Below are 72,089 nucleotides of genomic sequence, written 5' to 3'. Positions count from 1 at the left end.
TTTGTTTCTCTTGTTATAGATCTTTGTTTGGATTAAGGAAGAATGAGAGATCTAGTTTTTTTTTCCCCTTTTCTCCTTTTTTTCCTTTTGATTTGGTGTATGGTGCTGGCGGCAAGGACAGGGATAGGTCTCTCCGTCAAGGGTTTTGTCTTTTACGTTGTGAGGTTCCATCGAAGAAATATCGTAGGATTTTGGGGGTTTTTGAGCGATTGACAAGTAAGTAAACCACATATATATATATGTGTGTGTGCATGCAAATTCTGATTTTCGATAATGGTTTATAAAATTATTTTGTTAATTTGGATTTTATTGTTTAGAAAATAAAAACCATTTCTATTCACAGGTTTATGTTTTGATTTTTGTGGTTATGTTGACCATTATTTTTAGAATTTATTAATATTTAATTGATTTGAGTTGCCTCAAATATATTAATGTTATTTAATTGATTTATGATATTTTTTGCATAGTACGGTTTATATAAATGTTAGACATTAGCTTTTCATTTGGTTATTTATTGTTTACTTTGTTTTATTTTATTATTTGTTTTACTTATCAAAATTTTAAAAGAAAAGAAAGAAACATGTTGTTTAGTGTTGAATTGTTCCACATATTCTATATATATAATCTTATTTATGTAGACAATATTGATTATTTATGTTAAGAGAGGTTGTCACATATTGGCATTATCTTATTTGATATAATTGGAATTATTTTTGTTAGAAAACGGGATCACTGAATTTCAGTATTGTTGTGTTGACAATAATTTTGAACTCGACATATTTTTGCTATAAAAACTCGTAGTCCCCAATTAACTGTGCGATAACCATGTCACTGGGGTTAAACACTGACCGTGTCGACAGTACTTTTCACATAAAAACTATAGTTTTGCACCGTTCCATCGGTGAAGAATAACGACTTTTGATATTCTGGCTTGGGTCACTGAGGGTAAACCTATGAGTTCTGAAATCTGACTCGGGTCACCGAGTTTAAATAAATGAGTTCTGATATTTTGTTTTGCCATTGGTTGTTTGGGGGACTTATATGCTCGTTATTTTGATAAATTAAATCTGTTTTGAACCATTTCTGATTTATGGGTTCATTTTGATATTTATTTCATGATATTACATTTTGTATGTTTTTAAAGATTATTGGACATTTTGTGATCCTGATATTTTTAGTGGTTACTTCCTGGGCTGCTAAGCTCATAATCCTGTTGTTAATTTTTTTTCAGGTTTTGAGGCCTTATATATCTACTTGGTTTCGGACTTGTAGGTGTACGGCCGTTTGTCGGTGTCCCTGGTCCATAGAGCTAGGTTCGGGGCGTGACAGATTCACTCGTATATCAATTAAATAAAGAAATAAATATTATTTACATAGTATAAATAACAGTGAGGGAATTATATTTTTTTTAGAAGTTGATTTTATTTTTAAAATAATGTAAGTGTACGTGATATGGGTGATTCTATTTTTGTTAAAATGAATTTATTTATTTATTTATTTTGTATTTTTTCAAAGAGAATTGTGGACGTAGGATTTTAATTTATTTTATTTAAAAAAAAAGTGTATAGACCACAATCAATTAAAAAGAAACCGAGAGCAACACCCCGCCCACAAGACGAAGATCCAAAACAATAAGAACCAACCGTTCACTGGGTGTGGAACCATAACCTACAACCCAGTGTAACACAACAAAGGGAGGAACAACAAGCCTCCTCAAAGCCCAAGACAAAGAAGAAGGCTAGCCCGTAAACATTTCCTGCTCCTCCTCGCCCATGGGTGCCCCACTAGTGATGCAGCGGTATACTCGAAACCCGTTGATTCGCCTTCGAATGCCCGGTAACAAATTGTCCAAACCCTGTTGATCAAAGATAGCTATGAATTTGGGAAGAGTAAAATCTTATTACTCAAGAAAATAGTGATAACAAAACTGATTTTCTCTTGCCCGTAGGTTTACAATAAATAGGCGAAAATAGCGCTAAGAAAGGAGATAACTTGAAAATTTACCAAAAATGGTAAATTCTCAAATATCAGCAAGAAATAAAAGGTTTTACAAAATAAAGACTATTGCCAAAAACGGCTTACAAATCAGAGATTTCTAGCCTAAGATATAATGAAATCAAATTTTTCCTAAAATAGCAAAATTGCTAGTTGACCCGTTTTCCTTCAAGTGAGACCCTTAAAAACCAAAAATTCACCGTTTGAAAAATTACCAAAATACTCTTGTTAGGTCATGTCCCATTTCTCCAGAAAGACATGGACTTGCTCCTCAATACACCCCGCATCATTCTCCCTAGGTTGAACAGAATTACCCTCGAATTCGCCATTGATTTGGAAGGCCACACCAATCTGATGTTGAACATCACTTAATGGTGGTAGCTTATCAGGTAGTTCTTCAGGACATAGATCTTTGAATTCAGCTACAATTGGCTTCACAATCTTTGGGATTGCCTCTTCAATTGCACAACTATCTGCATTAATCACAAACTTGCATACCTTCCCAAGGATAGTACAGGTGGGCTGGAAGATGTTAGATCACCGCCAATCATCTTCAGTAGCCTTGGGTGTCAAGAAGGATCTTCGTACGACCAATGTCGTACCAACGTCACCCTCAACAATCTCCTCATCAAGGACATCTTTGTCAAACACAGGCGGAAGAATGTCTCCCGTGTCCTCTTCTTCCTCGGCAAGCATAACTCTCTTCCCTGCTTTCCTGTAATCCGCTTGGCGATACCCCTTTTCTCCACAACTGAAACACTGAATGGTGCTACTGGTTCCCTTGGTCATGCTACTTCCTGTGGAACGCTTAACAGTAACTCCCCCTCGGGCTGGCTCACCCGTAGAAGAGGGAATCGGACAGCCTCCTCTATGTGTACCCCGAGAGCTTAATAGGACTGAACGCCATTGTTGCCGCTCAATAATCAAAGCTTGCTGATGGGCTGCCGAGATAGAGACTAGGTCGAACAGGTTGACGGTGTCCTGGATCTGGGTCTGCAAGCCGCCGATATACCTTGCCACCAACTAATCTGTTGATTCTTGAACTTCAATCCGAGCCAGTAACTGATCGAACTCTGTGGTGAACTCCTCCACGGTACGAGTTCCTTGCCGTAAATTCAGCTGAAAATCATGCGCTGGTAATTGTGGGGTAAGAAATTCGAGCGCATGTGTTTCTTCATCTTCTCCCAAGAGTTGATCTTGTCCTTCTCCAACCTGGTACGGTTGAGCTTCAGTTGTTGCCACCATGCGGTTGCACGCCCACGCAGCCGCGTCGCCACTAGCGCCACTCTTCTATCATCCGGGGCTCCTTTAAACTCCATGACCTCCTCAACAGTGGTCAGCCAATCAAGGAAATCTTTTCCTTGTAGTCCACCATGGAATTCTGGAATATCGACCCGTATACCAGATTCCCAACGCCTATCTTCATCGCGAAAGTGTCGATTGTCACCTCCACGATATTGCCCTCCTCATCGCCCTGCTTGGGCAATGTCAACAAAGTAGCCATTGTCTTCCTCAATGGTGCCTTCACTTCCACTTTCAGAGACACGCCCTTAATTGACATTACCCATTATTTGGGTCATCCGTTCAGTCAGCTCCTCCATCATCCTCTCCATCCGATGGTCTAAGAGGCGGCCAACTCGCTGCTCAAATCTAGTATCGTCCTCACGATCGTACATCTGCTCCATCCTTTGCGTTGGGCGACCCGCAACTCGTCCTCGTGGTGGCATAATCTATTCGACTCTAGTACCAAACTGATGTAGCGGTATATTCGAAACCCGTTGATTGGCCTTCGAATGCCCGGTAACAAGTTGTCCAAACCCTGTTGATCAAAGATAGCCGGGAATTTGGGAAGAGTAAAATCTTATTACTCAAGAAAATAATGATAACAAAACTGATTTTTTCTTGCTCGTAGGCTTACAATAAATAGGCGAAAATAGCGCTAAGATAGGAGATAATTTGAAACTTTACCAAAAATTGTAAATTCTCAAATATCAGCAAAAAATAAAAGGTTTAACAAAATAAAGACTATTGCCACAAACGGCTTACAAATCAGAGATTTCTAGTCTAAGATATAATGAAATCAAATCTTTCCTAAAATGGCAAAATTGTTGTTTTCGAGGCCAAGGTGATGGGATTAGGCCGAAAACTGGCATGACTCACTAGCAAAGCTAGTGATTTGTGCTCGTTGACCCGTTTTACTTCAAGTGAGACCCTTAAAAACCAAAAATCCACCGCTTGAAAAATTACCAAAATATTCTTGTTAGGCCATGTCTCATTTGTGCAGAAAGACATAGGTTTGTTCCTCAATACACCCCGCATTAACTAGCCTCCTCAGCGCGAGATCCAAGGAACTCCAAACTGCACATAATGACAACACTGGAATCGTGCAACTTCTCTCTCATACCATTTGAGGCTGGGGAGAACCATGATAATAACATGCGATCAATTTTCAAAATAATAGCATGCACGGGCAAAAAATTATTATTAAAGATGCGCTCATTTTTAGCAATCCAAATATTCCACACATAAGCTTTAACGACCATGTCCCCAATTTCCCTTCTAGAAGGTATCATATCAGTCCTCCAAACATTCCAGGTTTGGGTCACAGAACTGTAACAATATAATAAAGTACCCCCACGCATGCTGAGTGAAACTACAATGAATAAAAAGGTGATCGACCGATTTGCTCCCGACATGGCACAACACACAAGTAGTGGTCGGAAGCTAATTACATCTTTATTTAGCTAGATTTTCTAGAGAGAGAACATTGTTTTTCCAAACTAGCCAATCGAAAATATTTATCTTTCTAGGACAAGGGCCTCAACAGAAAAAACGTGCCACCGGGCAACGAGTACCTTTGTCATTTAGAAAATTACCATTGGCCGTTGGACTCCACCATTTTTTTGTCCCTAAGCTCCCCACTTAATGTATTCACCCTGGTTAGAAAATATGCTGCCTCTAGCATCTAAATTTTCTCGGCCATTAGATGTAAAGGATAATGAATAGTACTATATATAAAGTGGATGAAGTTCTTGTAGCTAGGCAATGTGGTACTAAACTTTTAGTGAAAATGCTTTGAAATAAAATATGGGCCTAAAGTATATGAGCCCTCTAACAAGACACACTCCTTAAATGCCGGCAAACAGCTAGAAACACCCTTCTAAAAGAAAGAAATTCACCATGTCTACCACGGGAACATGTTCAATTGAATTAGTGTAATGTGGTAACTTTTATTATTTCGAGAATACCTTTTTTAGTAGAGATATGAATGAAATACCAATTACCCTATTATAAAGATGGTAAATAAATGAATTTAATTTTTATGATACAAATAATGAAAATTTTCCTTTATTGTGAGTTCAATTGAATTAGTGTGATTGGTAACTATTTTTATTTTGATAAAAGAAAATTAAAATATAATGTATTATATACATGGTAGTATTTTGTCAAGTTTATATTGAGTATTATTTTTATTTTAAATTACTTTATATATTTTTCTAATATTTGTTTTTTGGGTAAAAGAGCTGCAAGCTAAATACTAATATTTAGAAGAAGAACATGGCATCAAAAAGTAGCATTTATAATCCATCTCAAAAGATCTATAATGATTAAAATTGTTAATATGCTTTTTTTTCTTAGTTTTCAATAGATAATCAACAACATACTCTCAGTGAAGTTTCTCAGAAGATAAAGCGCTCCCTCAATGTCATAAGCACAAGAGCTTCAAATCGAATCGGCGATCCAGATCATAATCTAGCCTTGGAGTATGAGACTCTTTCTGTCAGCCTATGCAAGCCTACGTTTAAAGACGGTGGCCTTCACCCTCTAGGATGTTTTTCTTTCTTTCTTCTTGTGGATTTTGTTATTTTCTTGTTCTTGTTGTGGCTCACCTCTGATGATTGTTTTTTGTTTTTCTTTTTTTCTATTTCGCTTGTACGTGTTTGTTTCATCTGTCTTTTTTTTTTTCTTCAATAAAGCAGTGATTTATCTATTTTTTTTTTTTAAAAAAAATCTAAGCCAACAGGGAACAAAGTAAATGTTATATTACAACGAATTGGCCAATTTATGTATAAATTCATTTGCACTGCTCAGCATAGTGCTAGGATTCGCTCTCGAGGAGCAGCTCATCCAGAATCTAATAGCCCGATGTCTCTATCCGTCTACAAGCTACAGTATAGTTTGCATGCCTCATCATCCAACAAGCAATCAAATAGGACATTATCAGTGTTTTATTTTTTTTTCCAAAACAATGTATTATAGGCTTAAATTATATTATTCTGCGTGTAAGCATAGACGAGCTAGTACAGTAGCGCCAAAGAACATGCAAGAATGATATATTTAAAATTAGCAAGAATAATTAATTATTTATAAATCCCATGCATGGACCTATGCCACACAGAACTCATAGATCCAAGATGGACTAAATTTTTTAGTACGTAGTCATCAAACTATGCTTTTTTTCATTTGAGTGATCAAACTTTAATTTAAATCAATATGGTTACCCAAGTTTGATTTCACAGGGCATGTTATCCAAACAATTTGGCCTTATATTTGTTGATGTGTTGGCCGAGATTTCTCAATCAACATGTCTATATATGTCATCAAAGTAAATCATATTATCTTATCTAGCACATAATGATTGAGAAATTCCGGCCTCCACATCAATATATGAAGGTTTAATTTGTGTGGGTGATTTGTTGGTGAAACAAAATTAAAGTTGGATAATTTTTTTTTATTCAAATTAAAATTTTGACACCCAAATGAAAAAAATATATAGTTTGATTACCTACTAAAAAAATTTAATAATCCAAAATATCTCACTAATTAAAATAATACTTAAAGAAAACCAATTAGAATAGGGTGAGCTCGTCTTTCTCGTGATAGGGAGCATGACAGTTGCCCTTGCACAAGGTTAATTTTGCTCCGAACAAGCGACCACCGGTGAACTAAGGCATAGGAAATCTTGTAATTAAGATGAACTTGAATTTTAAAATAAATAATTAGAAAATAGATTTTTTTTAATAAATGAAAAATTAGAGGGACCCTTCCGTGAAACCCAAAGTTTTGAAGGCTTTGGCGGTATATATTTATTTATTTATGGAATTTAATAATAATAATATAATTTAAGGAAGACGGATGTTCTCATCGGTTTTTTTTTTTTTTGAAAAGATGGATAAACCACTTAAATTAAACTGAAAGGAACCCATACAAGACACCAACACCATAACAATAAAAATCGCTTCCACCACCAGGAGTGATACAAGAGCTGACAAAACAGACCACCTGATTATAAAGGTCATCCTCTGAACCACATCACGAAAACAAACTACTCCTCAGTACGATCGGGTGCTTCCTCAGCAGCAGTAGCCTCCCTGTCCAACTGGCTCCTAGACTCAACGAACTCGAGACTGCGCCTGACTGCGGCCATGGTATCCTCCATCTTCATCTTGGCGTTATCTGCAAGAGCATCGAACCATGACAGAAGCATACGATTAATACTTAGGACAATGCAATGTGCAGGGAGAATTTTAGCATTAAAAATTCTATTATTGCGCGCAAGACAAATATTCCAAACTAACGCCTTGACCACTAGATCCAACGCCAGTCTAAGGGCCGGTCTAACAGAACCTCTCCAAAACCGCCATAAATCACTAATCGTCTCTGGGAGGTTAGGTAAAAGCAGCATCCTACAAAAAAAACTCCACACCTCCCTAGCAAACATACACTGAAGGAACAAGTGGTAAACTGTTTCAACTCCAGCATGGCACATCACACAAGTAGCAGTAGGAAGAGAGTTACATCGCCTAATCGTCAGATTATCTAGCGATAGAATTCTATTTTTCCAAACCAACCAATTAAATATGTTGATCTTCTTAGGACAATTACTTTTCCAAATAATGTTCGCTAAGTCACACCTTAGCCCCCCATCATTTAAGAAGTTGTAACACGATTTCACCGAGAACACACCATTTCCAATAATGGACGCTCAAAACTCCTTTCCAGAAAAATGACACCCTCCCACGAATATGTGGAAACAGATTCCAACTCGTAACTCCATAGTTATACTGGACCACCTCTGCCCCTCCCCAGTTGTGATTACTCAAGAGTTTCCACCACCACTTCCCCATGAGCGCTTGATTAAAATTATGCAAATCCGAAATCCCCCCAACCACCTTGCTCTCGTTCGCGACATAAATATCAATATCCGGTCCCGACCACAAGAAATCCCTTCGGATTCTATCAATTGCTTTAATGACCGAGGAAGGCAATCTGAAAATAGACATCCAATATGTTGGGATCGCTGAAAGAACCGAGTTCACCAACGTAAGCTGACCTCCAATAGATAGATGTCTACATTTTCAGGAGGGCAGGCGTTGTCTCACTTTCGCAATAAGCCCCTCCCAATCTTGCTTTCGAGGTTTACCCCAGGAGATCGGAATACCCAAGTACGTCACCGGAAGAAGCCCTGTTGCGCAGTTCAGAGTTAAGGCCACTGCCTCATCCGGTAAGACACCCTATCTGCCAGTGTACAAACATGTCTTGGAAAAATTAGCCTGGAGTCTAGACATACCCTCAAATAGATATAAATTAAGTTTGACTATTCTGAGGTCCTCCAGACCTCCTGAGGTTAGAAAAAGCAAATCATCCGCATTGTGGAGGTTGCATCTATTTTTAAAAGAACCCAGCGGCACGTCCACCAGCACCCTTGAATCTAATGCATGGTTGAACATTGCACTGAGTGCATCGGTGACCAAAACGAACAAGAGCGGGGATAACGGGTTCCCCTGCCGCAATCCCCTATTATAGCGGATATAACCATTTGGCGAACCATTAACCAGTACATTCGCTTTAGTAGAAGAAAGAATGTTCTCGATCCAAGCCAGCCACTTAACCCCAAAACCCCTGTCTTTAAGAAGCTCCAGCAAGAATTCCCAATCCACGAGGTCAAATGCTTTCGCAAAATCAACTTTCAAAATATACTCCGGCAGCCTTCGCATATTCATACTAAAGATCAGTTCCTCCGCGGTAGCCACGTTATCCAGAATACATTGACCCTTCAGAAATGCAGATTGCGCATAGTCCACCAGCTTATCCATAAATTTCCCCAACCGAGTAGCCAAAATTTTTTATACCACTTTGAGGGTTGGATTGATCAGACTGATAGGTCTGTACTCCTCCAGCCGCTCCGGGGACTCCACCTTTGGAATGAGCACATTATTTGCCCAGTTAACCCTCTCTAAGTTAGCACTACCAGAGTAGAAATCCTCACAAAGCTTGCAAATGTCCTCCTTAATCGTCTCCCACAACTGTTTAAAGAAATGAATCTGGAACCCATTCGGACCTGGGGCTTTGTTCCCCCTAGACTGAAGACAGCCTCTTTGATCTCCTCCCTTGTAAAGGGACATTCCAAATCCGCTAACTCCACATGAGGTTTGAGTGCTAAGAGCTTGGGGAGATCAACTTTGAAGCGCGAAGATCGCTTACTGCCAAATTACTACTGAAATCGAGACATGAAGATCCTCCCAATTCCTCTTGGATCAAAGACCAAATTCCCATCCTGACTAATACCTGGAATTAGATTCCGGCATTTCCTCACATTAGCCACTGCCTGAAAAAATTTCGTGTTATTATCACCTTCCTTTAACCACTGAAGCCTAGACCGTTGACGCCGGTAAATTTCCTCTTGTTTACGAATCGTCTCCAACGATTGGAAAAGATGTTGCTCAAGGACGACTTCATCTGACGAAAGACAACGAGATTCCTTGATGATGTCCAATCTCTCCACTTCTTGTAACAAGTCTAACTTTTTGAGTTTGATAGAACCAAAGCTCTCCTTCGCCCACACCCGCAGATGGTCTCTAAGTCCTGCCAACTTTTTGGAGATCACGTAAGCTCCACAACCCACGGGTGTCATCTCTTTCCACCACTTCTGCACCATTTCCCGGAAACCCTCAACCGTATACCAAACTAACTCAAACTTGAAAGATCTCGGCGTCGAGAAATGTTCCCCCACTTCTAACCGGATAGGGACATGGTCTAAACCCAGCCTAGGAAGGCTTTTTTGCAGCATACGGGGAAACCGATCAGACCAGGGGCTATTCACCTGGAACCGATCCAACTTCACCCATATAGGGTCCCTTTGCCCATTCGTCCAAGTGTATCTCCTACCCACCGTCGGCGGCTCACATAAACGCAAGTCCCACATGAACCGGTTGGCAATGCGAATCTCCTGTAAATTAGGAGCCCCTGATGGTTTGTCCTCCGTGGTGAAGATGGCGTTGAAATCTCCACAAATAATCCAAGGAATCATCGGATCACCCCCGCAGCTCCGAAGTTCCTCCCAGAAAATCTGCTTGTGAGCTCTCGCTGTAGGACCATACACCGAAGTGCATCTCCAACTGAAGTTGTCACGCTTGTCGCGAAACTTCACAGTAATACTAAACGCCCCCACCTTATCTAACTTACCCACCATGATGGCACCATTCCACCTGATAATCATACCGCTGTCGTCCCCTTGGCTGGAGCAAATTCAAACTAGTCTATTCTAGCACCACCAATCTCCCTCCACATAATCTGGGAGACCGATTCCAATTTGGACTCTTGCAAACAACACACCTCGGCAAAGTGGAGAGTAAGAAAATCTTTAATAAGAAATTTTTTTGCGGGTCTCCCCAACCCTCTATCGTTTCAGATAATAATATTCGTGAACACTGACCCAAAACGCGGACCTCCACTGAGGTCTCCGCCCGACCTAGCCCCTGGGTAAAACGTGCTTTCTCTTCCGAGTTTTAATATTATATTTTTAAAAATTATTCATTTAAATGCGTGATATAGATTATAGACATTACTTATTAATATGGGCATCCTCCCGCAAAAAGTATTCATGAGTCATATTTTATTAAATATTTTGAATTAAAAAAAATACTCACGGGACTTTTTGCACAGAATAGAAATCAATTTTCTCATACCAGTTGCTACGTGGGACCTAATATACCAATATTAACTTACTAGTTGCCAAATGTATACCAAATTAGAGGGACTCTTGATACATGAATCTGCAAGATGTGCATGTTGATGCAGACATGCATTCAATTCAATTCTTGGCACTTGCACTGGCCCTGTAGGCCAATCTCCAGGCAAAATCGAGGAGGACGATCGGCAAGAAATTCACTTATTTGGTCACAACTTACTAGCAAGTGTTGGCTGGATTCAATTCTTGGCTGCAATTGTTTTGAGGAGCTTGTTGTTGGTACGGAAGTCAAGTGTCTGCCATCCACTAATCGTTTTCACGGAGACTGCATTGATGGTTGATTTGCGCAAAGGGATACTTGTCCACTTCGTAGATTCACATTGGGTGTTTGAAGATGAGGATTGAGTAAGAGTAGGATTCAAATTTAAAACTGTAATTGTACAAATTTTTGAAAACTAAATAGTTGCAGATAGTCTGTGAAAAATTATTTCCATCATGTGCAAAGGGTCCCATGTAATTGTTGTCGATGTTGTGTATTTAAAGGAAATAATTTTTAAAATCGTATAATATTAAAAAAAAAAAAGGAAAAGAAAAGAAAATAATAAGCGTCCTTATATCTTCGGAACATTATTAGAGAACTATTCATTTCGTTTTCTTTTCCCAGCTCAAGCATATGGCCTCAGTTCAAATCCACAACGTATCCCACATCACCATTTCCCCTTCACCGGCACATGGAAAGGACCCCCTCCTCCTCCTCCCGCTCTCCTTCTTCGACGCCATATGGATCACCTTACCACCCATCCAACGCCTCCTCCTCTTCCCCGGTGCCACCCCTGACCTCCATTCCCTCAAATCCTCCCTCTCCACCTCCCTCCCGCTGCTCTATTCACTAGCCGGTAAGCTCACCTACCTCCCCGCCACGGGCGACATCGCCGTGGCTTGTTCCCCAGATGATCACGTCACCTTCATCGAGGCCAAATCGGACGGTGACTTCATCCGTCTCGCTTCCGATGAGATCCACGACGTCGACTCGTTTCTTCGGCTCGTGCCGGAGCTGGATGTAGGAAATATACTACTGAATAGCATGCAAATACTATAAACAAGAGTTGTAAACCTATAATACAAAATCACAGTGATATAATAATTCAAAAAAATAATAGTTAGAAATTTCCGACTGGGGGTAGGCGTGCGGAAAGCACTTGCCTCTAACTGAATTGGCCTCCCTCGTGCAGGATTTTCTGGCCTCACTCCAAGCGCAGGATACACTAACCCGGGAAGGAAGAACTCTCGTAGCCTAGCACGTTTGGCGTCGAGATATCCCAAGCGCACCCACAAGGTTCAGGCAAAGAACCACAGAATGAGAACAGAATAATTGGGTTTTCCAGGCACGTAAAAAACACACCCGGTTCCAGGCACGCAAAAAAGCACACCCGGAAGAAAGAGAATATGAGAGAAGAAATAAGCAAGTGTGTGTTTTTGGTTCATGGTTTAGGCATGTATTTATAGCAATGAATTCTTTAGCAGACTCTCTCCACTAAGCGATGTGGGACTAAAGGTTTGAGTGTAAAAAACATGTGGGACCCACGGGACCCACATCCAACAATCCCCCACTACACTCATAACCTAAAGTACGACCAACAATGATAGCGGATGCAACAAAGATTTTTGGGAAGATAATCAATCAAAAATATATGATCAAAAAGAATAAGAGATGAATCGCTTTCGAACCTTGGGTTTTCACTGATCAAGCCAAGGTGTCTTTGAAGACTTGAACCTCAACTTTTCATTAGAGTTTCCAAGCGATAGAGACGATGAGTGAGCCGAGTTCTTGAACTACTAACTCCTTGAATCGAATTCAACTTTAATGATGATCTTGTGATTGCTCTTGGATAAAGCGGGGTTGGCGCGTTATTGGCCGTGCGCTCGATATCATTTCATGGAGATTATTAGAGAGTTAGCCCGTCGACTCTCATAGGCTATGACTTTGACGACTATCTCCAAATAGGTGAGATCTCCAGAGATATTTGTAGTGTAATATCTCGCTTAACCAGCATTTGATCTCATTAAGAGCTATGCTCGACCTTTTACACCACTACATGAGAGCACCGCGTCATAGGAATGGGGTTAAAAGTACATATCTCAAATATGCATCTGATTGCTCTCCCGAGTCAACCAATCAATAGCTTCCCTTGAACTTCTATCCACGGGATCTCCATTCAAAGTAGAGGGTCACTATTGTTATTAACCTTTATGGGCTTAGCCCCATTCCCCTCGACGCCTCGGCTATCATTTGTCTCGATAAGCCTTTAGTCATGCAATCTGCTAGATTTAGCTCTGACTTTATGTAATCAATGCTCACAACGTTGTGCTTCAGATGTCTCCAAACTGACTTGTGGCGGATCCGCATATGCCCATTCATTTTATCATTAGTACTTACGCGTTTGCAGTTCAATAGCGATTTAGAATCACAAATGTATAGCAATAGGGAGGCGTAGGAGAACACATAACGAGGAATCTCGAAAGTAAATTTCTAATCCACTCGACCTCATGACATGTAGAATCAAGCGCAATCAATTCGACTTCCATGGTGCTCCTAGCATTGAGCTTACGCTAGCGATTTCCATTGGATAGCTCCCCACCAAGTAAAAATACTTTTGCACGAGGGTTGATTTAAGATCTACCGAGTCAGATATCCAGTTGACATCTGTGTATCCCTCTACCACACTAGGGAATCCAGAGTACCTCAGTCCAAAAGTCATAGAACCTTTTAGGAATCGAGAACCCTCTCAAGAGCAAACCAATGTTCTTGATTTGGAGTTCTTGGTATATCTACTCGATCTAGATACGGAATACGCGATGTCGAGTCTAGTTACGTTCGATAGATACATCGGAGATCCTATGATCCGAGCATAGAGATCCCGATTTACTGAGTTCACCTTTGTTTTTTTCTTAAGGTGTACACTGGGGTCAAAAGGTGTAGCAACAGATTTGCAATCCGGATATCCAGTATTTCTCCAACACTTTCTCGATGTAATGAGATTGGGATAATGTGATGCCATATCTCGATCTCGTAAGCTTGATTCCTAGGATAACATTAGCTTCTCCTAGATCTTTCATATCAAACTTCTTTGCTCGAGAAAGTTCTTGACATCACGAGACAAGATTAAGATCGGAAGCAAAGATAAGCGGATCATCAACATACAAGCACACAATAACACATTTGCCATCTACTAATTTCATCGTAAACACACTGTCATAGTTGTTTTACAACAAATCCATAAGAGATGATTGTAGAGTCAAACTTGGCATGCCACTGCTTTGGGGCTTGCTTCAGTCCATAAAGAGATTTTACAAGTTTGCAGACCTTGTGCTCTTGTCCAGGAATAACAAAGCCTTCAGGTTGCTCCATGTAAATTTCTTCCTCTAAATCACCATTTAAAAGCAGTCTTTACATCCATTTGATGGATTTCAAGACCCGAAAGCGAGGCAAGTGCTATAAGGATCCTAATGGTGGTGGTGCGAGCAGCGGTGAGTAGGTGTCAAAGTAATCAAGTCCCTCTTTCGTTTGAACCCTTTTTGCAACTAACTCGGCCTTGAACTTTTCAATGGATCCATCGGGTCTCGACTTCTTCCCGAAGACCCATTTACATCAAAGGTTTACTCCCAAGAGGCGGGAAGTAAGTATCCGGTGTGGTTACTCATGATTGAGTGGTACTCATCATCTACAGCTTCTTTCCAAAAAACTGAATCAACAGAAGCCATAGCCTCTTGATAAGTGGTAGGAGTATCCTCAATCATGAAGGTGACAAAATCATCACCTAGGTTCCTTTCCACTCTACCTCTTTTGCTTCTTCTAGGTTCCTGTACAGGGATAGGAACTGATCCAGAAGTAGAGCTAGAGGTCAGAGGTACAGAAGGACTGGGATTGGAGGCTGATCTCAGAGGGAAGATGTTCTCAAAGTAGACAGCATCTCTAGCTTCAATGATAGTGTTTCTAGTTATTTCACTCACCTCTGAGTTAATAACTAGGAATCTTCCAACATTGCTATCTAGAGCATACCCTACAAACACTGCATCTAAGGTTTTAGGGCCTATCTTCCGGGTTCTAAGATCAGGGATCTTAACCTTAGCTAGACACCCCCACACTTTGAAGTAGTTGAGCTGTGGGGCTCTTCCTTTCCAAAGTTCATAGGGTGTTGTGCTACGGTCCTTAAAAGGAATCCTATTCAGGATAAAACAAGCTGAGAGCAAAGCCTCCCCCCACAAGTTCTCGGGATGCACTGGGAACTTAATAGCATGGCATTTACCATGTCCATCAATGTCCTGTTTTTTTCTTTCGAGAACCCCTTTGGACTCGGGGAGTGTAAGGAGCGAGTAAACTCATGCACAATCCCATTACGTTCACGGAATGAAGACATAGCATTAGAAGTATACTCTCCACCCTCTATCGGATCTAAGAACCTTAACGGTCTTGCCTAGGCGATTCTCGCCTTGACTTTGAAAAATCATGAACTTGCTAAGGGCTTCATCTTTGGATTTGATCAAATAGATATAGCAGAATCGGGAATGATCATCGATAAAGGTAATGAAATAACGGTTTCCCGCTCTGGTAGGAGGTCTACAAGAATCACAAATATCACTGTGGATCAAATCAAGAACTTCAGAATTACGGTGAATGCGAGGAAATGGTTTCTTGGGTAATTTGGCTTGAACACAGATTTGACATTTAGAAACTTGATCAATCTTGGATTTAGGAATCAGTTCAAGGTTCATCAACCTTCTAATGGATCCAAAGTTCACATGACCCAATCTTCCATGCCAAAGATCAGAAGATTCAATGTTCAAAATAACAGAAGAAGAGGAAGAAAGATAATCAGAACTTTCATTGATAGATAAATTAGAAGGTTCACATACATTGAGCTTGAACAGACCACCAGATACAAAACCTTTACCAATAAAAAGATTACTCCTGGAGATTACAAGACGGTTTGACTCAAGTACAATCTTATAACCAGACTGAATCAAAAGGGAACCACTGATAAGATTTTTTCTAATGTCGGGTACATGCTGAACGTCTAACAGAGTGAGAACTTTCCCAGATGTCATCTTCAAATCAATCCGTCCTCTCCCTAACACGTGTGCTACTGAGCCATTTCCAAGAGTTACACATCCTCCACTTGAGACCTGATAAGTGGAGAACCAGAAACGGTCAGCGCAAACATGGACGTTAGCACCAGAATCAAGGAACCACTCTAGGTTTTGACAAGTCAAATTGACAGAAGGAATGAAAGATACTGACCTAAAGAATGTCCCAGAGGAAGGTTCACCCATCTCAAGTACATTTACTTGCGGTTTGGGTGGACCGGAGTTTTTGCTGACAGGTTCAGTCTTACGGAAGAAGCAATCACGAGCAACATGGTTTGTCCTACCACAAACAAAACAATGTTTAGGACTTTTCTCATAAGGTTTAGAAGCAGAAGATTTGGGTTGCTGAGAGGTTTGAGAACGAGAATGGGTTGGCTTGCCCTTGGCCTTAAAGGATTTCCCTTTAGGGGAAAACTGACGACCTCTATCAGAAGAGTGGGTATTCCTAGAGCTTTTAGAGCTATTAGGGCTATCACTATGTTCAGTTAGATAAACCCGACCTTTATGAGGATCTACACCCCTTAGAGAAGATTCGGGTTGGCTTCCTCGATTCTAATGGTGTTGTAAACTCCTACAAGGTCCAAGGAATCAATCTTGTGTCTAAGTCCATTTGCAAAGCCCCGACCAAGAAGGTGGTAGCTTGTTCGGGAGAATGGACACAATGTGGCTCTCATTGTACGCGATGACCACACTTCTCTATGGCACTAAGGTAGTCCTGAAAGGTGTGAATCAGTTCTCCCATCTCTACTCCGTCTACCATCTTGTAGTTTTCAAACTCTATGCTCAGGTGGCTAATCCTAGTAGCATTATCGGGGCCATACTCCTTTTTCTAAGGCACTCCATATATCCTTAGCGATCTTATAATCAAAGTATTTGTCATAAAGAGCGATCGGAAAAGAATGCTAAGAATTCTATGGCGGCAGTGGAAATCGATCTCTTGAGGGAGTTTTACTAGGAGCTAAGGAGCTAGATGTTTGGTCTACGAGTTGAGATGGATAATCGGCAGAAAGTCCACTAGGATCAAGATCGGAGGAATCGAATCGGAGGATAGAGTAAGAGTCGTGGATACTCCTAAGGTGTACAACCAAAATTCGACTGATGTTTCCACCTCCTAAAGTTCACCTTCACAGTCAAACTTGACGAGGGTTTTACACAATGTCAGATTAGTGCATCCATGTGTGTGTAATGTACGTTAATCAAGTTCAAGGTCTACTAATGTGACACAAGCAAGTTTTAATGTGCAGAAGCAGAAATACAATACTGTAGAACTATATGTATAAGAATACGAGATACAGTATTATATGTATGAATATAGTATACAGGATATCTATGTATAAAGTACAGTCTATAGTATTATGCGTACAAAATATAATATCGCAGAATATGCTTATAAAATACAGAAATATATTTGCAGCTAAACAATTTATGTATAAGACCCAATTCAGCGTTAGAATGTAGGAAATATACTACTGAATAGCATGCAAATACTATAAACAAGAGTTGTAAACCTATAATACAAAATCACAGTGATATAATAATTCAAAAATAATAGTTAGAAATTTCCAGCCTGGGGTAGGCGTGCGGAAGCACTGCCCTCTACTCGAATTGGCCTCCTCGTGCAGGATTTTTACGGCCTCACTCCAGCGCGGGAGATACACTAACCCGGGAAGGAAGAACTCTCGTAGCCTAGCACGTTTGGCGTCGAGATATCCCAAGCGCACCCACAAGGTTCAGGCAAAGAACCACAGAATGAGAACAGAATAATTGGGTTTTCCAGGCACGTAAAAAGGCACACCCGGAAGAAAGAGAATATGAGAGAAGAAATAAGCAAGTGTGTGTTTTTGGTTCATGGTTTAGGCATGTATTTATAGCAATGAATTCTTTAGCAACTCTCTCCACTAGGCAATGTGGGACTAAAGGTTTGAGTGTAAAACATGTGGGACCCACAGGACCCACATCCAACACTGGACACTAGAGTTTTACCAGCGCCGGTCATGGCCGTTCAGGTGACGAAGTTTGAGAGCGGCGGCTTCGCTGTTGGAGTTGCGGTGCATCACTCGATGGTGGATGGCCGGGGCTTGTGGCAGTTCATCGAGGCCTGGGCCACGGCTTGCCGCGAGGCTGAGAAATCAGAGGTTTCAGCGGTGATTCACGATCGAACCGTGATCCGGCACCATCCGCGCGGTGATGAGATCGCCCGCCGGATCTTGAAAATGATGGCGCCGGAGCTTCCCATTGTAAGTCCAGTTTTTCTTTCTATTTATTTATTTATTTATTATTTTTAATTAACATGAATATTTAAATATATATTTAAAAATAAATAAATAAATAATGCATTTATTAAAAACTGAAAATTACAGTACAATTGATGACGGTCCAACTGAAAAAAGTACAAAGTTTTATGACAAGTTTTATTAGATTTTAAAATTTAAGTAAAAGTTTAAGAACATAAACGGTTTTTTATATTTAATTTTTTTAAAATAATTTATGGAAGGTATATTTAAAAAAAATTGTGATTTATAAATAGTGTTTGGATAGTGGGATAAAATATTCAATTGATGGGAGATATCCATAGATGAAATATCCATGGATGGGAATATCCATGTTTAAATGTTTGGTTAGAGGGATTTAATAGTAATGATAAAAATTGTTTGGTGTTTGGTTGGAGGGATAAGGATATGTAAATATTTGGATATCCATTTTTAAGTATGTATTTGATTTAAATAACGGATATTAATAGATAAATTTTTTATTTATTTAGCATGAAATATTTTTAATGGATTATTAATTAATAACATAATTAATGGAAACTATTATGAATAACTAGAAACTGTAGCGAATAATCGGAAACTATTATGAATAACCAAAAGGTTAAAAACTAATAATGTACTTTCAAATTATCACTAAAAAATATTTTAAATTGTTTAATTTAATTTAATTAATGGATGATATTTTTAATTTATTTAAATTTAAATATTTTAGAAAGTATTTAAATAACAGATAATTAATAAAAATATATTTTATTTATTTAGTTTAAATTATTTTAATGGATTATTAATGAATAACATATTTATTTATTATTTAACTTAATTTTTTAGTTGAAGTTAATTAGTTTAAAATATTTAGAGAGATGGAAATGGATGAGCGAAGGAGAGAGAGAAAGGGATGAGATGGTGGGATGAGAGTGGGACGTCACTCATCCCATTTTCAGGGATGGGGGACATTCCCATCCAGCCCCATCCAGCAAACCAAACGCTCGGATGGGGCTGTAGCCCTGGATATCCCATCTCTATCCTGGGATATCCAGGGTACCAAACACGGAATGACTCGTACATTGTCCACCTTTTTAATATATATATATATATATATTATTCTAAATCAAATTTCTTTTTCAGTATGTACGATTTTTCAAAGAAAAAAAAAAGAATAATATGAATATAATAAATTAGGAGAAATTAAGTTTTTTTGCATTAACTTTTTGTATTGAAGAATCTCTCGCTCAAACATAAAAACCAGATCATAAGTGAAAAGCTCAACATTGAAGAAGGACGATCAGAACTAATGAGAAGAACGTTCACAATTAGCCGGGATATGATCCAATCCATCAAACAACGAGCCAATGAAGTTGGCAACCTCCAACACTCAACATTCACAGTGCTCTCATCTCTCACTTGGATCAGCCTCATAAAAACCAAAACCATAGAGGACGCTAATGAGGAGACCATTCTAGGGTTCATCATGGACTGTAGGACTCGCCTCAACCCTCCACTGAAAGACAATTATTTGGGCAATTGCCTTAAGCTCTGCTGTGCAAAAGCCAAGGTCATGGAACTGGTTGGAAATGCGGGACTTTCAAAGGCTTGTACAAGGATCAAAGAACAAATAGATGAGAGTTCTAAGGACGTTTTGGGAGGGTGTGAAGATTGGGTGGGTGAGATCAAGAGAAATGCCAAGTCGGTAAATGTTCTTATAGCTGGGTCTTCGAGTTTTCGGGCCTATGAGATAGACTTTGGTGTAGGGTGCCCGAGTAGGACGGAGCTGGTTTCTATGAACCATGAAGGTCAAGTTGTGCTCGTCGGAGGGAGAAAGCAAGGAGAGATTCAGATGTCAGTGTGCCTCTCTACTTCTCATATGGAGGAATTCACCAAAGAGTTTTCAAGAGAACTCTGTGTTTGATTTGCTTTTAGTATTATTTTTTTAACTGTTGTTTTTATGTTGTTTTTGAGATTGTCGTATCTGAATCCACTTGTAGTGAATCTGTTGTGAGTTGTTATTCTTAAATCAATAGTGTTTGAGTGTTATATTTTTTAAAAAATGAATAAACTATATATATTAATTGATATAACATCGTAACAATATATATCTGTTGAGAAGTTGATTGAAGACAAGACCCGGATAGCCGGCATGGTGAGCAAGTAAGGTGTATGGAGGTGAGACAGGTCATGTGCGCTGGAGAGGAAGCAAATGGGCATGGCTTTGAGACACTGAGTATGAAGAACCACTCTGTTCAGTAAGCAGGGCATGGATGCTAAGTCGTATGAGTAGTTGAAGCATTTGAAACCTTTTGTGAATGTACTAATATTTATGTATCTCTGGGAGTGAGTGGGGAGCCAATGGTTAAGTGAGTCTAGATTATTTTTAGACCAATGGGAAGTTGTTTTGTTGTATCAACCAATGGGTGTTAAGTTTAGTGCTTTAGTTTTATATATATTTCCAGAAGCTAGTGGATGTATCGGATTGGCTGTGAAACTCTTCTGTCTCCCTGTTTTTTATCATTTGCCTTGACCTTTTGACTTCACGCAAAACAATACTGGGAAAACCTCCAAGCATATCATCGAACACCTTTGATCACACTCTTGGTCATCTCCCATATCACAACAATATCCACCACTAGAAGTGGGGGCAAAACAGAAAACTGAAAGGGAAACAAACGGCAAAACACCCAAATTAAGAAAGAGAAGGAAAGAAGAAGACCTCTAACTCACACACAGGTTGGGGTTAATATTGTATCTTTTCTTTCAACATTTTTTTTTTTAAATGATTTATCCATCATTTTAAATAAAACAAATTATAAAAAATTTCTAAAAGGAAGATAGACCATTCAATCTTTGAGTAAAAAAGGGGATGAAGTGTTTTCTTTACATAGGTAGTGATATAAGAGAGAACTTACCCTTTTCAAAAGAGAGAGAACTTAGTGCAGACGTTGTAATATGTATGACAACTTTATATTGCACATTATTTTTATTTTTATTTTTATTAAAATGAACAAACTATAATTTATTTAAGCATAAAAATAATTACAAGCAATAAAGCAGTCAAAGACATGATACCAAAAAACGTAATAAAACAGATGAATCAATTAATTTAACAGCTAATAAAACCAGACAATAACTTGATATCCATCAATGATTGATGTGAGGTTACAAAAATTAATATACAAATAATTTTAAAAAAGTGGTGACACTTAAAAATTAATTAATAAAGATGATTATCCGTTTTAGGTGCTAGTAGAGAGTATTGGCGGTTGAATAATTTAGCTTAATCTAAAATCAGACATCGTTTGTCCAAAATCTGCAGTGGTATGTGAGCTAAAATAGTCAAAGTTTATTTATTTGTTAAGACGGGCATCCTCCCATCTATTTTTTTTTTAATAAAATAGATAACCTTGAATTTGTCATCCCACCTATTCTTTTTGGCTCCTACACAAATATACAGAAGAGTATAATTTTTATTTGAAAATAATTTTTAGATCTTTCAAATATTAGTGTTGGTAGATGTCTAATGCATTGACATAAGTACTTTTGTAAAGACAGGTTGTGCACTGTGTGTATTGTTTTCTGCTGAAAATGCTATTATAATATTTTAATTATTTAAATATACTGTATTCTTTCATTAATGTTCATCTGTTATGGTAATACTTTGAAGCAAATGTTTAATATTAGAAAAGAATTATGATATCCTGATAGTTCTGATGGAAAATTTTACAATTGTTTAATAAATTTGTGATTGGTTTATTTTATTAAAAAAATTTGAATTACTAGGAAAATACGTGGATCGAAGACATAATTTATATCCACAACTATTTAGACTTTACAAACAAAACAAGTAGTCTCAAAAATAAATTTATGGATTTTAAAAAAAAATTATTGATTGTTTTAATTTTATGGAATAGAAAATGATTAGCTGTGAACAAAATCTTAAAACTTTAGTATGCTTTCTGTTATTAAAGCTATAGTTGTAAAAGAATTTAATTTAATCAACATCATCATGTACTTGTTTGTTTGTACTTTTATATATATATTTAAAAAAAAAATTGGATGAATGACATTCATTAAAAAAAAAAACAGAAGATTGTTCTTATACTTGTGCTAATAGACTTTAGTTATTTTAATTTTTTATTTTTGTTTGTGAAAAAAATAAATAATTCATAATGCATTAAAAAAATATTGGGTACAACATAAAAAACGATAAAAACAACAACAACAACAATAGGAGTGACACAATAACTACAAACAACCAAAAAGTGCACCAGAAGTGAAATTATCAAAAACAAAACATCACTAGAAGTGTAAAACCGAAGAAGCAAACAATAAGAAAAGCACGAGGTGAACACAGCTAAAGGAGTCCGAAAACCGGAGCTTTAATTATCTTTCACTTGTGCATGTGCTTGTTGCACATCTTTTCTTTATTCTTAATATAAATAGTTTATCAATATTAAAAAAACAAATCAGGACCACTAGAAGATGATAGTCTATCTCAGAAATCATAATATTTTGAAGGCTCTGCCTTCTTCGTTGTGGTTTTCTTATCTTATTGATGTTGCTTGTTTAATTTCCCCCTCTATTTAAGGAAATAAGCAATGACCGTTATCCTCCAACGACATAATTATAATAGAAAAAGATATCTTTCTACCAACGACCAACCTTTATCTTTTCATGCCGGGAAACCTGAAATCAAACAAAAACAACACCACAACAACAAATTAAATTACAAACAATCCTCTTAAAAATAGCTAATTACTAATTTATTTTTTTCAAAATAAATGAATATTCATCAGCGCTAGGGTTTCAAATCAAACAGGCAATCCAGGCATTAATCAGGTCTGGAGTAGGTTTCTGCTCTCATCAGTCTTTGTTGGCATGTGCTCTTAGACGGAGGCTTTCGCCAATTAGGCTGTTATCTCTTTTTTTGTTCTTGTTATTTTGTTTCTGTCATTTTACTTTATGTTCTGTTCTTCCTCATCTCTGTTGAACGGTTTTTGTTAGTTTTTATATTTTGTTTATTTGTGTGGTTGTTTTTTCTTTTAATAAATTTGTGATTTATCTATTTTTATCAAAATAATAATAATAATAATAATAATAATAATAATAATAATAATAATAATAAATGAATACTTATAGATCTCGCATTCAATCTCTTAGACAACGAGCCAAAAACTTCAACATCATTGGCAGTGCACTCAGCTCTCACTTGGTCCAGATAATTTGACAGAGGCAGAAGCCATGAAGGACAATAATAAATGGACCATTAATTCCAGCGTTCCACGTGAACTGTGGATGGCTTAGCCTGAATTGAAAAACAATTATTACGAGCAATTGCATCAGAGGCTGCTTTGAAATAACTGAGGTCATGGAATTGGTTGGAAATGTAGAACTTTCCAACCCCTTTACTTAAGAATCACGAAGCAAAGACTGTTGAAGAGTTCAAAGATGACTTAAAATTAAATTTCAAAATCCATATAAATTGAGAATATATGTGTTTATTGAGTTGCTCCACACCTGTGCACATCCTTGACACAAACTCATTATAATTCTTAAAAAAACATAAATCAAAGAAACCAAAGATTAGCTTCAATGGTGTCCTCAAAGGATGGAAGGATGATTTAAGTATGTTATTAGAATTAAAAAGTGTAGAGAAAATAGGTATAATACTCAAATTAGTCATTCTACTTTTCTCTCTCTTCCCTGTTGGTCCCTCTACTCAAAAATACTTTCAACTAATTCATCTACTATTGAAAATGGGCCAACTTAGTCCATTTACTCTTAGTCTCTTTCCAACTAGCCTCTCTATTCTTGGAAATACATAAACTAATTGGGATACTTTTAAGTGTAGAGAAACTAAGTGGGTTATATGCAAAAAATATACCCAAAGCTCTGTGGCCAGAAGGCATGAGATGTGCAGCATATGTTATCAACCGAATGCATTAAGTTAAATCAATATGAAGACTCCTCATGAGTTGATGTTTGAAGAGAAGCCTTCTGTCAAGCATCTAAGAGTTTTTGGCTCTATTTGTTATGTTCATGTCTTAGATTCCAAGCGTGGCAAGCTAAACTCTAACACAAGGAAATGTATCTTTGTTGGTTATGATATATGGACATAAGAAAGGCTAAAAATGTATGGATCCCAATAATTTGGAGGTTATTGTATCTAGATATAGAGGTGGGCACGGGCCATCCGGCAACCCGGCAAGGCCTTGTGCTAATCTCCAGGCAAAATCGAGGAGGACGATCGACAATAAATTCATTTATTTGGTCACAACTTACTAGCAAGTGTTGGCTGGATTAATCATGTTATTAGTAGTCATTAAAGCTTTGTAATTAGGAGACATGACGTCTATTAGTAATCATAGAATTGAGTGGAGACGTGTACGGGCATGCCATGTGTTTGTGAAAAATGCTTGAGTCTGTTAAAGCTATTATATATTGTGACAATAAAATGAAAGCAAGAATATTGGAGAATTATTTTCCATGCTTCACTCTTGTCTCCTTTCTTTCTTTCTTTCTGATCTTCTTCTCATGTTCTCAATATTCCTGAAAATCCTTCTCCGACACTGTTTTGAGACTTCAACACATGCGAGCTACGTTCTGTTTAGCAATATTGCTTCTCACTTGTCCAGCAGCGCAGGCACTATGGAGATCGAGCTTGGTGACCGAGCTGTTGCATGAACAAAAAGAAACAATGAGCTGCATGATTTGTTTAATTTGGACGAGCTTGTTGTTGGTACGGAAGTCAAGTGTCTGCCATCCACTAATCGTTTTGACGGAGACTGCATTGATGGTTGATTTGCGCAAAGGGATTCTTGTCCACTCCGTAGATTCACATTGGGCGTCTGAAGATGAGGATTGAGTATTAGTTGGATTCATATTTAACACTGTAATTATACAATTTTTTGAAAAACTGAATATATAGTTGCAGATATATAGTCTGTGAAAAATTATTTCCATCATGTGGAAACGGTCCCATGTAAATTTTTTTTTTAATAAAATGAATAAATTATAAATTTATTAGAATAACTAAAACTGCGAATGACGAACAAATAACACAGACAAACAAATAAAATAACAAAACAGAGACAGAAACAACAAGAGTGAATAAAAAAGAGGGTGTGACATCAGGAAAGTGGGGGGATTATTTGTACTCGTTAATTTGTTATTTAATCGAAGTGGTTTATCTACTTAAAAAAAAATGTGTGACAGTCCACCACAAATGTTGTGTGACAGTAATCATAGAATTAAGTGACGGATACTACACTAATGGTGTGACAGTTCACCAAACAAATAAAGGGTCCCATGTAATTAATGTCGATGGTGTGTGTTTAAAGTAAATAATTTTTAAAATATTTTAATTTAAAAAAAAAAGAAAAGAAAATAATAAGCGCCCTTATAATATCTTCGATCGGAACATTATTAGAGAACTTTTCATTTCGTATCCACAACGTATCATACATCACCATTTCCCCTTCACCGGCACTGGGAAAGGATGCCCTCCTCCTCCTCCCCCTCTCCTTCTTCGACGCCATATGGATCTCTGTACCACCCATCCAACGCCTCCTCCTCTTCCCCGGTGCCACCCCTGACCTCCATTCCCTCAAATCCTCCCTCTCCACCTCCCTCCGCTGCTTCTATTCACTAGCCGGTAAGCTCACCTACCTCCCGGCCACCGGCGACATCGCCGTGGCTTGTTCCCCAGATGATCACATTGTTAAATATTGGCTTGATATCCTTGTGATGAAGCCAAAATCTTGATCTCTTTTAATCCAACGGTCTAGATTGCTCTATTGTTTATATAGGGTTATGTTTGTTGGGTGTTGTGTAATGAGAAAAAAGAAAGAAAGATAGAGAGGGTGAGTTCTCTTGTATTTGGAGAGTGAAAAGAGTGGTGTAGAGGAGAGCTCTTGTTCTTGCTTGATCTCATTAAAGCAAGGTAAAACCCTTGTTTTTGAGGTAAGGCTAGTTCTTAGAGCTTGGTAATCCTTTTGTGGTTTTATGCCTATTTTTTATACTCTTGTACTCTTGTTATCCCCCATGATATAGTGAAACATTGTTCTCCCGTGGATGTAGGCTTGTTCTTAGCCGAACCACGTTAAATTGGTGTCTCATACTTTATTCTTGTGAGATTGGTTGTATGTTATCCTTGCATTACCCATTCATTGTGTGATTGCTAGGTATTGTGATATTGCACACCAAGTGTTTGACGAATTGCCACACTAGTTCCGCGCTTCCTCACACGCAACACACATCACCTTCATCGAGGCCAACTCGGACGGTGACTTCATCCGTCTCGCTTCCGATGAGATCCACGACGTCGACTCGTTTCTATGGCTCGTGCCGGAGCTAGACACTAGAGTTTTACCAGCGCCGGTCATGGCCGTTCAGGTGACGAAGTTTGAGAGCGGCGGCTTCGCTGTTGGAGTTGCGGTGCATCACGCGGTGGTGGATGGCCGGGGCTTGTGGCAGTTCATCAAGGCCTGGGCCACGGCTTGCCGCGAGGCTGAGGAATCGATTTCAGAGGTTTCAACGATGGTTCACGATCGAACCGTGATCCGGCACCATCCGCGCGGTGATGAGATCGCCCGCCAATTCTTGAAGATGATGGCGCCAGACCTTCCCATTGTAAGTCCAGTTTCGTTTTATTTATTTATTATTTCTAATTAACATGAATATTTAAATGTATATTATTTTTTAAAAAAACTATGAATTTATTAAAAACTGAAAATAATAGTACATCGATTTTTGCTCTAATCGACCTCCCGTCATAATCTGGCAAAGCAAAAATGTAATAAACTCCCTACTGCTACTTGCATGCTCTGCTTTACAGACATTAAAACTACGGAGCATCTTTTTATTCACTTCCCTTTTGCAGTTCAAATTTGGGAACACTTTAGGCAGATTTTTGCTCTAATCGACCTCCCATCATCCCTAATTGACTTGTCGGGTCGATAGAGGAGCAAGCTCAGTGGGGACAACAAGATAACCTGTGATATCTTATCTAGGGCCTTAATTTGGAATATTTGGCTCGAGCGTAATAGGAGAATTTTTTATGATTGTTTTATTAATTGTTTATCTATGATCATTAAAGTTTCTCATATGTTTTTAAATTGGGTTTCTGCAGCTCCCGAGCAGAAAATGCAAAGGCTGGAAGAGTCTTCTCATACAGTCAAGAGGAGTCTGGAGTTTCTTGAGTCCAGGAGGGAAGAGATCAGCAGCCCCTAATGTTCTTGGGTTACTTCCAGGGGTGTTCTTTTCCCTTATGAGTTGTTCCTTCTTTTGGTTCCTTCCACTTCTAGTGGACTTTGTTTTTGCTTGTGTGTTGCTTGGACTTTGTTCGGCATTTTTTGCCGTCATATTACTTGCTTATAGTCTTCTTGGTTTGTTTTTCCAGTACTACTCTTTTGATTTTAATAAATTGTGGTTTATCTATTTTATCAAAAAAAAATAAAATAAAAAATAATAGTACAATTGATGACAGTACATCTGAAAATAAGTACAAAGTTTTTATATAATAAGTTTTATTAAATTTTAAAATTTTAAATAAAAACTTAAGAACATAAGCTCTTTGATATTTTTAATTTTTTAATTTTAAATTTTTTATTTCAAAAGAATTTATTATGAATTATTCAATTTTTTTAAATAATAGATTATATAAAGCGTATAAGTATATAAAGAGAAATAAAAAAACTTCTTGGCTGGCTCGTCCATTGTCCATCTCTTTGAAATTAATTTTTTTAAAATTTTTTTAAATAGATAAATTATGAATTTATTGAAAAAAATGACGGGACAAGAACAAGTATAGAAAAAACAGGGCCCAAAAACCGGTCACGAGCTAGAGGTGAACATGGGAAAGAGCAATATTTTTTTTTAAATTTTTATTTCTAGTATGCATGATTTTTTTTTAAAGGAAAAAAAAAGAATAATATGAATATAATAAATTAGGAGAAATTATGTTTTTTTACATGAACTTTTTGTATTGAAGAATCTCTCGTTCAAACATAAAAACCAGATCAAAAGTGTAAAGCTTAACATGAAAGAAGGACGATCAGAACTAATGAGTAAAACGTTCACAATTAGCCGGGATATGATCCAATCCATCAAACAACGAGCCAATGATGCTGGCAACTTCCAACACTCATCATTCACAGTGCTTTCAGCTCTCACTTGGATCAGCCTCATAAAAACCAAAACCATGGAGGACGCTAATGAGGAGACCATTCTAGGGTTCGCCATGGACTATAGGACTCGCCTCAACCCTTTACCCTCCATTGAAAGACAATTATTTGGGCAATTGCGTTAAGCTCTGCTTTGCAAAAGCCAAGGTCATGGAACTGGTTGAAAATGCTGGACTTTCAAAGGCTTGTTCAAGGATCAAAGAACAAATAGATGAGAGTTTTAAGGACGTTTTGGGATGGTGTGAAGATTGGGTGGGTGAGATCAAGAGAAATGGCAAGTCGGCAAATGTTCTTTTTTCTGGGTCTTCGAGTTTTCGGGCCTATGAGATAGACTTTTGTGTAGGGTGCCCGAGTAGGACGGTCCTGGACGGAGATAGTTTCTATGAACCATGAAGGTCAAGTTGTGCTCGTCGGAGGGAGAAAGCAAGGAGAGATTCAGATGTCAGTGTGCCTCTCTTCTCATATGGAGAAATTCACCATAGAGTTTTCAAGAGAACTCTGTGTTTGATTTGCTTTTATTATTATTTTTTAACTGTTGTTTTTATGTTGTTTTTGAGATTGTCGTATCTGAATCCACTTCTAGTGAATCTGTTGTGAGTTGTTATTCTTAAATCAATAGTGTTTGAGTCGTTATATTTTTTTTTTTAAAATGAATAAACTATTTATATTAATTGATATAACATCATAACAATATATATATATATATATCCACCTGGGCAAAACAGACAACTGAAAGGGAAAAACAAACTGCAAAACACCCAAATTAAGAAAGAGAAGAAAGAATAAGACCTCAAACTCAAACACCGGTTGGGGTTAGTATTGTATTTTTTTTTTTTAATAAAGTGGATAAACCACAAATGCATTAAAATGAATAGCAGTACAAAGCAACTAGTACAAAAGAGAGGTTTCACCCAGAACCGAAACACAACAGAGGAACAGACAACACAACAGAACCGCTAGAAATGGGACAGGACAATCCACAAAATAAGACAACTAGAAGGAGAGAGGGACTCCTCCTAGATCAGGCAGTACATCATGGGCAACAATTAGCCAGAGAAATCATCGTGCACGTCAGGAACAAACTCCTCACTGGAAGATGGACCTGAGAACTGAATAAAGCGCCTGACCGCGGAAATAGACTCCTCCAGCTTGTGGAAGTCTCTAGCCGGAGTTGCTGGAATCCACGAGTGGAACATGAAACAAATTTTCAGACATAAGACAGGCACATAAATAAAAACTGAATTAAAGGCAGTTATTTCTAGCAAGCCAAATCTGCCAAATGACAACTCTAGCAACCAACAAACAAAGAAGCTTAGGGGGGAGGGGGGCCTAAGATCCCTATACCAGCCATCCCAAAGGTCCACACTAGCTAGACGAAGGGGCTCTCTGGAAATTAAATAGAGGAGTAAGGCGGTTCCAAATCTTCTTAGCCACTGGGCACGTGAAGAAAAAATGGTCAACCGACTTAATATCCGAAAGACAGTGAATGCCCGTTGCCGTAGAGGAAAATTTTCTAAAAGCAATTTCAACATTTTTTTTTAAAATGGTTTACCCATCGTTTTAAATAAAATAAATTATAAAAAAATTCTAAAAGGAAGATAGACCATTCAATCTTTGAGTAAAAACGGGGATGAAATGTTTTCTTTACATCGGTAGTGATATAAGAGAGAACTTAGTGCAGACGTTGTAATATGTATGACAACTTTATATTGCACATTATTTTTATTTTTATTTTATAAAATGAACAAACTATAATTTATTTAAGAATAAAAATAATTACAAGCAATAAAGCAGTCAAGGACATGATACCAAAATACCTAATAAAACAGATGAATCAATTAATTTAACAGCTAATAAAACCAGACAATAACTTGATATCCATCAATGATTAATGTGAGGTTACAAAAATTAATATACAAATAATTTTTAAAAAAATGGTGACACTTAAAAATTAATTAATAAAAATGATTATTCATTTTAGGTGCTAGTAAAGAGTATTAGCAGTTGAATAATTTAGCTTGATCTAAAATTAGATGTTGTTTATCCAAAATTTGCAGTGGTATGTGACGTAAAATAGTCTAAGCTTATTTGTTTGTTAAGATGGCATCCTCCCACCTATTTTTTTTTAATAAAATAGATGAACCATGGATTTATCATCCCACCTATTCTTTTTGGCTCCTACAAAAATATCCAGAAGAGTATAATTTTTATTTGAAAACAATTTTTATATCTTTCAAATATTAGTGTTGGTAGATGTCTAATGCATTGACATAAGTGCTTCTGTAAAGACAGGTTGTGCACTGTGTGTATTGTTTTCTTCTGAAAATGCTATTATAATATTTTAATTATTTAAATATATTGTATTCTTTCATTAATGTTCATCTGTTATGGTAATACTTTGAAGGAAATGTTTAATTTTATAAAAGAATTATGATATCATGATAGTTCTGATGGAAAATTTTTGAATTGTTTAATAAATTTGTGATTGATTTATTTTATTAAAAAGATTTGAATTATTAGGAAAAATACATGGAGAAGACATAATTTATATCCACAACTATTTAGACTTTACAAACAAAACAAGTAGTCTCAAAAATAAATTTATGGATTTTTAAAAAAAATTATTGATTGTTTTAATTTTATGGAAAAGAAAATGATAGCTGTGAACAAAATCTTAAAACTTTTGTATGCTTTCTGTTATGAAAGCTATAGTTGTAAAAGAATTTAATTTAATCAACATCATCATGTACTTGTTTGTTTGTACTTAAATATATTTTTTTAAAAAAATTGGATGAATGACATTCATTAAAAAAAACAGAAGATTGTATACTTGTGCTAATAGACTTTAGTTATTTTAATTTTTTATTTCTGTTTGTGAAAAAAATGAATAATTCATAATGCATTAAAAAAATATTGGGTGCAACATAAAAAATGATAAAAACAACAACAACAACAATAGAAGTGACACAATAACTACAAACGACCAAAAAATGCACCAGAAGTGAAATTAGAAAAAAAATCAAAACAAAATATCACTAGAAGTGTAAAATCGAAAAAACAAATAACAAGAAAAACACGAGGCGAACACAGCTAAGGGAGTCCGAAAACCGGAGCTTTAGTTATCTTTCTTCTAATTTTGAAGAAGAAGATGATAGTGCATGTGCATGTGCTTGTTGCACATCTTTTCTTTATTCTTAATATAAGTAGTTTATCAATATTAAAAAAAAAAAATCAGGACCACTAGAAGATGATAGTCTATCTCAGAAATCATGATATTTTGAAGGCTCTGCCTTCTTCGTTGTGGTTTTCTTATCGTACTGATGTTGCTTGTTTAATTTCCCAATCCATTTAAGCTTCTTTAAGATAAAGGGAAAAACTATAAGGAAATAAGCAATGACCGTTATCCTCCAACGGCATAATTATAATAGAAAAAGATATCTTTCTAACAACGACCAACCTTTATCTTTTTCATGCCGGAAAACCTGAAATCAAACAAAAACAACACCACAACAACAAATTAAATTACAAACAATCCTCTTAGAAATAGCTAATTATTAATTTATTTTTTCAAAATAAATGAATATTCATCAGCGCTAGGGTTTCGAATCAAACAGGCAATTCAGGCATTAATCAGGTCTTGGAGTAGGTTTCTGCTCTCATCAGCCTTTGTTGGCATGTGCTCTCAGACGGAGGCTTTCGCCAATTAAGCTGTTATCTCTTTTTTTGTTCTTATTATTTCGTTTGTCATTAGACTTTATGTTATATTGTTCCTTATTTTTGGTGAGCGACTTTTGTTAGTTTCTATATTTTATTTATTTGTGTGGTTGTTTTTTATTTAATAAATTTGTGATTTATCTATTTTTATTATAATAATAATAAAAAAAATGAATGAATACTCGTAGATCTCGCATTCAATCTCTTAGACAACGAGCCAAAAATTTCAACATCATTGACAGTGCACTCAGCTCTCACTTGGTCCAGAAAATTTGACATAGGCAGAAGCCATGAAGGACAATAATAAATGGACCATTAATTCCAGCGTTCCACGTGAACTGTGGGTGGCTGAGCCTGAATTAAAAAACAATTATTACAAGCAATTGCATCAGAGGCTGCTTTGAAATAACTGAGGTTATGGAATTGGTTGGAAATGTTGAACTTTCCAACCCCTTTACTTAATAATCACGAAGCGATGACTGTTGAAGAGTTTAAAAATGACTTAAAATTAAATTTCAAAACCCATATAAATTGAGAGTATATGTGTTACTTGAGGTTACTTTACACTTGTGCATATTCTTGACACATACTCGTTATAATTCTTAAAAAACATAAATCAAAGAAGCCAAAAATTAGCTTCAATGGTGTCCTAAGAGGATGGAAGGATGATTTAAGTATGTTATTAGAATTAAAGAGTGTAGAGAAAATAGGTATAATATCTGAATTAGTCTCTCTACTTTTCTCTCTTTTCCTTGTTAGTCTCTTTACTCGAAAATCCTTTCAATTAGTCCATCTACTCTTAAAAATGGGCCCACTTAATTCATTTACTCTTAGTCTCTTTCCAACTAGCCCCTATGCTCTTGAAAATACAGAAACTAATTGGGATACTTTTAAGTGTAGAGAAACTAAGTGGGTTATATGCAAAAAAATATCCAAAGCTCTGTGGCCAGAAGACATGAGATGTGCAACATATGTTATCAACCAAATGCATTACATTAAATCAATATGAAGACTCCTCATGAGTTGATGTTTGAAGAGAAGCCTTCTGTCAAGCATCTAAGAGTTTTTGGCTCTATTTGTTATGTTCATGTCTTAGTTTCGAAGCGTGGCAAGCTAAACTCTAACACAAGGAAATGTATCTTTGTTGGTTATGATATATGGACATAAGAAAGGCTAAAAATGTATGGATCCCAATAATTTGGAGGTTATTGTATCTAGATGTAGAGGTGGGCACGGGCCGTCCGGCAACCCGGCAAGGCCCGTGCTCAACCCGGAACCGGCTCGCGGGGTCACGGCATGTGCTCGACGGGCCAGTTCGGGTTAGGTTTGCCCCAACCCATGGCCCGGCGGGTTGGTCCGCCGGGTCAACCCGTCGGGCCAGACCTAACTTAGAACCGGGTTTGCCCGCTGGGTCAACCCGTCGGGCCAGACCCAGCTTAGAACCGGGTTGCAACCCTTCCGGCCCGCCGGGCTCAACCAGTTTTTTGAATTTTTTTTTCCTGAATTTTTTGAATTTTTTAATTTTTTTTAATCGGGTGGGCCAGCTGGGTCCGGCCTACCGGGTCCAACCCGCCGGGTCAACATGGAAGTCGGGTCGGGTCAGGGTCGATGGGCCGGTGAACCGCAATCCGGCTGGTCGGGCTCGTCAGGCCAGTTAACCAGCCCGTCCTCACCTCTATCTAGATGTGGGTTTTGATGAAATCTCTTTTTTTTTTTTTAAATAAAGCTACTCCAGATTTCAGCAAGCCTGTAATTGCAAATTTGCCAAGTGAAGTAAAGAGAATGTTGCTGCTGATATCTTCACTAAGACAATGTCAGCAGGTTCCTTTTGGTTGATTCAAACTAAACTTGGGTTTATTTCCAAAAAATTCAACTAAATTGTTGATTCACACTGTTTATGTAGGGGTTGACCAAGTCAAAAAAGACCATCTAGAACAGAAAACACATGGGAATCAACAACGTGTGACACGTGCCAATAGACAGCAGACAAGTGGTACTTGTTGGGAAGTGGTACTTGTTGGGTTGTGGACCACACATTATGTAGGGATATAAGGACCTATGTGCATAAGTTGTGTAGGCGTACACAACTAATGTTTATAATTGTGTATATCTTATTATATTCAAGTTTTGAATGGACCCAAATTGTGATCTGATTCAAGTTTTGAATTTGGTCCTAATTATCTAATTTTAAATGTGTGGATATACATATTAATCATATGTTGTGTAGAATTCCTGGGGGTAAAATTATCAAATCTATGATGGGCAGACTTGTAATTAGCACCATAAAGTTTTTTTATAAATAGGGTGTGGTCCCTGACTGAGCACGCAACGATTTGAGATTCAGAATTAAGTTTTCTGAATTAGGGTTCCCATCTCCCCTCTCTGCGTGTGATCAGTCAGAAGAACCACAAGACCCAATCACTTTCGTCATAATCAATGGATTCAAGTGCAGGTACGCTTCCGCCACTTTCTTTGTTCCTAAGCAATCTCTAAGCAAGAAGATCCAGGGTATGAATTAAGGTTTATACCCATTAGATCCATCAATTGGTACCAGAGCCATCTTGTTTTGGAATTGTTTGGGATTTATTTTAATTAAATTTTGAATTTATTGATTAATATGCATGCATGTAAACACGTTTTTATTATGCATGCTTTCAGTCCCGAATTTTGATGTTAATACGAAGATGATCCAATATTGATTGGGTGTTCATATATGTATATAATATATTCAGTAGAATCTGAACATGATATCATAATTGTTAATTGATATATATATATATATATATAGATGATATAATAACTGCACACATCACAATGATATTGTTTGTGTGAATTAATTGATTCATAGATTTCAATATTTATTTTAATATTATATATATTGAATATTCACAGTGTTTGTGTGAATTAATTGATTCACTGATTTCAATATTTATTTTAATATTATATAATATAGATATATATCATGGCATTGTTTCTCTGATAGAGATGAATTGATTTGAATTGATTTATAAGTCATTCATGATACATATTTAGATTTATTATTATCATTATAATCTTGATGATTATTATCAAAATCAAAGCTTTTCAGTATAATTAATTAGTTATGTTACTTTTGATTTTTGATTAGGATAATATTTGGATTTTGATTTAATTATTATGAATTTAATTTTTTAATTCATAATTATAAAGTTGGCTTTAATAATCATTGGGAAATAACAATTTAGAGTTGCTTTTATAGCTTTCTTGGGTATTTACTACAATTGGTAGAAGCAGCATCGTCACCAAAGTGACCTCTGTTGTGGAAACTTTTTGTTTGTAAATAATCATGGTATTAGTGCATGCTTATGCTCATGCGCATAACATGTCGGCCCAAAGGAAGACCGTTGTCCCGGCGTAGATTTGTTTGCACATGTGGTAATAAGTTGTTTATAGTTATTAAGTGTCTATTTTGAGTATTTAGTCGACCCAAAGGAAGACTTCATACTTGACTAGATTTTTACTATAAAAACTTGATTATCGCAACAAGTTGATTACTAGTGGATTGAATCTACGTCCAAAGACTAGGTTTAATGTCACAACAATTGACTTGAAGATGGGTGGTTGTTATTTATATGCTTGATTATTATATTTTTTTGGTTATTTAATTGTGAGTTGATTTTTTTGTTAATTGCTCTCATGAACAGCTGATATCATGAGTGTTGGCAATGTGTCCGCTACACTCGTGGTGTTCCCGTGCTTAGCGGCACAAACTTTAAGACTTGGAAAAAAATAAGGTGACACTTGTTTTTGGGATGTATGGATCTAGACCATGCATTAAGAGAACCACGCCCCGCACCTCTTACAAATCAAAGCTCTCTTGAGGATAGGGAGAGTTTTTTTGAGAGGTAGGGAGAGGTCTAATCGCATTGGTTTGATGATCATAAAGAATACAATCCCGAGACTTTTCCGGACACTATGTCCGAGGAAAAATGATGTTAGGCACTTTCTTGACACCCTCGAGGAACGCTCGTAAGAAGTGATAAGGCGGAGATGAGTGTTGTCCCTAAGGAAACTTGTCTCTACGCGGTATAAGGGTGATGGGAACATACGTGAGTACGTTCTCGACATGTTTCATCTAGCTGGGAAATTGAAAGGCTTAAAAATTGAATCGCGGAAGATGTTCCGTGCATTTGGTTTTTGATTTCCCTCCCTCCTCGATTCAGTCGGGCTTTGAAGTGAGCTATAACCGTCGGAAGGATAAGTGGACTTTGAATGAGCTCATCTCACATTTGGTACAGTGAGGAAGATAGAACGAAACAAAGATAAAGTTGAGAGTGCGCATTTGGCATCTTCTAACTCGAGCCCCTCAAAAGAAGAGGAAATACGATAAAGTTACGGCACCAAAAATCGTGTAAGAAGACCAAAGGCCCTCGAAAAAAAGAGCATAAAGAATTAAAAATGCTTCTTCCGCAAGAAGGCTTCTCATGTAAAGAAAGATCGCCCTAAGTATCCCGCTTGCGCAGTAAAGAAAGGTATGTTTTTTTGCTCAAGTTTGTCATCGAAGTTAATTTCGTTTCAGTTAATAGATATACTTGGTGGTTGGATTCAGCTGCTACAACTCACATAAGTGTATCAATGCAGGGGTTGCTCGAATCGCCGAACGCCGAGTGATGGTGAAAGATACATCTATATGGGGACCGGAAAGGCGAGTTGTAGGCGTAGGGACTTTTAGATTGTTACTTCAGTCTTGGGTTTTTTTATTTAGAATTGAATAACACATTTATTGTACCGTCCCTTCGGGATCGGAATTTAGTTTCTATTTCAATTTTTAGACAAAGAAGGTTATTTTTTTGTTCATTTGGTAATAAAAAAATGTGTTCTTCATTTTAATTCGATGTTGGTTGGAACCCGATGACATTAAGTGAAAGTGATAATCTTTATTTGCTTGATATGGTTAATACAAACAATGAATCCCATAATCATCTGAAAACTAAAAGGAATAAAACGTAGATTACAAAAATGAAAAATTCCTACTCATTATGGCACAAGCGTTTGGGTCATATCTCTGAAAAGAGAATTGATAGGCTTGTAAGAGATGGAATTATTGATGTAATTGACAAAAACCAACAATAGTGTGTGCATTGAATGCATTAAAGGAAAGACTACAAACAAAAAGGAAAGTGGGGGGGCGAGAAGTAAAGAAGTCTTAGAACTTATACATACCGATATTTGTGGACCTTTCCCTATGGTGTCTTGGAACGGTCAACGGTATTTCATTACGTTCATTGATGACTACTCGCTATGGTTACCTCTACTTATTACATCGAAATCGGAGGCCTTGGACTTTTTTTAAGTCATTTAAGGCGAAGTTAAAAAAATCAATTGGGCAAGAATATAAAGGCCGTCGGATCCGATCGTGGTGGTGAATACTACGGTGAGGTACGATGGATCGGGTGAGCAACGCTCGGGCCCTTTTGCTCAATACCTAGAGGAGTGTGGAATCGTTCCTCAATACACCATGCCGAGTTGTCCTAGCATGAATGGTGTGGCGAGAGGCGAACCGAACCCTTAAAAAAATATGGTAAGATGTATGATTACTCATACAACATTACCTAACTCTCTCGGGGTGAAGCATTAAAGACCGCTGATCTATCTCCTAAATAGAGTTCCCACTAAGGTCGCTAAGAAGACCCCTTATGAATTATGGGATCGCAAGAAGCCTATCCTAAAGGCATTCAAAAGTTTGGGGTTGTCCAGCTGAGGCAAGGCCTTATAGGCCTAATGAAAGAAAACTGGATGCAAGGACAATAAGTAGCTATTTTGTAGGGTACTCTGAAAAATCAAGAGGGTTTAAGTTTTATAATCCTACATCAAGAACCTTTTTCGAAACGGTAAATGCCCGGTTTTTTGAGGATGTTGAGGTTGGGGAGGAGAATCGAAGTGATGATTTTGTCTTTGGGGAGGATTTGGATACATCTTTCTCTGCTGTTGCTAAGGATCACAGTCAGGTTTCTTTTCCTGTTGTCATTCAAACGCAACATTCGGTACATGACAGAGATGATATTATTCCTACCCATCAAGAAGAGGGTACTTAACCATTTATTGGTGAGGAACAAGACATTCAACCTCAAATTCAAGAAGAACCAGTGCCTCTAAGGAGGTCCACGAGAGTAAGGAGAAATCCAATTTCGGATGACTATTTGGTATTTCTCCATGAGCATGAAGGATATATTGACTCAATGGAAAACGATCCAGTTACCTTTAGTGAGGCAATTAATGGCTCAAACTCTCATAAATGGATCGAAGCTATGGGTGAGAAAATCCAATCCATGAAGGACAATGACGTTTGGGACCTTATCCCATTGCCGGAAGGTGTGAAACCTATTGGATGTAAATGGGTCTTTAAGACCAAAAGGAATTCACAAGGCAATGTTGAAAGGTATAAGGTGCGTCTAGTTGCGAAAGGATTTACTCAGAGGGAGGGCATCGATTACAAAGAGACTTTTTCTTTTGTTTCTGCAAAAGACTCTTTTAGGACCATTATGGCACTTGTGGCATATTTGGATCTTGAGCTACATCAGATGGATGTAAAGACGGCTTTTCTTAATGGAGACATTGAGGAGACCATTTATATGATGCAGTCGGAGGGATTAGTCGCTGGGGAGACCAATCAAATGGTTTGCAAACTTAAGAAATCTATCTATGGGCTTAAATAGGCTTCCCGACAATGGTATCAAAAGTTCCATCATATTGTTCTCTCATTTGGCTTTGAGGTGAACACTGTTGAGGATTGTGTGTATCACAAGTTCAGTGGGAGTAAGTACATATTTTTGATTCTATATGTTGATGATATTCTGCTTGCCAGCAGTGACAAAGGGATCCTTTGGGAAACTAAGAAATTTCTCTCTGAAAGTTTTGAGATGAAAGATCTTGGTGAAGCATCCTTTGTATTAGGGATCCAGATTCATCGTGATCGTTCACAAGGCTCCTTGAGTTTATCTCAGAAGAGCTATATTGAGAAAATACTGCAAAGGTTTGGCATGCAGAAGTGTAAGCCTCATGACACCCCCGTGTCGAAGGGAGATAAATTTAGTTTAAGACAGTGTCCTAAGGAAGGAATTGAATCCGAATACATGCAGAACATTCCCTATGCGTCTGCAGTAGGAAGTCTTATGTATGCACAGGTCTGTACCCGTCCTGACCTGGCATTTATAGTGGGAATGCTTGGAAGATATCAATGTAATCCAGGTAGAGAACATTGGGTTTGCGACCAAAAGGGTCTTTAGATATCTTCGAAGACAAAGGATTACGCGCTCACATCAGAGAGGTTGGATAGGCTTGAGATCATTGGGTATTCCGACTCCGACTTTGCTGGATGCTTGGATAGTCGTAAGTCGACATCTGGTTACATCTTCACTATGGTCGGTGGTGTCGCTTTTCATGGAGAAGTGCTAAGCAATCCTTGGTTGCTTCATCAACCATGGAGGCAGAATTCATCGCATGTTATGAGGCATCTAGTCATGCTATTTGGTGCATGCAATTTCGTTAAAGGATTACGAGTTGTCGAAAGCATAAAGAGACCTTTGACGTTGTATTGTGATAATAGAGTAGCAGTTTTGTTCTCAAACAGCAACAGAAGTTTTTCTAGATCTAAGCATATAGACATTAAGTTCTTAGCTGTTAAAGAAAGGGTTCAGAGTGGCTTTGTTAGTATTGAGCTTATAGGGACAAATTCCATGGTTGCGGATCTGCTTACAAAAGCATTGGCGCCTACAGTTTTTCATGAACATATTGCTAGCATGGGCGTCGTTAGTATGAATGCTTCTGATTAGTTGGAGTTTATTTTTCATAGCTTGATATTCATGTTGATGTCATGACACTTTTGATTAATTTTTATAAAGTTTATCATTTATTTTTGCTCTAAACTATGATCTCATAAAGACTTTAAAGTTGGACCAGTTGGAAATAGACAAGCGTAGATCACATTAGCTTGTAATTTCCATGCTACACATCCACACTTTATCTAAGTCATTAGTTAAGTCGGTATGTCTGAGCATTGTGGGTTTAGTTGCATTGTACTGGCGACGACTGCCCCTATGTTCCATGTAAAGATGAGGCTGATGGTCGAGATTGATTTAGATAATTTTTCAGTTGTAATTACATTTGGTTGTTGATAGTAATTTATACACAATTTTGAATTCCCGAAGGTGCATGATTGTATGGTCCAAGTGGGAGATTGTTGGGTTGTGGACCACACATTATGTAGGGATATAAGGACCTATGTGCATAAGTTGTGTAGACGTACACAACTAATGTTTATAATTGTGTATATCTTATTATATTCAAGTTTTGAATGGACCCAAATTGTGATCTGATTCAAGTTTTGAATTTGGTCCTAATTATCTAATTTTAAATGTGTGGATATACATATTAATCATATGTTGTGTAGAATTCCTGGGGGTAAAATTGTCAAATCTATGATGTGCAGACTTGTAATTAGCCCCATAAAGTTTTTTTATAAATAGGGTGTGGTCCCTGACTGAGCACGTAACGATCTAAGATTCAGAATTAGTTTTCTGAATTAGGGTTCCAATCTCCCCTCTCTGCGTGTGATCAGTCAGAAGAACCACAAGACCCAATCACTTTCGTCATAATTAATGGATTCAAGTGCAGTTACACTTCCGCCACTTTCTTTGTTCCTAAACAATCTCCAAATAAAAAGATCTAGAGTATGAATTAGGGTTTATGAATCTTTAATCATGGGGAAAACTGATATATGAATAGCTGGTGGATTATGAGAAAGATTCTTGTTGTTGGGTAGAATGCCCAATGAATTGGTTAGTGGATCAATTAGTGGAGGGGTCCATCCAATGGGATGAGATGAGGTGTTTGTTATTGTCTATTTGTTGTTGTCTGTTGAGTATGTATGATTCTATGTCTATTGTTATCTGTTTTATATGCCGGAGAATTAATGAGAAAAGGACAGCAAAGTAGTTTTCTCTCTCTCCTTTCTTCTCCCATCTCCATTCTTCTCTTATCTTTCATCTTTTCTTTCCCTCTTCCTACCTGTCATCCTTACCCATAACCGCAGGCCTCTACAGTTTACTGTTTAGCAATATTGCAACACATTTGAATCGGATTCTCCATGAATTGATTGAAGATACAGAGTTGAAAACTTGTCCATACACAGGCACTTTGGAGATCGAGCTTGGTGACCGAGTTGTTGCATGAACAAAAGGAAGCAATGAACTGCATGATTTGTTTGGAAGAGCTCGTACTTGCCATGCTCTTATTGTTTCCACCGAGGCAGCATTGATGACTGATTTGCACAAGGGGATTCTTACCCATCCTGTAGTTTCACATTGGGTGGTTGAAGACGGAAAAAACAAGGATAGGATCCATATTTAAATCGTACTTGTAGAAATTTATATGGTCGGTGAAATTTATTTCCATCATGTGCAAAGGGTTCCATGTATTTAATAACTATAAATGTTGCGTACTTAAAGTAAATAATTTTTAAAAAAATATTATATTAATAAAATAAAATAAGCCTACTTATATCTTCCGAGCACTTGAGAAATATTCATTTCGTTCTCTTTCCTGAGCTCAAGCATATATATGGCTTCAGTCCGAGTCCACAACGCATCCCACATCACCATCTCGCCTTCACCGGCGCTGGGAAAGGACCCCCTCCTCCTCCTCCCCCTCTCCTTCTTCGACGCCATCTGGATCCCCTTACCACCCATCCAACGCCTCCTCCTCTTCCCCGGCGCCACCCCTGACCTCCATTCCCTCAAATCCTCCCTCTCCGCCTCCCTCCGCTGCTTCTATCCACTCGCCGGTAAGCTCACCTACCTCCCCGCCACCGGTGACGTCGCTGTAGCTTGCTCCCCGGATGATCACGTCACCTTCATAGAAGCCAGCTCGGACGCGGACTTCATCCGTCTCGCTTCCGATGAGATCCACGACGTCGACTCGTTTCTTCGGCTCGTACCGGAGCTGGACACTAAAGTTTTACCAGCACCGGTCATGGCCGTTCAGGTGACGAAGTTTGAGAGCGGCGGCTTGGCTGTTGGGTTTGCCGTGAATCACGCGGTGGTGGATGGCCGGGGCTTGTGGCAGTTCATCGAGGCCTGGGCCACGGCTTGCCGCGAGGGTGAGGAAGCGATTTCAGACGTTTCACCGGTGGTTCACGGTTCAACCGTGATCCGGCACCATCCTTGCGGTGATGAGATCGCGCGCCGGATCCTGAAGATGGTGGCGCCGGAGCTTCCCATTGTAAGTCCAGTTTTGGTATTATTAATTTATTTATATATTTATTTATTGTTTTTCATCAACATTAATATTTAAATATATATATTTTTTTAATAGAAAATAAATAACCATGAATTTATTATTTTTAAAAAAAAACTGAAAATAACAGTACAATTGATGACTTACAAATTTTTTATATAATAAGTTTTATTAGATTTTAAAATTTTAAATGAAAACTTAAAAACATAAGCTTTTTAATATTTAATTTTTTTAATTCAAAAGAATTTATGGAAGGTATTTTGAAAAAACGTGATTTATCTAATTTTAAAAAAAAAACTATAGAAGGTGCATGGATAGTTTTATGGCTTTTTTTTTTAAATATTGCTTTTTTTTAAATTAATTACTAAAAATAGGTATTTTTAGAATTATTTACGAAATTAGGCATTTTTATTTTTTTAATATTAAATTTTAAATTTTTTTAATAGTTGTGGGTTTCACTTGTTTTTTAATATTAAAATTTTATTTTTTTTAAAAAATCGGCAGGTCCCACTAGTTTTTTAATATTAAAATTTATTTTTTTAAAACTGAGATGGGTCCTACTTAGTTTTTTTAAATTAAAAAAAGCAATTTTCTGACTAAAACCCTTATCATTTCATATAATTTTTTTCTATTAGTTTTATTCCCAAACTCTACTTTCACTAATCCCTATAGATAAAAAAATTATGGGTAATATTCGGTTAAAAAAATTTAAAAGATAAAAAAATTGTTGTGGTTAAAAATTTTTTTATACATAAAAAAATTAAAAATTATCTCCAATAATACATAAAAAAATTAAAAATTATCTCCGATATTAAAAATAATCAAAGATGTAATTGTTAGGAGTAGGTGGAGAGTATTATTGGGGAGTTGATGGGATGAATTATTGGTGGCAAGTGTAGCCTCACCCCATTCACAGAGCTATTAGATCAAATTCATCATAATCATCCATTTGTTAGGTGGAGCCTAAAAAAATTATCTCATAGTAAAAGATGTAATTATTAGGGTGAGGTGGAGAGTATTATTGGGGGTTGATGAAATTTTGAATTATTGGGCTGCGAATAAGACTCTACTCCCATTCATAAGAGCCCATTGGATCAAATTAATCATAGCCATCCATTTGTTAGGGTGGGCCTATATAAACCGTCCAAGTCTCTTTTTTTGTGAAAATCTGCAAACGATATTAGTATGAAAGATCCATAAATATTGGAGATAATTTTTAATTTTTTTATGTATTATTGGAGATAATTTTAATTTAATGTATATAAAAAAATTTTTAACCACGATAATTTTTTTATCTTTTAAATTTTTTTAACTCGAATATTACCCATAATTTTTTTATCTCATAGGATTAGTGAAAGTAGAGTTTGGGAATAAAAGCTAGTTGTAAAACATTTTTATGAAATGATAAGGGTTTTTAGTGTAAAAATTGTTTTTAATTTAAAAAGCTAGTAGGGACCCATCTCGGTTTTAAAAAAATAAATTTTAATATTAAAAAACTAGTGGGACCTGATGATTTTTAAAAAAAATAAAATTTTAATATTAAAAAACCAGTGGAACCCACAACTATTAAAAAAATTTAAAAATTTAATATTAAAAAAATAAAAAAATGCCTAATTTGGTAAATAATTCTAAAAAAATACCTATTTTTAGTAATTAATTTAAAAAAAGCAATATTTAAAAAAAGGCCTAGTTTTTATCAAAAAGGTGCATGGATAGGTGTATAAAAGGAAAAAACTTCGTGCATGGCTCGTCCATACATAATGTCCATTGCCCACCTCTCTTTTAAAAAATTATTATTCTCATTCAAATTTCTTTTTCAGTATGCATGAGTTTTTTTAAGAAAAAAAAAAGAATGATATGAATATATAATACATTTGGAGAAATTATGTTTTTCACATGAACTTATGTATTGAAGAATCTTTCTCGCTCAAACATAAAAACCAGATCATAAGTGAAAAGCTCAACATGGAAGAAGAACGATCAGAACTAATGAGAAGAACGTTCCCAATTAGCCGGGATATGATCCAATCCATCAAACAACGAGCCAAAGAAGGCTGCATCCAATATTCAACATTCACAGTGCTCTCAGCTCTGACTTGGATCAGTTTTATAAAAACCAAAGGTATGGAGGACCCTAATGAGGAGACCGTTTTAGGGTTCCTCATGGACTGTAGGACTCGCCTCATCCCTCCATTGAAAGACAATTATTTGGGCAATTGCCTTAAGCCCTGCTTTGCAAAAGCCAAGGTCATGGAACTAATTGAAAATGCTGGACTTTCAAAGGCGTGTTCAAGGATCAAAGAAAAAATAGATGAGAGTTCTAAGGACGTTTTGGGAGGGTGTGAAGATTGGGTGGGTGAGTTCAAGAGAAATACCAAGTTGGTCAATGTTCTTATTGCTGGGTCTTCGAGTTTTCGTGCCTATAATATAGACTTTGGTGTAGGGCGCCCGAGTAGGACGGAGCTAGTTTCTGTGAACCATGAAGGCCAAGTAGTGCTCGTCGGGGGGAGAGAGGAAGGAGAGATTCATATGTCAGTGTGCCTCTCCCCTTCTCATATGGAGGAATTCACCAAAGAGTTTTCAAGAGAACTCTGTGTTTGATTTGCCTTTTCTTTGTTTTTATTTCTATTTTCTTGTTTAATATAGTGTTTGTTATTTTTATGTTGTGTTCCAGTTAATTTGGCAGTCCAGTGTTTTTTAATAAAATGAATAAACATGGATTTCTTATAAGTGCCAGTGTCACGCCCGAACCCGACTCTATGGGACCAGGGGGCCGACAAAGCGGTCGTGACACCCTACAGGCCGAAACCAAGTAGGCATCGAGGCCTCAAAACCTAAAAAAATAACAACAGGGATTATGAGCTTGGGAGCCCGAGTAAGTAACCACTAAAAAAATATCGGGATCACAAAATGTCCAATAATCTTTAAAAACATACAAAATGTAATATAATGAAATAAATATCAAAATGAACCCATAAATCAGAAATGGTTCAAAACAGATTTAATTTATCAAAATAACGAGCATATAAGTCTCCAAACAACCAATGCCAAAACAAAATATCAGAACTCATTTATTTAAACTCGGTGACCCGAGTCAGATTTCAGAACTTATAGGTTTACCCTCGGTGACCCGAGGCAGAATATCAAAAGCCGTTATTCTTCACCGACGGAATGGTGCAAAACTATAGTTTTTATGTCAGAAGTACGTATCGACACGGTCAGTGTTTAACCCCCAGTGACAGGGTTATTGCACAGTTAATTGGAGACTACAAGTTTCTATAGCAAAAATATGTCGAGTTCAAAATTATTGTCAACACAACAATACTGAAATTCAGTGATCCCGTTTTCTAACAAAAATAATTCCAATTATATCAAATAAGATAATGCCAATATGTGACAACCTCTCTTAACATAAATAATCAATATTGTCTACATAAATAAGATTATATATATAGAATCTGTGAAATAATTCAACACTCAACAACATGTTTCTTTCTTTTCTTTTAAAAATTTGATAAGTAAAACAAATAATAAATAAAACAAAGTAAACAATAAATAACCAAATGAAAAGCTAATGTCTAACATTTATATAAACCGTACTATGCAAAAATATCATAAATCAATTAAATAACATTAATATATTTGAAAGTAATTATCATGGGCAAACTATCAATAATAAAATAAACAATTAATAAATATTAATAAATTCTAAAAATAATGGTCAACATAACCACAAAAATCAAAACATAAACCTGTGAATATGAATGGTTTTTATTTTCTAAGCAATAAAATCCAAATTAACAAAATAATTATATAAACCATTATCGAAAATCAGAATTCGCATACACACACACACACACACATATATATATATATAGATTTATATGTGGTTTACTTACTTGTAGATCGCTCAAAAACCCCCAAAATCCTACGATATTTCTTCGATGGAACCTCACAACGTAAGAGACAAAACCCTTGACGGAGAGACCTATCCCTGTCCTTGCCGCCAGCACCACACACCAAATCAAAAGAAAAAGAGGAGAAAAGGGGAAAAAAACTAGATCTCTCATTCTTCCTTAATCCAAACAAAGATCCATAACGAGAGAAAGAAAGAGGCGGCGGCTAGGGTTTTGAAACCTAAATAAAACATAAATAAATAAAATTTCGTAACTGCCATCCATGCACAATTAATAAAATAATTTAAAATGTGTGGGGCCCACAGCCAGTCCAGTCTTTGTTGTCATTTCTGAATCCAGTGGATTTGTTGTTTTTCTTCATTAGTGGTATTTAGAGTCATGGTTGTTCTTCATCAGTGATACTTTGAGTCGTCCTTGTATGTTTTCTTTGTCCCTTTTAATTTAATCAACATTGGGTGCTTTGTTTGGTTGTACTTGTGCTTGTACTTTATTACCTTGCATTTGTACTAGTGCTTATTACGCTCCTTCATTTCCTCAATACAGTGGTTTATCTACATTTTAAAAAAATAAAAAATCATAAACATCAGGAAAAGTTGTAAAACTGTATCTCATAAATCATATTCTTTTGATAGCTTTATTATTATTATTATTTAATACTAATAAAAGATAAACACCTTTATTTAAGAGATTGTCAAATTGATAGATAAATATAAAAATGCACCCTCACAATGACTTATAAAGCTCTCATAAAAATTTTCATATCTTGTAATTTTCAAAGGGGTGAAATCACTGTTTTTGACAAGGAACTCACACCCAAACCGTAAATAATATTAATGATGAACAGTATTTAATCCAAATATGCATTACATAAATAGTAAAAAATACTACCGAAAGAAAATTTTGAACCTATATCCTCCTTGCATTTTTATGTCATATGATTAGATTAAGGTGGACGGGTTTTGCATTCTTTCTTATCGTTTTCTTTTCTTATGTATTGATGTTGTTTGTGTTAGTTCCGCCAATATAATGTGGTTTGTGTGTTTAGAAAATACTTAAACACTCACATAAATCTCACACAAACCAAATAAAAAAGAGACACGAAATTGGTAACTCAATTTGGCGCCAACTAGGCTACGTCTGTTTGGCCAAGCCCGGAGATAAACAATCCACTAAAAGAGATGAAAATACATGAGTACAAATACTTTGCCACTCACTCTCACAAATAAAGATAACTACCCTCTTTAGATTGTCTAGTGTACACACTCTCTCTAGCTCCGGTTGCACACCCAATCTCAGAGCAAGGTAGCGATGCCTCAATATCCCAAATATAGTCCATACCTTTTTAAGAATCTCCGCAGCTACAAACTTTAGAACCTTCCAAAATTAGCTGTTACAACTCCTGTAGTAACATAACTTACAACATGACCCTGACTACTGACTTAACTGAGTTCTGATTACATTGCGAAGTGACCTCAAGCCCATCAACCTCCCGGTCATGCTTAGTCCGAGTCGATTCAGCCATATCTCCCGATCCCGACTACCGGCAACTAACCTATATCCTCAGTTTCTCACCACGCAGTCACCTCGCAAGGGGCGCATGTCTTTGTGCGTTTTCATGAAACTTACCAAACTTGATCTTCAATTCACCAAAGTTTGACCTTCATATCTTCCCAAGAATAGATTTTTCAATCAATCATTCCAATCATACTAACAATAGTCATGCCTTCAATTATAACCTTAATAGTCTTCAATAATACCTATTAAAATTCTTCAAATCATACCTTCAATAGCCTTCAATCATACCATTGATAGGTATTTTTTCAATTAAGCTCCATCCATATTTAGTCTCACCTAAATATGGTCTTGATATGATCTTAAATTTAAGTTGTAACACATATCAAAAGTAGCTTCAAAGAGATCTCCAAAATATTTGACTCCAAGCTAAGAATTCTTGCCATGTCACCATGCTTTGTCAAGTCATTAATTATACCACGTCACACAGGCTTTTACATCACCTTAATTAGGTGTCAAATCATGCTAATTAAAGTGCATTTGCACTAACAGTTTATTTAATTTCTCCCCTCCTTTTATGCTGGTCTACAAATAGAACAAACAATGACCATTGTCCTCCAACGATATGATAAAAATAGAAAAAGATTTTAATTATTCGTGAAAGTCATAGTCATGAAGGAAAAATAATAAGTGGACCATTCTGGGGCTCCTCGGAAGCTATACATGGGCATTGAATGTGATAATCACAAAGAGCCTGCCATGCATTGAAATGGGGCTCCTAGTGCGCTGTATGTCGTTTTGGTGGGGGTGGAGGGTGTTGCCACACACCCCGCCCGTCCTTTTCTTTTTTTTTTTTCTTTTCTAATATCACAACCGTTTTCGTATTTTTACAGTCACCATATCCCACCTCGGCCCACTCCATTACTAGAGTTGAGATTTTTTTTAAAGAAAATCACTATTTTAATGGCTTGAGAAAGAACGGATGCTTCTTTTAAATTTTAATCGAGGAAATGTTTTTAAAAACTTTTTATAATATATATTATTTGTTAATAAGTCAAAATTATAATAATATTAACAAATTGTATTTTTTTTTTGAAATTATATATTTTTGTAATTATACTGAGCAGATTCATGCTATGCACCGTTCTTTGCCCTCCAGCATTTCCTCTGCTACGTCTGTTGCCTCTGCTATGTCTTCCTCCTTCTGAATTTTAGATTTTGGTGCCACTCATCATATGACTGCCGATACCTCTAGCCTAGTCTCCATTACTATGCCTCATACTTTTTCTAGTGTTCGTACCACTGATGGGAGCCTTCATCCTGTTACGCAGTGTACGTGGCCGTTTTCAGTCTGCGTCATTTGGACATTCCTGACGTCCATCATGTCTCTAGCTTAGCTCTCAACCTTCTTTCTATTAGTCAGCTCACTGATCATGGTCTCAATTTTACCTTTTCTTCCTCTATTTGTACTGTGCAGGACAATCTTACAAGCTAGAGGATTAGGATCGGGAGTAGAGTTGGTGGCCTCTATCACTTAGATTCTCTTCATCTTCCAGCTTTTTTATCTTCTGATATTATAGCTTCTGTATGTTCTCTTGATCGTTGGCACTGTCGCCTCGGTCACTTGTCTAGTTGTCGCCTGAAACTCTTAACAAGTTTAGGTAATCTCGATTATGTTTCTTCCCTTCCTCCACATCCATGTATGGGTTGTAAGCTTGCTAAACCCACTGCTCTTCCTTTTTCTTCACGAGAATCTATTTCTGAATCTATTTTTGATCTAGTTCATTCTGATATTTAGGGTCCTGAACCCTTCTCCTCTCTTGGTGGTTTCTTCTATTACATCTCTTTTGTTGATTAGTTCTCGTGTTATACCTGGCTTTATTTAATACGTTCCCAATCTGAGGTTTTTCCATTTACTCTCAATTTGCGCAAATGATATATACTCAGTTTGGTAAACGCATTAAGATTTTTCGCTACGATGGGGCACGCGAGTATCTCTCTACATCCTTTCGAACATTACTTTCCACTCACGGCACTTTTCCGCAGCAGTACTGTCCTTATACACCTGCTCAGAATGGTGTCCCTGAGCGTAAACATTGCCATATCTTAGACATTGCGCGTGCACTTCTTTTTGCCTCTTCTGTCCCTCAATCGTTCTGGGCTGAAGCCATTCTTACATCCGTCTATCTCATTAATCATACTCCTACCTTCACTCTATCTGGTATTACACCTTATGAGCGTTTATACTTCTTTTCTCCCTCCTATAGTCATCTTCGCACGTTTGGTTACACATGTTTTGTTCTTTTGCCCACTGTCGAGAGAAACAAGCTTTCTCCCCGTTTTACCATATGCATTTTTCTTGGATATAGCTCTCAACATAATGGTTATCGCTGTTATGATCCCCATTATCACTGTCTTTGTATTTCCCGTCATGTCACTTTTCTTGAAGATACCCCTTACTTTTCTTCATCCTTCGCAAATCTTTCATTTCTTCAATCTTCCACTACCACTGCATCATCTTCTCTCCCCTCCATAGTTCTTCCAAGTTCCACCACAACTACCAATTCAGTGCCCTTTCCAAACGTCTCCATAGACATTTCCTATGTTCCTCCTTCCCCTCCCTCTGGGTGCATTGATAATTCTGGTGATTCTAGCGATTCCACTCCTCTCTCCGTTGACCCATCCTCTCTTGAAGATGTTCCTGTTGTTCCCCGTCGTTACCCAGACCGTCCTCGCCGGCCTTCTGCCCAGTACGCTCTTTCTCTCTCATTTCTTATTCTCCCAATTTCCAAGCCTTTCTTTCCACTATTTACTCGCATTCCAAGCCGCAATCTTATCGTGAGGCGATGAAACATCCCCAATGGCAACAAGCTATGTCAGAAGAACTTGATACTCTACAACGCATGCATACATGGGATCTTGTTCCTCTTTCATCTGATGTTACTCTTATCAGTTATCTCTGGGTCTATCGAGTCAAGACCCGAGCCGATGGTAGTATTGAGCACCACAAAGCGCGTCTTGTTGCTCGTGCTTTTACTTAGAAGTATGACATTGATTATGAGGAGACATTCGCTCTTGTGACAAAATTGACTACTGTTCACCTCTTTTATGCTATTTCTGCTGCTCGTCACTGGCCACTTCATCCGTTAGATGTGACCAATGCCTTCTTACATGGTGATCTCTCTGAGGATGTTTATATGACTCCTCCTCCTGGTTTCTCTCATCCTTCTCAGCATGTCTATCATCTTCGTCGAGCCATCTATGGACTCAAACAAACTCCTCGTGCTTGGTTTGAGCGGTTTTGCAATTTGGTTCTTACTCTTGGTTTCACCAAGAGCTCTTATGATTATGTCTTCTTCACTCGGCAGACTTCTCGAGGCATCACTATTCTACTTCTTTATGTTGACGATATGGTTATCACTGGTGATGATGTCGATATTGTTCTTTCCTTGAAACAACAGCTACACACCGAGTTTCAGATGAAAGATCTTGGCCCTCTTCATTATTTTCTTATTCTTAAAGTTGCTTATTCTCGTCGGGGTTACTTGGTGTCTCAACAGAAGTACATATCTGACATTTTTCGACGAGCTGATATCACTGATTTTCGCACTGCCTCTACCCCTATTGAGCTGCATCACCAACTCTCCTCTTCTGATGGTGAGCCTCTGCTTGATCCTACTAGCTATCGTGCACTTGTTGGTGCTCTTGTCTATTTGACTATTACTCGGCCAGATATTACATATGTTGTTTGTGTTCTTAGTCAGTTTATGAGTGCTCCTCGCTCTACTCATTACGCTATCCTCTTACGAGTTCTTCGTTATTATCGTGGCACTATATCTCTCTCTTTACTTTTTTCTGCCACATCTTCTCTTGAGTTACGCGCCTATTGTGATGCTGATTGGGCAAGTGATGCCTCTGATCGACGTTCTACTACTGGTTTCTGCATTTTTCTTGGAGATTCTCTTATCTCTTGGAAAAGCAAGAAATAATCTTTGTTGCTCTTTCTACTGTTGAAGCTGAGTATGGTGCTATGTCTTCTACTGCTAAGGAGGTTCTTTGGTCGTGACAGATTTTGATGGACTTTGGTGTCTCTGTCTCTGCCCCTACTCCTATACACTGTGACAACCAGAGTGCCATTAAAATCGCTGCTAATCCTGTCTTTCATGAACGTACGAAGCATCTTGAGATTGCTCTTCACTTTGCTCGTCATCATTATATTGCTGGCAGTATTATTCTTCCTTATGTTGCCTCTACACGGCAGCTTGATGATATTTTCACTAAGGCATATACAGTCTCTCGGCTTCAGTTTCTGGTTAATAAACTCTTGGTTTATAACCCACCATGAGTTTGAGGGGGCGTGTTAGAATGATATGTTAGATGTATATTTTGATGAATGTACATTGTGTATGTATATGTATATATATATATATATATATATGTATAGTTATATTTGTATATTTATTTGTTCTATAAATATGACCCAAAGGGGTCACCAATGTTTGTGCTAGCTAAATACATATCCTTCTTCTATCAAGGACCTTTGTTATAAGGCCGTCAAGCATCCAAGCTCTGAAAGAAGAAGCCATGCGGCCGATGCGGCTGAGAAACGACGAGGAGACAACAACTATATCATATCCTCAGATCCTCCTTCAACGTTGGTCGTTGTCTCAGCTCACACTTGGATTCATCTTCTCAAAGCTAAGAATGTCCAGTCTCGTGACCCTCATGACATTGCTTTGAATTTCTTGGTAGATTGCAGTATTGTACTATATATTATACTTCTTTTCTACAATATTTATATGAAACTTAATTTTACATCCATTATCATCATGCATCTTAAGCTTAAATCAGGAGGCACCTTGATCCACCACCAGGAGAAGAAAACTTAGGCAACTGTGTAGTTGGATGTCAAGCAAAAAGTAAAGCCAGTGAAATACTAAGCAAAGGATCGAGGCTTTGCTCGAGCATGCTCAGCGATACAAAGAGCCATTCAAGAACGTCTTCGGGCTCTGCTGGATGGCTGTGAGGACTGAGCGGAGCAGATGATGAAGGTGGCGGCAATAGAAATAAAGGATGGTGAATGTTGTGGCTTCACCAAGGTTTAAGGTTTATGAGGTTTCAGACTTTGGATGGGGGAGAGGCCATGTGGAGTGGAGTTGTTGTCCATGAACCAGGAGGGAGAGCTTGTTCTCTTTAGTGCTAGAGAAGGGGGAGGTCATGTTCAGCTTTCTGTTGCTCTTGATCCTTCTTGCATTCACTCTTTTGCATCTCATCACTTCGTTGAGGGCTTTGGATCATTGTAATAGTATCCTTGTTGTTGTAGTATTGTAATATGTGTATGTACATGCATATGTGATAGAAAGTAATTGGAAGATAGAGGCCAACCTGTAAGGTTATCAAGCTTTCTTTCTTTGCTGCCCCCCAGATCCCCTTTGCTAACCCTTGATATAATCCTTGCACGTGAACCCTTGGTCATAGTATCAATATGGAATTTCCCATAATACCCTCTAGTGGTCATGCACAGTCATTGCCTTGACCATTCACCTTCTTTCTTCTGGAGTATACTCTTAGTGGATGCTGTGAATGGCTAACAATTCTCTCCTGGGTAGGACAAACCTTGTCCACAAGGTTGGAGTGAGGAAATTGACACCAAAAATCAGCACACGACATCCAAGTATCATCATCGAGAGAATGGTTGAACCACCGTACTAACACCTGATGGCAGGGACAAGTATTGGGGCTTAAGTCTCGAACCTGAACAATTTGCGCTGGAATGAAAGACTGCTCAACAGAGGAGAAGTCTTGTGGCAGTTCCTGTGAAACAGGATGAGAACCCACCAATTTCTTTAAGAGAGATATGTGAAAAACTGGGTGCACCTTGGACCCCAAGGGTAGCTGCAATTTGTACACAAGTGGACTAATTTTCTGGAGGATTTTGAAAGGTCCATAGTATTTAGGAGCTAGTTTGGCTGACGACCGATGTTGAATGGAACGTTGCCGATAGGAGTGCAATTTGAGAAAAACTGAATCTCCAACCTCAAATTCAGCGAACCTGCGTTTTTTGTTGGCCGAGCGAGCCATTTGGAATTGAGCATGAGAAAGATGTCTTTTCAATTGTTGAAGGATGGTAGATCTCTCCTGATGTTCTTGGGCAACAGCAGCGATAAGAAACTCGTCGGGCATATATTGAAGAAGAGTTGGAGGAGGACGGCCATAAACAATTTCAAAAGGAGTTGAATGGGTTGCGGCATGATAATTAGTATTATACCAATACTCCGCCCAAGGAAGCCAATGGTGCCATTGTTTAGGTTGTTCGGAAGTGAAACAACGAAGATAAGTTTCTAAACACCGATTAAGAACTTCAGTTTGGCCGTCGGTTTCTGGGTGATACGCTGTGCTCATTTTAAGTCGAGTACCCCATGTGGCAAAGAACTCTCGCCAAAAACAACTCATGAAGATGGGATCGCGGTCACTGACGATGGACAGCGGCACGCCATGAAGTCTAACCACCTCCCTTGCAAAGAGATCAGCTACTCCTTTGGCAGTAAATGGGTGTTTCAATGAGAGGAAATGAGCGTACTTACTGAGTCTATCCACCACAACTAAGATACAATCCACTCCTTTAGACTTAGGCAGCCCGGTAATGAAGTCCAAGGAGATCTCTTCCCAAATTTGGTTGGGAATTGGAAGTGGCTGCAGGAGACCTTTCGGGGATAGCGTTTCATATTTGTTGCGTTGGCAGGTTAAGCAAGCAACCACATAATCTTTCACTCTTTTCATCATACCTTGCCAATGTAGGCTAGCAGCGATTCATTTGTAGGTACGCATAGCCCCAGAATGACCCCCTTGGGGAGTACTGTGGAATTCGTCAAGTAACCTTGGTATCCAAGATGAGGTGGGGGGAATCATAAGCCGGCCTTTGAAGAAGATTTTACCGTTGACAATCTTGTAATTAGGATATTGGAGTGGCTGGTGCTGAATTTTCTGTAATAGTTGCTGTAAGGATACATCATGTGTAATTTCAGATGCGAGGTGATTCCAATCAGCCCAATACGGCAGTGATAGTGCAGCGAAGCCCATATTCTCCACAACTCGTGAAAGAGCATCAACAGCTTGATTGGTTTTGCCCGGCTTGTACTCCACATCAAATTCATAGCCAAGAAGTTTAGTCACCCAGTTTTGTTGAGCGGGAGTGGTGACTTGTTGTTTCCAAATGTGTTGAAGACTGCTGTGATCAGTACGCACCAAGAAACGCCGGCCAATTAAATAAGGCCGCCATTGACGGATAGCAAGAACAAGGGCCATGAGTTCTTTTTCATAGGCAGGCTTTGCTAAGTGCCGCGATGCGAGTGACTTACTGAAAAACGCAATCGGGTGATTGTCTTGCATGAGTACAGCTCCAATACCTCCACCCGAAGCATCACATTCAATGATAAAAACTTTGGTGAAATCAGGCATCACTAATGTTGGGGCCGTAGTAAGGGCTTGTTGCAACCGGTGAAAAGCCCCGTCAGCTTCTGTTGTCCATGCAAATTTAGTAAGAGAGTCTTTCTTCAGCATATTAGTAAGAGGACGAGCTAACTCCCCATATCCTTTAATGAAACGTCGATAATACCCCGTGAGCCCCAAGAAGGCTCGTACTGCTTTAAGAGAAGTTGGCACAGGCCAATTGAGGATGCTCTCCACTTTTGCAGGATCCATCAAGACACCATTATGAGACAGCACATGGCCCAGGTATTCAATAGACATCTGGCCGAATGAGCTCTTTTTCCTGTTAACTAGAAAGTGTTGTTCTAACAAGATCTCAAACACCAACCGTAAGTGTTGCATATGCTCTTGCCAAGACACACTATAAATGAGTATGTCATCAAAAAAGACAAGTACAAACTTACGAAGATACGGCCGGAAAATGTCATTCATTGTGGCTTGAAAAGTCGCCGGAGCATTCATAAGACCGAATGGCATGACCTTGAATTCATAGTGGCCCGAGTGTGTGCGAAAGGCCGTCTTTGGAATGTCTTCTTGTCGCACTCTAATTTGATGGTATCCGGATCTGAGGTCGATTTTGGAGAAAAATTGAGCCCCATACAATTCATCTAGTAATTCTTGGATGATAGGAATAGGGTACTTATCTGGTATTCCGACCTTATTAAGCTCCCGATAGTCAACACAAAACCTCCAGCTTTTATCTTTCTTGCGAACCAATAAAACTGGACTAGCAAAGGGACTATTGCTAGGTTGCACAATCCCAGAAGCTAGCATTTCGGCAACCAACCGCTCCATTTCATCTTTCTGGATGTGACCATACCGATAGGGCCTACTTTTGATGGTTGTGACTCCTTCTTTAAGAAGAATTTGGTGGTCTGTAGGTCGTCGAGGTGGAAGGCCACTGGATTCTTCAAATACCGCTGCAAATTCTTCAAGCAACTGATGTAAATCTGCAGAAAAAACTGTTGAGGTGGCGATAGTGTTGTTTACTTCACCCAAACCCGAGGACCACAAGAGTGCTGTAAACTCAACATCGTATAGGCGGTGCAAAGAATGACAAGAAATACTAGAATTGGAAAGTGAGGGATCCCCCGTGATCTGTACGTAATCCCCATTGTGAGCGATTGCCATTGTCATTTTGGACCAATTGACCTTGACATCCCCCAAGGTTTGTAACCATGAGATTCCCAAAATCACATCAACTCCACCTAATGGAAAAAAGAAAACAATCCACTGTCGCCGAAATTGAAGGCATTAATATTACAGTGTTGCGGCAAACCCCATGAGTTTCTCTGCAATGACCATCACTCAATTTCACCCCAAAAGTAGGTGTTACAGAAATGGGTAAGTTTAGTCGAGTAACCAATGTAGGAGAGATGAAACAATGACTTGCGCCACTATCGATCATCACAATAACTGGGGAAGCATTAATACTCCCCATAATCTTCATCGTGCTAATCTTCCGATTTGAAGTCATGGCGAAACAAGGAAGTTCCATCTGCAGGATTTGGGGAGAGCCATCTTCTAGAGTACTAGGGAAGTCACCACTTTCCGATGTAGAGATGTTACTGGGGTCCTGTTCTTCTTCCTCTCCCAAAATAAGTACACGGAAGGTCTTGTTCAGGCATTGATGAAGAGGGTGGAAAGGTTGATGGCACCGAAAGCATAATCCTTTGGCTCGTAAATCTTGAAATTGTTTTTGTGTATACTGACGAGTTTTCCAATTCAGCTCGGAATGGCCTGTCAATGAGTTGGAACTTGCACTGTTGTGGTGCGAACTTGTGGCCAAATCAACCCTTGAGCCAGTGTCTGAGTAGATATGCCGATTGGCATGCAACGCTGGTCCTGAAAAAGAGGGCCTTGGGGCTCCAGGTTTGCTAGCTGTAATGGAATGCCCAAGCACACCATCCTCTAACCGAATGATGTCCCAGACTGACCCAGCCCGAGCACCAAGACCATAAGATGGGAAAAATGATCCACTCGTCATCATCTTCTTTCCACAAATCTCGATTTCATTGTCCACCTCACGAGCTAATTGCATCGTGCCGTAGAGGTCTTGAGCTTCATGTGATCGGATATGAGCACGGAGAGTATCTTTCAACCCACTGAGGAACTGGCCTATGAAAGCAGCCTCTGGCCATCCTTGGACTTGGGCTGATTTTTCTACAAATTCACGGATGTAGACCTCCACCGTAGTTGTCTGCTTCACTGCCGCAATTGCTTCATACGGGTTCACAGCCAAAGCACTACTGAATCTGGCTAAAATTTCACGGCGCACATCCTGCCAAGTAAGGAGAGGTCGGCGTTCATGTAACCAAGTCATCCAATGGAGTGCGTGGCCCTCCATTGACACCAATGCTAGTGTGACCTTCATATCCTCCGGAGTTTGTTGAATCCGGAAGTATTGCTCTGCTCGCCGAACCCATCCCAAAGGGTCGTCGCCCTTGAAGTTGGGCATCTCGATTTTCTTCGCCGCAATCTGGATCTCGTCGAAAGAAATCATGCGGGACGAAACCCGCTGGCCTTCCACAGCCGCAGAAAGCACTTCATCTGGAGAAGAAGCCGCCGGATCTAGAGGAGAAGACGCCGGATTTGGTGCAGGTTGAGGATGTGGACGTTCGTCGACAGCCTTTCCTTTCACAAAAGTTACCAATAATTGTTGAATGCTGTCCAGCTGCTGTCTCGAGCGCGCTACTTCGTCCAAAATACCCGCCACCGCCTGGTCCGCCTTTGAGGCGTGAATCTTCAAGTTCTGTAATTCCTCTCCCATCGATTCCAAGTTCCTTTCTATCGAGTCGACACGCTGCTCCATCCTGGTTGGCGGCATCAACGCTCGGGAATCGCCACGCTCACCGCACCAATGATAGAAAGTAATTGGAAGATAGAGGCCAACCTGTAAGGTTATCAAGCTTTCTTTCTTTGCTGCCCCCCAGATCCCCTTTGCTAACCCTTGATATAATCCTTGCACGTGAACCCTTGGTCATAGTATCAATATGGAATTTCCCATAATACCCTCTAGTGGTCATGCACAGTCATTGCCTTGACCATTCACCTTCTTTCTTCTGGAGTATACTCTTAGTGGCTGCTGTGAATGGCTAACAATATGCATGTGTGTTCTTCCCATCATTGTTCCTTGTTTATATATATATATATGATGATGATGATTATTGTTAATGTTGAACTATATATGTTTGATTTATAGTTGTGTCATACTGTTGATAGATGACCTTAGTTCGTATCACTTTGTCATTAGGTTGGCCGGCCACATGAAGATATATAATAGCAAAATAAAATGGAATCTATTTAAGAAGTACATAGATAAACAAAGTTTTGAAATTAGAATGATAGATTCAACATCAAGAGTCACTAAAAAAAATGCAAATTAAATTGAATTAATTAAAGTTTTTCTTGGTTAGAATTAGAAATCATATCCTCAAAAAGCAACTAAAAAATGGATAAACATGAGACTATACTTCTAATACCTCTAAACTCCATGAGAATGACTAGGCAAAGACCAAGCGTCACCACCACCACTACCACTACCATTAGCAGCATGTCCACCTTCCACTGTTCTCTCAACTCCAAACTCCATGAACTTGACCGGAGCCGGCGCATCGACTCCAGCATTAAAACATAAGAAACTCCGTTCTGAAGAGGCTGAAGCCTCTCCCTGCTTACCAATAAAGCTCTTCTTTTTCTCCTCCACTACTTCTCCCTCATGAACACAGTCTTTATACTTGTTAAGATAAAGCTCAAGAGGATAAACATAGTTCTCAAAGCCAAGGGTGGTCATGGCCCAAAGAAGGTCCTCACCATTAACAGTCTTTCTCTTTTCTCTCCTGCATTTGTCAGAGGCCTCACCGGTGATGAAGCTGATGAACTCTGACACACACTCTTGCACTGCCTCCTTGGCTTCCTTGGAGATCTTGGCATTGGTCGGAAGAGACCTCTTCATAAGACGGCTCACGTTGGCGATAGGGAGGAGCCGGTCGGCGTCCTTCAACGAAGGCTCAGCATCGAAAAGAGGGCTTTGTGAAGAGCTGAGCTGGTGTGTGTTTCTTGCTTTCATTTTTAGGAGCTCGATGGATGGAGAGAATGAGATATATATGAGATATAGTGTTTGCAGTCTATCTGTGGTTTTATATATAGCATGACAGAGAGGAGCTTGGTATATCATTTATTATAAAGTTAATAACTTAAGTTTAATCGTACGTATTCCTTTAAAAAATATACTCAGGAAATACATTTCTAAATTAATAATCACCAATTTTTTTCCTTATGTACAAGGTCTTGGTACTAAGGTTGGGTAGATGTCTAACTCATGAAAGGCTACCAGGAAATTTCATATATATATATATATATATATGTCATTATCTGGTCACATTAACTATCTTATTAGAAAAAAGAATTATGATAAACAAATTCATATAATTCAAAAATCAAAGTAAATAAATAAACATAACTTGAGAGGTTGAAGTGGATTTTTCTTTGATTTTAAATATTAAAATAAATAATAATTCAAACTTGAATGACCATTCGTTTGAGGGTCACTAGTGGCTGTAGCAGCTTTGGAATTTTAGATTCTTATAGTTTATCAAAAAAAGAAAAAAAAAGAAAAAAAAAAGAAGAAAAAAAAGAGAGATTATTATATGCAATTCTCTACTAAAAAGATTTCTATCAAAGCATCTTTCTATGAGGTTTATCAATTTTCTGTCAAGCATATAAAACTATAGATATAGTTAATCCAAGTTTGAGAGGGTTATGTTTAACTACCATCTTATAGGAGAATTCAATCAGATTAAATTTTTGCTGGTTTGTATTTCTAATAATTCCTAGTACACTATTTTTTTCTTCATTTCTCATTGTTCTAAATTATTGATCCCATTGCTTAAAGCTATATTAATTTTCTATAATCAATTTAAAAACATAAAGTAAAATACTAAAAATATGAGGGAAAAAACTCAACAGCTCTAATTTTACCCGGTTTAATAAAACTTCAAAAACACGCAAACATATATTTAGTCTAAATTCTTCAAACACATTTTTGAACATTTAAAATATAAAAGAGAAGAGAAGATGAGGTCTTCCATATTTCACTAATAAAATAATGAGAGAAATCAATCTATCCCTTAATATCTATAATATGAAAGAAGATTGAGTACAAAGCCTATTTCCAACATGAAGAACTTAATTATAAAGTGATATATAAATATATATATACACATACAAGAATATGAGCTAATTAATCTTTAAACATTATTGTGACAAATGCCTTCAATGGGAGTAGCCGGATTAGTTATAAAAGACTTAAGTCTTCCTGAACTAGCTGTCTGCTATATATTAAAACCATTTATTTTAACTCACACAATTCAATCAAAATCTTATTGGAAAAACTGCTCAATTATTTTATTTAACTTGATTGTGATGTTAAGAACTTGATGATTGCATGATGCCATGCACAACCTTTTTAGTGTTGTTTTTTTTTAATAATATAATATTGTACTAAACACTTCTTTGATAGTGATGATGTCTAGGATTTCGTTAGTGCTAATATTATTATAAATTAATAACTTTATCCTAATTAGACAACCTGAAACCCAATAATCCTTGGAGGAACTGTGAAAATTCTAGGTTTTAACCTAAGCCGCTTGAACTATTTTGGCCAAAGTAGCACATTTGGCTAGTAAGAAATAAATGTATTTTTAATTTCAAATCATTACATTTTGCTTCTATTATTTTGAAAATTAGTCATATATATTTTTTTTTTTTGGGTTTTTGCGATTCATGTAGGCAAAAAACAAAATATAGAGCAAGCAACCAAAAAACAGAGCATTCAGTTCTTAGGGCTTTCCATGTGAGACGAACCTATCTCTCCTAACACACAAATTTCAGACTCAACTGCAGACATGTAACTATCTTTTTTATCCTAGTAGGAGATCCTCCCTAAGTCCAAAGTCGTGATCTTAATTTTTCTTGTTGTTTTTCTCTCTATTTGTATTAGCTTGTTCTACGCCATGAATTTTTTTTTTTGTTTTATGTTTTCACCTCAGGTGGGTGGACACATATATATATATATATATATATTTTTTTTTAAAAAAAAAAAAGGTTTTATCAATATAATAAGTTTTACAGATGTAAATAAACCACCATGTTGACATATTGGAGTATTTTTTTTTCAATCTGGACCGTCCATTAAATTTGATCAAATGGTTAAAAAAAAGGAAAAGGAAAAAGAAAAGGCGGGAATGGAGGTTAAGATTTAAATTATTTTAGATCATCGCGCACAAATCTCGAGGCACTTAAACTAGAAATCCTCCATCCATTTTCAAATCCCCTCATTTGCCGCAGTGGGAGAGGCAGGGAGATGGCAAAGAAGACGCCTCTCCGGCCGGCGGCCGGTGGCGATCTCAAGGCCTGCGGCGGGCAGAGAAGGTCGGAGAGGAATAGGAAGGAGGTGGGGGTGAAGCTGCCGTTGGAGTTGGGTTCCAAGGCGATGTGCCAGTGGTGCGACAAGAAGCTCCATCCGGTAGAGATCATTGCTAGCCGGAAGCTCTCCGACGAATACGAGTACTACGTCCACTACACCGAGTGTAAGTCCTCGATCCCAAATCCTTCTTTTCGTTCCTAGTGGTTCTTGCGATTTGGGAATGGAGATTAGGGCAGTGGGAATCCGATTGTTTGCATTTATGTTTATTGAACTAGTTTGTGGAGATTTTCTTTTTATTTCGTGTTCTTGGAGCTTTTGTGCTGAACTATTGACACAATTTGATTATTAGGGTTTTGGGAGCAATGATCAGGGTTTTAGAGGGATGTGCTTGGATTATTGAATTTGCTTGTTAATTTCTTGATCTTTGAGAAAATTTAGGAAGTAGCAATGATATATTTGGTATTTCCGGTGTGATTTATGGTTTATATATAAAAAGAATTCACAGAAGGTTTTTGAGGTAGGCTTCCTCTTGTTCTAAGGGATCAAGAAGAGAAGAAATTTGATGCAAAAATTAATGATTCATTTAAGCAAAATAAATAGAAAAGTAGAGGAAAGTGAGAGGAGGGAGGAGAACAACAGCCATAAAAAGATATTTGAATCATAAATCAAAGTTGCCCAAGAAGTGAAGTGTTATACTTTGGATATGTATCCAACTAAGGCAGTTCCTTGTGATAGGAAAATAGTTATGTAAAATAGAGGATCCGCAGGGGAAATCAAGAAAGCAATGAGACAATAAAAGCACACAAGATTTACGAGGTTCGGCAATGTGCCTACGTCCTCGGGAGTGGAGCAGCCGTAATCCTCTTATTCACTTGGTTGAGACAAAAGACTAGGGTTACAAATATTTATAGGTAAAAACCTAAATTTATCCAAATACAAACCTATTTGGATCCTAACCCTATCTGGATTCTAAACATATCCAGATTTTAAATCTATCCGGATACAAGAATACAAATTACAAGATTATCAAATCATAATCCTAACAAAATACAAATTACCCTTGTATCCTACCGCGGGGCGTTTCCCCGCACCCCAACCTATCAAACTGATGCTCCCACAACATGACAGATGTTGTCACGCCACTCCACTCCGTTCCCACATCTGCTAGTTTACTTGTGTATATGAGCCATACACAACACCTTGTTTTTCAGTGATGTGCCTTCCTAAGTGAGGAATTGCCATTGTTCCAGTAGTAAGGCTTGGGTCTGCATCTGCATGCGTCCTCAACCTATCATTCTGGATTTTTCTTTTTCCTTTGTTTAAACCTCCAATTGCATTTTCATTTTTATTTTGAGATTTGTGTGTTTATAATGTCGTAAGCAATGTGATACTGCTTTGTAGTTGATAAGAGGCTTGATGAATGGGTTAAACTTGAGCGGCTTAATTTTGACTTTGAGAAGATTGACAGTGATCAGAAAGTGAAGGAGGTATTCTTCTTCTTAACTATTGTCCTTGATTTGATTAAAAGACAATTCTTCATCATAGGATGTCTGCATCTTTGAGTGTTCAACTTTTGTTCTTATTTGAATACTTTGGGCATCTCATGTAGTTGTACTTGGACAAGTTATTTTTATGCTTTTTTGGTAACCTTTAAATTCCCCACTGTAATGGTTTTTTCTTTTCTTATTTTATTTTATTATTATTATTATTTTGCAGCTATGGTTATTTGCTTGTTTATACATGGAAAGTTTGTTTCCAAATAGATGGCAAATATACATATAAACTTACATATTTTATTTATAAATTTTTAGACCAAAAGCTTAAAAATGATGACACGTCTCCAGAGAAAGAAGATTAATATGACACATGAGGAGGTATGTTCAGGCTCAAAGAATGATATTATTTAAAAGGTGATTTTTGGTAGTATTCCTTTGAATTGGCAATTCTTGTTTCTTTTGGTAATTTGTGGTTGAACTTCGGGTTTTTTTTTTCATATATATATATTTACTTCAAATTAAGATCATGCACAAAGCATCAGATCACTTGATAAATTTTGATAGGAGCTAGTGAAACCATTAGCTAGATGTGAGAAATCTGTAAAACAGTATAAGATTCACTTCCAATCCAAATAATACGTACCCTAATTTACCAGCACGAAAGAAATAAATATTATTAGTTATGACTATGTTTAGGATCAAAATGTGGGAAATTCGTCATAAACCTAATGATCTGAATCTGGTCTCAAGTTAGATGAGCCATGCTTCTAGTGGTTGGACTTTGCTGCTTGAAGACCGCATTGCTCCAACTCACAAAGCTTATGCAATTTTAAGTAGGACAAGGAGCATTGGAAAAATAGCTAATGGCTGAGGTTGATGCATCTGCACAAAGCAAAGAGTCAAAGGGACTAACTTCCTTCTGTTTTTTTGCTGAGAAATATGGATAAGCCACACTGGCATAAGCACACCTCTAACGCTCATTCTCACCAATAGGGAAGTGTTATTATACCAATTCCCCTTGTGAAGATGGTTAACTTGTTCCTTTATCTTCTTATATGAATGATGCATTTTCTGCTTGTTTAGTTAAACAAACAAATTGTGATGGGTCTTCCTCTGTTACTGACAGAAAGACCATGAGGACTTTGAACCTGGCAGCTTGCAGGAACACGAAAAAGTTAAAAACATTGCCAAAATAGAGCTCGGAAGATTTGAGATGGAAACATGGTATTTCTCCCCTTTTCCTCCGGAATACAATGAATGTGAGAAGCTGTACTTCTGCGAGTTTTGCCTTAATTATATGAAGAAGAAAGAACAACTTCTAAGGCATATGGTGAGCATTCCCCGAATTTCTCCTACTTTCACTTTGTCAAGAAACTTGCGTTTCCTTAATTGCAGAGTTGATTTCATTTGTAGTGTTGGAAAAATTAGAACAAAGTCATAAATGGTACTTGAATAAATATATATTAGAAAATATGACTTTGTTATTGATGTCATAAAGCTTTTCTTTTATATATTGGACTCTCATTTTTCTAGAGGATTTTTAAATTACTTAATTTCTTGTGTTTTCTCTTGCACTCAGGAATTTTAATTGCATAGAAAATTTGTTTAAGACAATGCCCGGAAATCTGGACTTGGGTTTTCTGAATTGAAACTTTGTCAATAAGAAAAGGTCTCAAAGGAAGCAGTTAATACAGATTTTCCTTGAAAGCCCCTTTTGTTTCTTTAGTTTGTATTTATAACTTTTAGCCAAAATGATAAATATTGGTTAAATCATGCTGATTCTAAAGAAACAATAAATTTGGCATGCTTACTAGCCTTACGGAATGTAAAGGAATCTTTTCTCTCCCATGCACTTCTTATTAAGTAACTACTAATGTTATCATATGATCAAAAAATTAGGAAGTAAAGTGCTGTGCAGTCTGTCATACAAGTCATCATCTTATGGCTAAAATTCTAGATAATGCAATTCTATGAAATAAAATCTTCCTGTATTTTGCCAATTAAGCACCATTCACTACATTCATGCGCTCAAGTTCGGCCTATCTGTATTTTAATTAACTCACTGTCTGGTTAAGTCTACAGCCACTGATATCTCACTTTCTTTTAGGGATTTGAGATTTTTAGGCCTTCAAAACTTCATTTTCAAGGGTTTCTCTTGTTCTGTAATGTATGAATTGTTATTTTAAGCTTCTAGCTTTATGCCTTCTTGTTGCACAACATTCTCTTTGGTGTTCAGCAATTGCTCTTTTCACAAATATATTCTCACTTTTATCATGCAGAAGAAATGTCAGCTGAAGCATCCCCCAGGAAATGAGATCTACCGAAGTGGCCCCCTTTCTATGTTTGAGGCAAGTTTTTTCTATTTTTCAAATAAATTATTTTATATTTTTTTAAGTATGAAAAGTTGTGTTTATTTTCTAGTAAAAATGCTTCTTCTTCTTCTTCTTCTTCTTCTTCTTCTTCTTCTTCTCTCTCTCTCTCTCTCTCTCTCTCTCTCTTTTGCAATAATGTCGAAGTGCCATGTGATATATTCTAAGTAAAATGGACGTGCTACTGACTTCTCTGATTACCATTAAAAGTTCCTTCCTCGTTTCTCTTGTTCTTCCATCTTCTTCTTCTTCTTCTTCTTCTTCTTCTTCTTCTTCTTCTTCTCTCTCTCTCTCTCTCTCTCTCTCTCTCTCTCTCTCTCTCTCTCTCTCTCTCTTGCAATAATGTCGAAGTGCCATGTGATATATTCTAAGTAAAATGGACGTGCTACTGACTTCTCTGATTACCATTAAAAGTTCCTTCCTCGTTTCTGATGTTCTTCCACTTGCATTCTATGAATTTTTTTTCATAAATTTTGCTATAGGTTGATGGCATGAAGAACAAGGTGTATTCACAGAATCTTTGCTCTATTTCAAAATTATTCATTGAACACAAAGCAGCAAATATTGAGGTCGGTGGGTTTTTGTTCTACATTCTCTGTGAATGTGATGATCGGGGTTGCCACATTGTTGCGTATTTCTCTAAGGTAGTATATTCAATTTAATATTTTTGGACCAAAATCATGCCTTTGTTGCTGCATCTCACGCATGTCAAGTCTTCCGTTTAGCGGTCTGTTCAGTAAGCAAACATGTGCCAAATCCAATCCACCGCTGGTAGTTTCTTAAAATTAATGGTGCACCAGGCTAACAAATAGGTTGTTTGTCTCCTTCAACAATCAAACGGAAATAATCAAACTAGCCTTTTCTAGCCTGTTTTCTTTTCTTCAATTTTTTTGGTAATTGAAACTTCATGACATGTCAAGTCATGTACACTGCAAAATCTAAGTTGATATAGCCTTGTCCAATTGTCTGTCAAACGGAGAAGTAGTGTTTCTGAATAGGATACACGATTATTTTTTAGAAATTACATTGTATAAGTCATCCATTTTTTTTTCTTATATTCTCCTTCATTTATCTGCTATCAATTCTCAGCTCATGCTCAGAAAACAGATTGTTCATGACTATATTTGCAGCTTTGAACCACCAATCTCGGGCCTAGTTATTTATTTCCTGCCTTGGTGTAAACTCATGATTTGCCACCTTGCTATGTAGATTTAGATGTCTCCTTTCACTAAATACAGGAAAAGCATTCCATGGACTCTTGCAACTTGTCCTGCATTCTGACCTTTCCTCCTTACCAGAAAAAAGGATACGGAAAATTTCTGATTGCATTTTGTAAGTTCCACCTCGCTGGCTTGATGTTTGCGATTCTCATTCGTGACGTCAGACACAGTATTACTGTCCCGTCAGGATTTAGATTTGTCCATTTATAATTGATCCTATTCTTTTCACGGTAGCTGGGAATAATTTTTTTTTTTATTCTGTTATAGTAATCATTGATCTGAGGTTAGATATTTTCACTCACTTTCCATGGTTTATCTCATCATATATTGTTTGGCTAGATTATGAGCATTGGTGTTTTCTTAAGCTGGGGATGTTGTAGTATGTCTTGAGATTCAATGAGCTGCATAATGTCCTCATGCAAGTGAAAAATCTAAAGTTTATCACACAAGAACTGGTTATGCAATGTGCTGCATGTAATTTGTCATTTTTTTTAAGTACATAGAATACATACAAGTGATTGCCTGTTTTTGCTTGATTTATGCCAGCATACGAACTCTCAAAGATCGAGGGCAAAGCAGGGACCCCGGAGCGGCCACTTTCTGATCTAGGATCAGTGAGTTATAAGAGATACTGGACCAGGGTTATTCTAGACATTTTGAAGCAAAACAACGACATGACGATAGTTGTAAGCTTCATTGACTGTTTCACCTGCGAAGATAGTGACATTTGATATCTCTATCTCTGTTTTTTCACCGCTATCATTTGGTTTATACTGTGTTATTCAAATTTGGCATCAGCCTGATCCTCACCAACCCTGTTCCCTTTGTCCAAAATCCTTTACTTTTCTTCAAACAGATAATACTTGTCTACATGGTTGCTGTGAGATTAGTTATTCATATGTACATTTGATATTTAAATATTTCATAAGAAAATAAATATAGTTCTTGTTTCCTTTAATTATTCTTAGGCTTTTCTTCTGCATATTTAATCATACTGTATACTGTAGGGTGTGTTTTATTCATGGAACTAGTGAATGTGCATCAATAATGAAACTTTTCAGAGTGCGAACTCTGATTGTTTGGTTAGAGGCGAGAGGTTTGGAAAGTCTTGAATGTTAGGGTTTTGGAAAGTCCTGTGTAGTACATACTAGTAAATAGACTATACCTGAAACATCTGATTTGCGCTTAGGATGTGAATGTGACTACTGAGTCCAGTTTTATTAAACCTGAAGTGCTAAGGTTGGGCTTAAGAGGCAAGCTCAATATCACAAAACCATAAGGCCATCCTAATCCATTTCAGACCCAGTCGTGTTTCCGGATATTTCAATCAGTTGAGGAAGGCAAATGCTTGCTAGTTTCTGATCCACCTCACATACAATTTCTAGTGTTGGAAGTCACTTTACTCTAATTATTTCAAATGCTTGCTGAGTTGGTATTGAATTCAGGCATATTTATCACTTAAACATTTGTTCTCACAAGCTGTTACTACATTCGTTGTCGCTACACTATTTGTTTGCTGTGTGATTCCACACAGAAAAATTTCTTTACTTGTAGTACATAAGCCTGCCAATGCCATGTTACCTGTCTGCTTATATGTGTGGTATGTGTACATTTTGCAGGAGGTCAGCAATATGACTGCAATCAAGCCTTATGACATCTTCAACACTCTACGGGAACTTGAGTTGGTGAAGTACAAGAATGGCCAATACATCATCTCTAAGAACAGAAAAGTAATAGATCTTCACCTTCAGGCTGCGGGCAGTGCTGGGTTGCCTGTTGACGTCTCCAAATTGATTTGGACTCCATATAGAGCATAAGGTTAATGGTAAAAGTTCTTAACACTACCTTCTCTTCCATTGGATTAGCAGTATCTGTTGCGCCAGCACAGATCTACAGACTTATATGGTCCTGGATTGTCAGATTGTTTTACTGACTAGTCTTCTGAAAGAGTTGTGTGTGTATATATATATATATACATTTTGACAAATAGGTGACTAATGTTCCATTTAAGAGAATTCAATGACTTGTACAGTCGTGAAGTTAATACTTCAATACATTTGTGTTTTTTCTTTGCATGAGTTTTAGGAATCGATTTTAGATTCATCTCATAATAAACACGTTACATAAAAAATTCGGTGTTAACAAGTCAAAAGGCTGTTAGTAAAGAGTAATAATTTTTTTTCACCAATTGATTAGAAAATTGCAAACTGTTAAATAAATTTATATATTGTAGGAAAAATAAAAGAAATATTAAATTTTGGTCATTAAATTGATTTTATTTTAAAAAAAATGGATGAATCACAAATTCATTACGGAATGAAAAAATAACATAAAAGAATAGATAAAGTCACTAGTGTTAAAACAAAGAACTAGAGAAAGAAAACCAAAAGAAAAAAACAAAGGAGGGTAGAAGGGGAAAAAAACATCCATTAGTGGATGACGTTGATCGGAGAAGCTCAGACTAAATGGGCACCATCGAGGGAAACACTGGGCTCATTAACCGGACTTGGCCAAACAACGGAGTCTGGGCCTCTGGGGTCTTAGTATCCGTAAGCACCAGACTGCGCTTGATCGTGGGCAGATACTTTTCGAGTTGAGATTTGGTCTAATCTAAAGCTGCATATATCCAAGCAATAAGCAAATGGTCAATCTTATAGATAGTAGAATAAAAATCTAGAGCTGTGAATATATAGATGTGACTATTGCACTTAGCTCAGATAGCCCAACAAATGACCCTAGTAAGGAGAAGACCCAGGGGCTTAAAGGTAATAGCACCCTTCATCACCCAAGAGGTACAAGCCTCCAATAGGGTGGTGGGAATCAGAACATGAAAAAGCATCGCGAAATGCGCTCAGATCCTACTAGAATAAGAGCAATTAAACAAGAGATGGTCAGTCTTTCCATTAGCAGCATTACAGAGGACATAGGTACCAGTAGCAGTACTGTTGCAACCCCGCCTCGCTAAGTTCTATTGGGTTAAGATTTTATTGTTCAGGGCCAACCAGAAAAAAGCTTCAACTTTAAGCGGCCAGGAACCCTTCTAGAGAGTCTTGTCAAAAGTGCAGCGAGCCCCACTATCATTGAGAAAAAGTGCAGAAAGATTTAACCGAAAAGCTTTTGTTACATCATCTCCAAAATTTAGAATCTCTTCCTTGAGATGAGTCCATGGTTAAAGACTGCCATAGGAGTTCCACAAATTTAGATCTGGATTAAAAGAAAAAAAGCTACTGAGCTGAGGGGATTCTTTCACCGAGCAAAAAGATCCAACTATTTATTCTTCGGAGTGGAGCCCTCGAACCAACGATCAAGCCAAAACGATGCCAAATTGATTTTATTTTGTTAGCATTCAAAGGGTAGAATATAAACGGGCCATTCAATTAAAAAAAATTAATGTGATGAATATGTCCTACTTAGATACTGAATTTGGATGTGATCTTTTACTGCTCAGTATGATAATGTGGATGAGGGACATTACAAGTGTCTTGATGTCTTGGGTCTTGATTTGTTTGAGCAATGAGTAGTGGGAATGAAAAGGTAGTGTGGGATTGTCAGGCATTGTATACCAACTAATAAATACCAGTTTCATTGATTGATTTCCAGGCTGGTCTGAGTATTGCCATGCTGTCATACTCCTTTTCATGGTTTATGCTGCCAAAAATATGGCTGCCTCTTCTTCAGTGTGCATCCCAAGCCTATTTTTAGCTTCAGGTCCATATTATCACATAACTCCCTAGCTTCACATTAAAATATATATACACTATTTAAAAAAATCATTCATCCATCTATGCTTAATTGAGAATTAGAAATGCTATTTAAAATTAAATTATTCATCCATCTATGCTTAATTGAGAATTAGAGATGCGAATCAAAAGGTTTTTTTCCCAGTGGTATTAATTTTATTAAAAAAATGTTTTATAAAGATTTTTATTATTTAAAATTTAAAATGCACCCAATGTAGTAGTGTCAGAAAAAATCTTTAACGATGAGAGTGAGTTTGTAATCCAATCTTTATGTTAGTTGAGTGAGTTCACATAAATTAAATGATCAATTTTTTGATAGTATGTACACGTTGAATTACCGGCTTTGTATAAAAAAGAGAGGCACTAGAACGTGCTGAGGGGTTGGGTGCTTTATTTTTAATAATTTATTGAATTATATATAAACTGTGTTTTTCTTGGCTCCACTTTTGTTGCTGGTAACTGTTTTTCCCTGTGCTTCATATTACAATTTGTCTCCTTCCACTACTCTAGTTACCAGAGTTATTTTATTATCTTATTTTATTAATTTTTATGTCTTCAATATATATGATGGTTCCGGTGAGTGGTGTGGTAAGGAGAATCACTCAAAAAACTTATTTAAAGATTGGACACGCATACACAATCATGTAAGAGAAAAAAGACAAGCAAATTGGTAACCCAGTTCAGCACAACCTTGCCTAAATCTGGGGGCCAAACCCGAAGAAACAATCCACTAAAAGAGGCTTAAAAATAAAGAGTACAACACTCTCTCACTCTTCTCAAAACAAAAAATATCCTCTTAAGATTAACCGATGCCCACTCTCCTCGACTCTTACCAAAGGGTCTCTCACTCGGTGGCTCATCCTAAATCTTCAAGCAGAATATCTATATATAGACGCACCGATGTCCAAATCAACTTTCCTCTTTTATAATTCTCCGCGGCTTCTGAACTTGGACACTTTTCAAAGTTAGATGTTGCAACACCCAGTTGCAACATGACCCACATTACTGAACATGACTGAGTTTTAGCCAGTTGCACCCGAATTGGTGACCTTCAACCTTCCCGGTTCCTTCAGTCCGCCTTGTAGCAGTTGACTATACCCAAGCTCCTCTTGCCTGTAGCTGCTTCCTTCCTCACGTCACTTCAGTAGGTCACCCTCTCCCGAGGGACGTGCCTACCAAGGCACATGCAACCATCTCACCAAAGATGATCACCGAATATCTCCAGATCTTTTTTCCAAACTTGGCCCAAGTTTGGTCTTCCCAAATGATCTTCGTTTGACTCATGGAAATATTGAACTTGATCTCATCTTCATCCAAGGTTAGCCTTCAATATCTTCAAGCATGATCTTCAATCATCCATGCTCTAATCGTATCTCAT

The 72,089-nt window shown here is 37.6% G+C and overlaps 5 protein-coding genes across 5 annotated transcripts; 4 read left to right on the top strand and 1 right to left on the bottom strand.

Moving 5' to 3' along the window:
* Positions 1-10,817: 10,817 nt before the first annotated feature.
* On the top strand, positions 10,818-20,360 carry LOC120260216 (anthocyanin 5-aromatic acyltransferase-like). Its single transcript, XM_039267657.1, has 5 exons — positions 10,818-10,873; positions 11,077-11,245; positions 11,631-12,026; positions 18,061-18,348; positions 19,601-20,360. Exons 1-5 carry the CDS (start codon positions 10,818-10,820, stop codon positions 20,285-20,287), a joined length of 1,596 nt encoding a protein of 531 aa, XP_039123591.1. The 3' UTR covers positions 20,288-20,360.
* A 4,660-nt stretch (positions 20,361-25,020) lies between these two features.
* LOC120260215 (malonyl-CoA:anthocyanidin 5-O-glucoside-6''-O-malonyltransferase-like) lies at positions 25,021-29,124 on the top strand. Its single transcript, XM_039267655.1, has 6 exons — positions 25,021-25,036; positions 25,802-26,115; positions 26,602-27,003; positions 27,503-27,758; positions 28,699-28,808; positions 28,900-29,124. Exons 1-6 carry the CDS (start codon positions 25,021-25,023, stop codon positions 29,062-29,064), a joined length of 1,263 nt encoding a protein of 420 aa, XP_039123589.1. The 3' UTR covers positions 29,065-29,124.
* Positions 29,125-41,826: 12,702 nt separating this feature from the next.
* On the top strand, positions 41,827-45,203 carry LOC120260406 (anthocyanin 5-aromatic acyltransferase-like). The gene is made up of 2 exons (XM_039267879.1): positions 41,827-42,527; positions 44,487-45,203. The coding sequence occupies exons 1-2, from the start codon at positions 41,868-41,870 to the stop codon at positions 45,141-45,143; spliced, it is 1,317 nt and encodes a 438-aa protein (XP_039123813.1). The 5' UTR covers positions 41,827-41,867; the 3' UTR covers positions 45,144-45,203.
* A 13,740-nt stretch (positions 45,204-58,943) lies between these two features.
* Positions 58,944-59,528, bottom strand: LOC120260213 (nuclear transcription factor Y subunit B-3-like). The gene has a single exon (XM_039267654.1). It carries the CDS (start codon positions 59,526-59,528, stop codon positions 58,944-58,946), a length of 585 nt encoding a protein of 194 aa, XP_039123588.1.
* A 2,290-nt stretch (positions 59,529-61,818) lies between these two features.
* LOC120260793 (putative MYST-like histone acetyltransferase 1) lies at positions 61,819-68,978 on the top strand. The gene is made up of 9 exons (XM_039268356.1): positions 61,819-62,049; positions 63,288-63,373; positions 63,698-63,760; positions 64,509-64,712; positions 65,662-65,730; positions 66,234-66,395; positions 66,990-67,083; positions 67,518-67,657; positions 68,591-68,978. Exons 1-9 carry the CDS (start codon positions 61,824-61,826, stop codon positions 68,786-68,788), a joined length of 1,242 nt encoding a protein of 413 aa, XP_039124290.1. The 5' UTR covers positions 61,819-61,823; the 3' UTR covers positions 68,789-68,978.
* Positions 68,979-72,089: the final 3,111 nt, after the last annotated feature.

Source organism: Dioscorea cayenensis, chromosome 5 (assembly GCF_009730915.1).
Source record: "Dioscorea cayenensis subsp. rotundata cultivar TDr96_F1 chromosome 5, TDr96_F1_v2_PseudoChromosome.rev07_lg8_w22 25.fasta, whole genome shotgun sequence".
Taxonomy (NCBI): Eukaryota; Viridiplantae; Streptophyta; class Magnoliopsida; order Dioscoreales; family Dioscoreaceae; genus Dioscorea; species Dioscorea cayenensis.
Note: the sequence above shows the minus strand (reverse complement) of the source record. Positions and strands in the feature narration are given on the sequence as shown.

What these genes read in the sequence shown, in the direction of transcription:
- LOC120260406 (XM_039267879.1), top strand. Translation starts at nt 41,868, where the DNA reads ATGGCTTCAGTCCGAGTCCACAACGCATCCCACATCACCATCTCGCCT. An exon ending in TGGCGCCGGAGCTTCCCATT is followed by an intron (nt 42,528 to 44,486) that starts GTAAGTCCAGTT and finishes CATAAAAACCAG; the next exon opens with ATCATAAGTGAAAAGCTCAA.
- LOC120260216 (XM_039267657.1), top strand. Translation starts at nt 10,818, where the DNA reads ATGCGTGATATAGATTATAGACATTACTTATTAATATGGGCATCCTCC. An exon ending in TGGGCATCCTCCCGCAAAAA is followed by an intron (nt 10,874 to 11,076) that starts GTATTCATGAGT and finishes ATGTTGATGCAG; the next exon opens with ACATGCATTCAATTCAATTC. An exon ending in TTTTGAGGAGCTTGTTGTTG is followed by an intron (nt 11,246 to 11,630) that starts GTACGGAAGTCA and finishes TTCTTTTCCCAG; the next exon opens with CTCAAGCATATGGCCTCAGT.
- LOC120260793 (XM_039268356.1), top strand. Translation starts at nt 61,824, where the DNA reads ATGGCAAAGAAGACGCCTCTCCGGCCGGCGGCCGGTGGCGATCTCAAG. An exon ending in GTGATCAGAAAGTGAAGGAG is followed by an intron (nt 63,374 to 63,697) that starts GTATTCTTCTTC and finishes ATAAATTTTTAG; the next exon opens with ACCAAAAGCTTAAAAATGAT. An exon ending in ACAACGACATGACGATAGTT is followed by an intron (nt 67,658 to 68,590) that starts GTAAGCTTCATT and finishes TACATTTTGCAG; the next exon opens with GAGGTCAGCAATATGACTGC.
- LOC120260215 (XM_039267655.1), top strand. An exon ending in ACTTGCTTATAGTCTTCTTG is followed by an intron (nt 27,759 to 28,698) that starts GTTTGTTTTTCC and finishes GCTTTGCAAAAG; the next exon opens with CCAAGGTCATGGAACTGGTT. An exon ending in TGGGATGGTGTGAAGATTGG is followed by an intron (nt 28,809 to 28,899) that starts GTGGGTGAGATC and finishes ACTTTTGTGTAG; the next exon opens with GGTGCCCGAGTAGGACGGTC.
- LOC120260213 (XM_039267654.1), bottom strand. Translation starts at nt 59,528, where the DNA reads ATGAAAGCAAGAAACACACACCAGCTCAGCTCTTCACAAAGCCCTCTT.